General features: G+C 37.4%; 1 protein-coding gene across 1 annotated transcript; it reads right to left on the reverse strand.

Annotated features, from left to right (window-relative positions):
• Nucleotides 1-20,290: 20,290 nt before the first annotated feature.
• On the reverse strand, nucleotides 20,291-40,121 carry LOC100891731 (histamine H2 receptor-like). The gene is made up of 2 exons (XM_030981791.1): nucleotides 39,849-40,121; nucleotides 20,291-21,933 (listed from the first exon to the last, which is right to left on the reverse strand). The coding sequence occupies exon 2, from the start codon at nucleotides 21,915-21,917 to the stop codon at nucleotides 20,577-20,579; it is 1,341 nt and encodes a 446-aa protein (XP_030837651.1). The 5' UTR covers nucleotides 21,918-21,933; nucleotides 39,849-40,121; the 3' UTR covers nucleotides 20,291-20,576.
• Nucleotides 40,122-72,089: the final 31,968 nt, after the last annotated feature.

The following is a 72,089-nucleotide window of genomic DNA, read 5'->3' on the forward strand; positions in this document are numbered from 1 at the left end:
CCTTTAAGATAAGGATGATTTTATGGTTTTCTTTACGACACGAATCTCTTCTACACGTTTTCCATCCCAAAACTCAAATAACTTAATGTGACCAACTACCCATATGAGGCAGGTATTAAATAACAAAATTTGGTCAGAGGACAACATAATCCTCCTTAGATTTTAAAACTGTGGGTTTAAAGTTGGAATTGATTTGTTTCACATTTACATCAAAGGCATTTGAGATTTATACAAGCTCAAGAGTCGGTTGAAATGAAATTTGGACTGTTTTTTATAAATATTTGTTTAAATGAAGCCTGTTGAATTAAATGGATAAAGGTATTTTCGTACGGGAGACATTGCTTACACAGTATTGCCCATAATCACATTTCCCACCCCAAATGGCAATCCGTCGTTATCATTTTCCTCTCAAAATTTGCATTGCTAATATCTGGATATTTAAAACATCAGATAGACAATCCTTTAGAATATTAATTTTAATATAATTAATGACATAAAGGAAAGGAAACAGAACGCTTTTAATTAACAGGAATGTTAACGAGTAAAATATATTAACAAACACCTCAATAACGATGACAATCATCCTTGAACTAAACAAATCAATGCAATGTATTTTTGGAAATGCAAACAATGCAATGTATTTTTGGAAAACAACCGGATACATGCGAGATATTTTTAGATACATTGTTCAAAACAAGCCTGTCATTCATAAACGCTTTACTAATTCTGGTCATATAACGAATTTATCCAAAATATGTGCGTGGTATTTAATTGTTTGCCCACGCATACACATACCTGTATACGGAAATAGCCTCTCCATTGGTATTTGTTTCGATTTTGATATATTACCATGTTTTTTAAATGCCTTCAAATTGATGACACTGGGCGTTTTTCACAGCCCGATGTTTGGGGGAATTTGACCTAAGTTCATGCAAAGGTCTGCTTAGAGCCAGATGGACTCATCCACCTTAACCCTTTTTAGGATAGGGTCCAATTGAAGGGCTAAATTGATCACATGTTGCTCTTCAAATTGGCAATAATAATGTTTTTCTTTTGTCACTACACTGTACTAATGAAGCTTTAACGTCTCTAAGAAAAAATATCTATGTGTACGGACTTTGTCAGAAGGTTGAACAAATTGCCAATTTTGATCGAAAATAATGATTCAGAACATCCCAATGTGTTGCCAATTCAAGGATTTTAAAGCTTATTTATCTCTGTAAAATTCCTGGTATTAAATGCAATATGGCCATTCAAGAAATATGGATGCAGAGTATGCAGAAACTTCTCTTCTTATTAACATGCATCGGGTATATTTGTTAGGGCTCTGAATCAAAAGTTATTGAGCTTAACGACAAATTGTGGAATGATTGTCAGGAACGTGTGAGTTAACGCCCCTCTGCACTTTAACAGACTCTTGAATAGTTGAGCCCAATGCCAGAGGTCAAGTTGTTAGCTGATACACCTGGACGGTATCATATCATAAACATGTGATATCTGGAGAGGGAAATTTACATTTTAACGGCCGGGCTCGACGTGTTGAAAGCGTTCGGGGACAGTGAGAGAGAAGAAAAAAAGGGGAAGAAGGAGAAGAGAGGGAGAGAGGGGGGGGGGGGAGAGAATGAAGAGAGAGAGAGAGAGAGAGAGAGGAGGAGGAGAGAAGGAAGACACAGAGAGACATAGAGAGACAGAGACAGTTAATCATTACACAAAATGAAACCAAACACATGACCACATATATTTTGTATGAATGCTTGGATATCAAATAGAATGCAAACTGGAATGAATATATTTGTACAAACGACATACACAATGCTTTCTTGCTGTACAGTATTTTGTGGTTTCACGACATGTCGTAAATATACCTCTATTGCGTTTTGCTTGCAAATGGTTGTTGAGTTTATAAGTTACAGTTTTCGGTTACATTTATCAGTTACAGTTATTAGTTAAATTTATTAGCTATTAGATAATGAAGCGGATCCTAACCAAATGATTGGTTGAGAGCGTACACGTGACCAGGCATTTTTTTTGCAATAACCGGTCATTAGTAAAAAAAAAAAAAAAAAATTAAAAAAATCATTTTATATATAAAACATCATTTTATGAAACAAATTAAAACATAATCTTATAAACAAATAATACACATCATTTTGTTTGGGCATTAGTAAAACTACCCACACTTGATACCCTCGAAACAGTCCTAACACCCTCGGCTATCTCCTAGGGCGTGCAAAACTGTTCCAAAGGTGACTTGTGTGGATAATTCTTACTAATGCCCTCACTGCTGTGTATTGTTTGTATAATATCTTTTCTGTTTTGACATAGTTTCTCAGGCTCTTATCGATTGAATGATGGGGACATGAACGTTGAAAAGGAATTCAGCTGTTTGTCATATTTATGTGTTTGTAGTCACATTATATTTGCTTTATCCACGTTTTAGCGCCGTGCGCGCCGAATCACATACTAGCAATTGTACAACAATACGCAAGAATATCAACGATCATATTTAATCCGTGGGATGCGCGCGCGGGCGGACGCACTCAATGGCAAAATGTTTAAATTGACCAGAATCTCGGTAATTTTTTTGCTTTGAGGAATACGGTATGCTTCATCCCTCTTTCCAGTATCATTTACCGTGTTTTATGTAGGAAATCATTCTGAACAAAGTAAGGCCATGAACCCCCAATCGATTAGCACCCTCCAGAACTTGATACGTTATGACTCTCTATGGATGGCGTAGCGTGCCCCAATGAAATTAAAGGGCGTCGGGGGGGGGGGGTCTAACTTATCTCTCCCAGGTTTATTAAAAGCTAATTAACAAGACCGCCGAATAAGGGAAGGGTGTGGTCGGGTCTCCTTTGGCGTTCCATCCCCCTTGTCTTCATCACATTCTCCTTTTCTTTTTTTCTTTCGGGGGAAAAGCATGAGCCCCCCCCCCCCCCCCCGTATCAACGCAACTCTTCTCTCTATTGGTGTCATAATAGAGTGACATGTATCAAACATGACAACACTTAATGTGCAGTTTCGGTTGGCCTACTTCAAGATTACAGTCTTTGTGCCAAATTATTATAGGGTAGGCTTTAGTGCTGTATTCAAGGCGTTAAAATCAAGGTTATAACGCGTTCATTTCTTTTCGTCTCATGTACACTTTTGATTACACTCGCTATCTTTCCTCTTTTTTTTTAATATGTGTGTGCATACAGCATTGTTTACCGTATATCGATTTCGTTCTTTAAAAAATGAACCACATTCAACATTAATGGTAGCAAAATTGAAGGTTGCATGAACGTGTTTAGTTTGATGTTGTGGTATCTGTATTAAGATATACAGCTAACTTCTACATTATTCATGCCCTAACCAAGTATTTTGTTGTTTTAAGGACAAAAATTGAATTGTCACGATTAACGTTGTCTTGAGAATGGGACAATCAAAGCTTACATCTAAAAATATTCAACAAAGGCCATAATTCTAGCAGTCACCTTTCATTCTTAAGTTACGAAAAAGTCAAAAAGATCAAATTTACAAGGGGTATGAATATTTTAATTGTAAACATAATATTCAACCTCAGGCTATTTCAAAAGCCTCGTCTATCACCTATTGGTATGTGTGAACACTATGATATATTGTAAATTAATTAGAACATCTATATTGGTCATGGGAGAATGATTGAAACTGGCTCTTGACTTGATTTCAAGAGAGTCTTTGTGATCTTGGTATGTGTTCGATATTTAGATGTGTACCTTTAATTATTTAAAAGAAATGTTATGAAAGCTATTACATGGGACCTGTTTTGCAATAAAAAATGTCACATCTCCATAACAAATTTGCATTCAGCCAATCAAATGCAATTATTTCAACAGCTTGTTACAGATACTGTTACTTGTTTATTGGTATCGTAACAGCTTTATGAAACGGGCCCAGAACCCCCTCAATATACAAATACCGTTTTTCGAATCACCTAGATGTTAAAACTCCCGTTTGATCTCCCACCTTTGGCAAATGCTATGTCATTATTGTGATTGAGATTCAACATATCATTAGGGAATATCTATCCTGCTCATTCGACTTTCCAAAATGTAACCATGCATGGTAACCACATAGTTGATATGGTGGTATAAAGCAAAGATGGTTAAAAAAAGGGCTGAATTCAAAGAAGTAAAAATAAACTTTGTGAAAGGGTATGACTCATCTGTTTTAAATTAGATTTAATCAGTAAAAAGTAGTAAGAATCATATTGTTTATCGAGCGTCAATAAATCGATGTGTTGCCATCACAGAAGAAAATCTATAGAAAGAGTGGCTGAGCAGTGTCTTCACTGTGATGTAAATCACAAATAAACGAATAAAAATCCCCCAGTGAGTAAAATATCGACATAAATGGGACAACATGACTTTACTTTTCAAAAATTATAAGGAGATGTATTTATATACCTAGACGGGTATCTATCATTCTATCTATCTATCATGTCTATCTACAATGTACATGTATCTATCTGATATACAGTATATCTATCTAATATACAGTATATCCAGGGAGGTGAGACTTTAACTCACATGCCCTGGATATACCAGGGCATGTGAGTTAAACCTCCCTGGTATATCTATCTTTTTTACCTACATACAGTATACCTATGGATCTGTCTTTCGGTATGTCAACCTATACAGAGAGAGAGAGAGAGAGAGAGAGAGAGAGAGAAAGAGAGAGAGAAAGAGATATATAGAGAGACGGGGGAGATACAAAAGGAGAGGAACAGACTGAAATGCGGAGAGAAAGAAATAAAATAAGGAGGAGAGAGAGCAAGAAACAGAGGGAGAACTTAAGTGTAGGCGAAAGAGAAAAAGAAAAAAATGAGACAGATAAAAGGATATAGGAAAAAAAAAAAAAGAGAGAGAGAGAGAGTGAGTGAGCAAGAAAGAGAGAAAGCAGAGCAGTGATGGTATATGCTCAGGAAACGGTGTCAAAAATGTGACTTGAATCCGCAATTGCTTTAACCTATCCTTTGAATCCACTAACTCTCTCACCCCCTCCGCTCTTCAAAACCCACGCCTTCACCATAGGGAAACCTCGCCCTCGCAGGCAGAGGGTTAAGACACTGGAAGCATGAATTCATCTTAAGAATTAAATGGATGGAACACAAGTGTGTGTTCGAGGAGAGCACTCATATATTAAAGTGGGAATTCTTTCCACCTCGGTCACACCGAAAAAGACCGACACAAGTCCTACAACGGACAGAACAAGAATTGGCATTAGTTCACGTGGCAAAGATTTTATCGATCAACGCTTGGGTGGGAGTAGGCTATTAACGTGGTGTGATTGCATTTTTACTTGGTCATCGGAGTATACGGGAGACGTGTTAAGATTGTTTGCGATCAGTTATTTCAAGTGTTTGAGGATAAAAGAGGCTTTTGAAAAAGGAGAGGGTTTTTTTCAATTGCCGTGTAGACCAGCGGCCTTGAAAAATTGCCATGGTGACAAAACAGCGAAAAATATGATGGCTATCATGAATATCATTTCTTAATTCTTTTGTCGTGGTTATGCTCATCAGTTTCGATGACTAATTTCTATTTGACTTACTAAAAATAATGATGGCAATTAATGTAAGTCATTGAAGCGCGAATGCAAATTATACATTGTGTATTTAATAATAACAGCGTACACGGAAATGAAACTTATGATTTTGAGTGTAACGAGTCATCGTACTTTTTAGTAAGTTGTAAATGTTATCAATTTGTCAACTTGATTTCGCTTTTGTTTTTTACAATGGATACAAAAAATTATCGGACATAATTATGAAACATATAATCATGTTTGTTATGATTGAAGGCCGAGCCAAGGGATGTACAATAACATATATGCAAGAAACTTAGAAGGAAACGAGGGACAGAAAATACTTATGATATGCCCGAGAAACAGAAACATGAAAGAGACAGTGAAAACAAGAGAGAGAAATATATATCTATGTAGAAAGAGAGAGAGAGAGAGAGAGAGAGGGGGAGGAAAAGAGGGAGAGATAGAGAGAGAGAGATAGAGAGAAAGAGAGAGAGAGAGAGAGAGAGGGAGGAAAAGAGGGAGAGACTGAGAGAGGGAGAGAGAGGGGGAGGAAAAGAGGGAGAGACTGAGGGAGAGAGAGAGAGAGAGAGAGAGAAAGAGAAAGAGGGAGAGAGAGAGAGAGAGAAAGAAAGAGTGAGAGAGAGAAAGGAGGGGCACACACCCCGCACACACACGCACACAAACACAGACATATATATAGAGAGAGAGAGAGAGAGAGAGAGAGAAAGAGAGAGAGAGAGAGAGAGAGAGAGAGAGAGAGAGAGAGATTGATAGATAGTGACAGAATAGAAGAGGTGTTGAGATATACCTGCGATAGTAAATACATAGGACGGGCCTCGTCGTGTCCCATTTTACACTCCGCCTGTTTGATGGAACAAACGCGCTGATAAAGTGTCAAATTTGATCGATTTTTTCGCGATCAAATGAAGAATAAAAACCTGACTCATCCCTACCTAGGCCAAGGGTAACAATTTAATTTGTAATGAGTCAATACCTTCATGGAAAAAAGGCAGAAAAAGACAGGGGAAATGGGGTGGATTAGAGTCAGTTGCTTTTATACAAAGCCTCCAAAAAATCGGTCCTACACTTTTACACTGGTTTGCTTTTGCAAGAGACTGGTAAATGTCCCCTCTCGTCAATACGATCAAGATGATACCTATTGATAAGTGTGATTTGAGGGAGTATCTTCTCTGGCCACCAGTCTAATATAAAATGGCAACCAGACTGTTGCAACTTTTAGGCAGTGCCTGACCGGGGGGGGGGGGGGGGGGTCAGTTATTATACTTTCATAAAAATGCAGGATTTGTGTCAAGCCATGTTTGAAAAGCCGGAAAACGAAATACGTAGGATGTGGCTCTTGTGGATTTCATGGGTAATTGCCTTAGTTATTTCCCTGTTTATACAGTAATGTTTGTTATTTTACACCAATTACAGTTATATATTTGTTTTTTCTAAAAGTAAACTTCGTAGAACTTTCCGCATAAACTTTAGATTGACCTTATATTAAAAAAAACAAGCTAACGAAACACAAATAAAAAACAATCACACAAAAACGACATGATCATACGTAGTAGACCTTTGTAAATCGAGTGGAGATAAAGTGGAGATGGGAGTTGAAAGGAACACATACCTCTGTGAACTAGCAATAGTACCAATGGACCTACCTGCCGCTATCAAGCTTTTATTAAAAAAAATATGATAATTGTCTTCCCAGCTGTCCCCATCCACATAATAAGATCGTGACGATAATGTTTCCTTTTACATATACAGTTGAGTTGCGATTGATCGCAACTTATTTGCGATTGATACCAATGTACATAAGAGATAGAAGACTGCAAATTTGCGATTGATACGAGAACTTGCTATTGATTTGGATCATTCGAAACTCTATATTAGACGGGCCCCTCTTGTATATAATTATGTACATTCATGTTTTTCATTTTACCTGTTTAAATTTCATTGTAATTAATTTGGTTTCATCTGTCCTGTTATTATGATTTATGCGTTTGGAATAAATAAAATTGAACTCAATTGAAAAGGGTATAACATGCACATTGAGCCGTTACTTACATGTTACTCTCTGGCATTAACTACACATTATAATGATGTAAAGTTATTCCCCTGCTCTTAAAAATACTTGGCCCATAAACCAAAAAGGGTGGGCCGACATGTAGCCCCGCCAATAGACAAATTAAATTTGCCTACTTTAATTAATACCAACCATTGTTTTCACCGCGATGGCTTTGAGATTGAATCTATGTCAATCAATAGGTAAACAAGAGTTGATTAAATAGCGATGACATCTGTATTTACTCTAGGTTATTGGTGAAAACCATAGTTTGTATTTTGATCTTTAGTAAACTAAAAAGGCATGAATCTCTTTTGTTTGCGAATCCATATTTATTTACTCGCCGTTTTTCCAAATTCTCTCAATTTAGAAGGTTGGTTATACTCCGAAGGTTCATAATTCCGAAAGTGAAAAAGGGTTTACAATTTGGAAAATAAGATAAAAATCCCGGTATCGTTTTCCGAATGATGAACCCTACGTGTTATCAGTGTTTGTGATATGGTGTAATATTGAAGCCCTAAAAAAAGTGCCTCAAAAAGTAACCATACTCGTTTTCTCCAATAAACGGTAGTGTTATGAAAACCGTTTTGCAAACGGTTTTCAAAATTTGTAATTCCAATCATAAATATCTTGATAATCCGAAAGGCGATCGACTTGTAAAAGTCATGGGGTTCCTGACTGACCTAAAGGTTTATAATTATCATTGCAGCGTGAGCTTAATCCAGAATTTTGTACAAAGTTACTGGATCCCTTTAAGCCTACCACTTACGTTTGTTCGAATGCTGATTACAAATTAGAAGAAACCAAATAGCGAAAATAATTTAACAAGTGGAATTATGAAACTAATATCCAACCTTTAGTTTTATAGAGTAGAATAATGGTGCATCAATTTTCATAATGAAGAAACGCAGATTCCCGTGCTCAAACCATTGAATTCAAATTATCTCCATTTTTTGTCACACTATAGTTCACTTGACCAGATGTTTATCACTAAAGTACGCTTTCCATCTATTACCACCCGTCGATAATTCCTATTATTGAGCTTATCTTGAAGGAAGGGCTTTATCTTGTTTCATGTGTCATGGTGTTTTTTCCTGATATTTTCATCGCTGCTTCCGTGTGAAGATTCACTTTGTTTCCTGAAACTGTTTCATATCCAGTGACAATTGAGGCGTAAAACGACATGTAAAGGAACAATAAAACTGATGACTCTATCAAAAATATTATCCAAAATCTCGTTTCCATGATTACCAAGCTATTTTGGGACTTTTGTTCGCTTCACGGACTATTGACTGCGAGGACGAGCCATTTGTCAAAGTCAATAAATCGTCATTTCAGGAATGTTTTCTATTCCAATTTTCGATTGTTATGCAGATGTCTGGCTAAAGGGAAAGAATGAGGGTTTTTGCAACAAGTCAATTTCAATGGCAGTTATGTCACGTTATTTTCGGTGTTGATGGATAGACTTCTATACCCTAACGAGAAGGGTTTAGCCCCCGAAGGCAGCGTCTCAATGCAATGGATGCTACCATGGTTACTTTGTTTAGTTCCTTGTGATATTTGGTCTCCAAGAATAGTAATTTGGCGTTTCTTTATCTTCTTCTTCTTCTTCTTCTCCTTCTTCTTCTTCCTCTTCTTCTTCTTCTTCTTCTTCTTCTTCTTCTTCTTCTTCTTCTTCTTCTTCCTCTTCTTCTTCTCCTCCTTTTTCGACTCTTTCTTCTTCTGCTGCTTCCTCTAATTCCTTTTTCTAATTCGTTGCCTTTCAGCTTCTGCTTGCCTTTTGTTGATTTGTTGTGTTAGAAAAGTTGGCAGTCTGTTCCTGATGTTTTGTTTTGTGATGTTATTATTTTCCTATAAACTGATATGATGCAATATCTATTTCTGTGAAGATGATACCCGCATTTTAGATAAATAAGTGAAGCGTGGAACCATCTAAACTGAAACTGAATTCTGGATACCTCAATCGAATGGGCGCTTTGTTCAAAACATGTTTAAGTTATCCTTAGGATTTTACATTTCAGCGCACATTATTTATTATTCACACGACCGTTAATGTTATTATTCTACATTATTACGGAGTTCACTTCCTCATACATTCATGATTCGATTCGCCCCAACCCTCACACTCTACATGTATGTTTAAACTCTTCAATCAAAGATAATATTAAGAGGCGCAATCTGTTTTTGTTGGTCAAATATACACATCTTTTATATGTACATTCTCGATTGCAAACATGTACGTTGAAAAATGTCGAAATGTTTAATTATTTTCAATTCGTATGAGGGATTATTTTATGTTGCCAATTCATTTATCCTAATGTTTATTTTCCTATAAAAAATTGTCCTGGCTTCAAAGAAACATATATCAATCGCCTTAACATATAAATGGCACATCTAGTGCGTCATTATTTGTCCTACTCCTCAATGCATCTGAGCTATTCTTTCAAAGGAATTTTCATTAAAAAAAGGAAAAAGAAGCCAATTCTAAATAAAACATGATATTTGGTGCACGATGGGTCAAGTATGTCATTCAAGTTGAATGATATGATAAATATGCTAATTGATTGGGGACTTTGGTTGAAGGAATTTTCCGCTAATGCATCACTAATAATTCGCATCTTTCCAACGACAGTTTCCAACCATCAATCTTGTGTGAGATTATTCACATGCGCTAGCGTCTTTGACGGAGGGGCAGGGGAGGGGAAGGAAACGTGGAAAGGGGACAAGGGGGGGGGGGGGGATTTGTCCCTCCTGGCAGAGTTCCAACTATGGAAGAAAGACAACCTGTACGATTTAGGAAATCATTTGTGTGAGGTTTAAGGCTTTCAGTCCATCCGTTACAGCTTTAGATTCCCCTTTTTCTTTCCTCCCGAAAATAAGGCTTTTGCATTTTGTAATCGTATCCTCTTCCTCTGTTATGCAAACCAAGCCCCCACAAACAAGTTTGCTCATTATTGAACTATATACTAGATGAGGAGGTGTTTGTAGATGTTTCGTGACCCAGGTGATGTAAATGATTACCTCAAAAGCCAGGGCGCCATATCAAGGTACAGTGTAGTTCGGTAATGCCGAGGTAATGGTGGTGCAGCGGTTAGAAATATTAATGTGAATGATATTATTATTACTTATAACATAATTATAATTTATATTATTATTATTATTATTATTATCATTATTATCATTATCAGAATTAATATTAGTAGTAGTAAGTAGTACTAGTAGAAGTAGTAGTAGCAGTAGTAATATTAGTAGTGGTTTTGATAGGCCTACTATCATTATTAATATTATTATTATTATAATTATTATTATTATCATTAGTAGTAGTAGTAGTAGTAGTAGTAGTAGTTGTAATATTAGTAGTAGTTTTATTATAAGTATTATTATTATCGTTACCAGAATTAGTAGAATTAGTAGTATTAGTAGTAGTTTTATTGTTATAACTATTATTATTATTAGTAGTAGTTGTAGTAGTTGTTTAATTGTTAATATTATTATTATTATTATTATTATTATTATTATTATTATTATTATTATTATTATTATTATTATGACTAGTAGTAGTAGTAGTAGAAGTAGTAGTAGTAGTGATGGTGTAGTAGTAGTAGTAAGATTAGTAGTAGTAGTAGCGTGAATATAATTGTAATTATTATTGTTATCATTAATAGTATTGGTATTATTATAATATATCAATACTAAGGCTCGGATTTTTTTTACCCTCATGGGGCCAATTCCGGATACGCCACTGACCGCATGTCCATCATCTGCCAACGTCCCAGAGGAGCCAACATTTCCATATTTCGATATTTCGATTCCCCAGTTTCATCACTTAAAAGATTTAGAGTCGTAGTATCTGGGGGACCATCAATCTCAAAAGGGTCCCGCTTCCGCCCTTTTCAGCAGATATGCATCTCAAGTTTATTTCCACCTTCTTTGTATAATTATGACCTTGGATATCTGTCTTTTTTCCATTCAATCAATTGGACTTTTCTTTGGCAACATTTTGCTTCTAAAGAAACTTTCTTTCTGTTGTCTCTCACTTCGTAAACTTTCCCTGTCAGTTCATTTTCTCTTTCGTCTCTCTATCTCTCCCTCCCTCCCTCCCTCCCTCTTCTACTCACATTGGTTAGTTATTTTGTGTTCTGTTACCCCCCTCTCTCTCTCTCTCTCTCTCTGTTCTCCCTACCCAACTTTCTTCTACCTTATCTCCTTCTCTCACGTTATTGGCTCTTCTGAGCTGCCATTATAATTCTACCTTTTATTTCTCTCTCTGTCAATATGTCTCTCTGTTTCTCTGCCTCTGTCTCTATCTATCTATCTCTACCTTTCTCTCTCTCTCTCTCTCTCTCTCTCTCTCTCTCTATCATGTCTCCCCTCTCTCTTCTTATTTTACCATCTCCTATACAACATCTTTAAACAAAAGTGTTATAATGGCAACGCCCACACATACGCACATCCGTAGAGAGAGAGAGAGAGAGAAAGAGGGAAGGAGGGAGGGAGAGAGAGAGAGAGATGAATATATATATATATATATATAGAGAGAGAGAGAGAGAGAGAGAGAGAGAGAGAGAGAGAGAGAGGGAGATGTGTTTAGGGGCCACAAAACTAAACAGAAACGGTAGAGGGGGGGGGGGATAAAGCAAATTGAAAAGAATGGCGAGAGGAAAAACAGCGGAAATGTTCAAGGAAGAAGAGGTAAAGCAAGAGAGAGCACGATTAGTGTGTAACACGTATCAACGTGCTCATTTTTCAATTTCCTTTCGCATTCAAACATAAAGGTTGCTCACACACCAAATCAGAACAAGTCACGCAAGTGTGTTTACTTTGTTCCTGGTTGTATACAACTTTAATAGAGTTTATTTATAAATTTTATTGTAAAGATATACAGACAAAATTATTTTCCTTTATATATTTACATTGACATATTACATTATATGCAGACAGTGACACGGAGAGAAAAATTACACACACAACTTATTCCAGCTTCTCAATAACACATAATATAGTTCCATATTTCATAGTCCTGTAGCTTCGATTGCCGCCATTTTGGATTTCAAAATGGCGGTTATCTCTATAACATTTTCTGAACACCTTTTTAGTGAATTTAAAAAAAAAAAAACCTACACGTCGGCCTGGTACTGTAGAAACCCAAATGTGAATATACCTCATAGTTCTTGGATATAATAATAATGTTTGACATTAAACAAAAAAACACCTTGAAAACATTCTAGGTGCAGCAATATATGTTTCAGATTTTAGTGACAAATTAAGAAGGAGGATTGAGACAACACTCTTTATTCTAAAATATAGTTACATCTGTAAGTCTTAAATTAAATATGTTTATGATATATTCATTTTTCTTTGTAATATCAAATCACTTAACATATTAAACACTTTAAACAAAAGGGCCAACATATCATAAGAGACACACATAGTTGTTAGCTTTCGATATACGTCACAATTGGCAAGAACTCAGAACAAGACTTCCAAAGCGACCTGATAACACAATAAGTACTTCTTTCATTCCTTTCAAGCACATGGTAAAGAAATGGAATTGAATTAAACCACATTTTGTATTAAAAAAAACACAACCTTTTTCTACACGTTGAATTAATATGTTAATTCATGGGGATGAAAAATAATGATAATTACAAAAAATGAAATATCCTTGTCAAAACTAAATTACACATTATTAAAATGATTTTGCTTTATTTAATATGCTGTATCATTGTTGCTTTCGCACATATTGATACACGGTAATTGCATTCATTCAACCTAAACCATACACGATATTCCATCTTAAATTATAACCGACACAACCGACACACATGTGAATTATGGCTTGCCACTTGTATAATCAACGTTACGTCACTTTGCCTTATGGTAAACCGTATGGAAGCCTAGACAGCCACGTATTTCACCAGCACATCGGGACTGAATATGGTGGAGAAAATATTAGTACATGCATATCTATTGACGTGTATAGGCAAAGATATTTAATATTTATCCCATTTTACATACATCAGCTAAATATGCTGAAAAATAGGAAATTTTGCTTTGGATATCATTAGATAGTTTGAAAAATGATTAGTGACTACATAGTTCGTTGACAATATTTATGTGAGTAATTGATGGTTATGTGCTACTTATTTCGAGAGTGGGTGTGGGAGCAAAATAAACTTTCTCTTTCAAAGTAATCGAACATGCACAATGTTTGTAGTTCTCGAATTGCCGCCTTTAGGAGACATTCAGACCAAAAAGAACTTTGAATGCGCTGACAAGACATAAATTAGGGTCAAGATAGTGATATCGCTTATAAAAGCCGAGTAGTACATACATGTAGTGTAAGTGAAACGTTATTCCTGACATTTTGAGCATGGTTGCATGACATAGAGAAATTGAGGTGTTTTAATGGATGTGGACTACCATTTGATGCAACAAATCATGAAAGTGCATATTTATCATAATACGATCCTTACATTAACAAATTACAAATAGTTAAATACATTGGTAGGTATAATATGCTTCCCTTTATAAGGGGCACGAAGAGGGCTATTCTTAATCAAACTTCATCCCTAATGTAAAGGTTTTCATTTTAGCACTTTTCTGATCTTTTTCCAGAGCTAAATCGTCATCGAATCCGCTCTTTTCGTTGCATTACTTTATTCAATGTACATTTTCTATTCCAGAGATGATAACTTTGTTAAACCTATGCTACTTCAACCATGTCTGTGTAACCTATCACAGCAGCAGGTACATGCATGTCCCTGTTTCTGTCCTATTTTTCATTCGTTCATCCTAATTTAGACATTCAACTCGATGTTTCTCGACCAATATGGCAGCGTACACAATTACGAAGAACGTTTACTCGATCCCACCCAGGTCCCGTTTATAATAAGTATACCGGTATCAGATTTATAAACAAATTCATTCAGTTGTAAATACCTTCTTTCTCGCTTTACGTTCACAGCACTACATGGCTTTACTAGGCGGCTGATCCCATTCGCGCCTATACATTAGAAATGACTTGTACATGCCCCCACAACTATTAAACACATTACAATCGTTCTGAAGCATTATGACTTTGACATATTAACGGTGGTAGCTCAGAGTGCCTTTAAATATGATGTGTGGACTGTAGGAGATATTATGAGTTAAAAAAACAAATCAGACTTGTCTTGATTCTCACTGTGCAGTGTTGGGAAATACTGAATTAAATCCCACGGTGTAATCACAATTTCATTTGTTTGATAAACACATTTATTGTAAAGAATCCCGATTATTGAGACAAAACCTCATTAAAATGCCCCTTTTCCATAATTTCTTGGCGTGATTTGACTTGGCTTTAACGATATAATATTTTCAAAAAAGACCCCACGCAAAGTTGGTAACAAGCTCACATTAACGTCAATTTCCGTCATGTTTAACCTTCGATCACCGAATAACAGGATTTTGAAAACTATAATAGGGCATAAAGATTTTTCACTTAGCCCGAGTTCCTTTAACCCGTTGACTACTGAATTATCTAACTCCCATAGACTTAACACAGAGACAACCCGGTTTCAGTAAGCAATGGGTTAACTGTTATGCTATATTATATCCAATACTATGTTGTTTGCACCTTGCCAATTAAGTGACCGTGCGTACTTTTAATGAATGCACTGCCAAATGTTATGTTTGGAGGAATCTTCTAAAACGGAAATAAGTAAATGAAGCCAACCCAGAGTAAATCACATGTTTCCTAAAAAAGCCGATGTATGTTTTCTAAAACATCGAAAATAGAACATTGTGTTGCCGCTGGGTTCTAACTCCAAATATCACAGTTCATACAGTCTAGTACATGCTCTACCGTAACCTGATCAATTCTTCACTTTGGTATGTCTGTGGACTTATGGGCCAAGCCTCTTGCTATAACAAATTTGCGGTTAATTCCATTCATTTATTTTCAAACATTTTGAGGGTACCCTTCAAAACGTGCGGATGGCATATTGTCTCTCAAAATCAACTGCACAATCAGTCTACAACCACACATAATAATCAGTACTGGTTTCAATTCAGTCGCAACAGAATTATTTCACTCCAATTTATCGCTACAGCGAAGCACTATCATACAGGGATATCATTCAACAAATGTATTCAAATTGCATGAAAGCGTTTTACATATCGATGGAGGCCATGATGATTTGTTCAATGGACTGGTTGTGGAAAATGCACTAAAATATGAAGAAGACAAAAATTGTGATGAAGGCTTATTAGCATATATCGGTGAGCAAGACTAAATATATAATGACTTTTCGACACAGACCATATGCAGAGAAGTGGAAATCTACTTTTAAGGAGTCATAAAAATGATCAATTCTTTTAGGTGAATCCACTCCAAACTATTGGCTGGAGAAGCCTTCCATCATTTTGAGTAGTAATGTGTTTTTTTTCGTTATCCTTGACTGTATTGGTGGTATGTGACCCGCCACTTTTTATGCTGGAGACTTTCCCTACGGAGCAACACTTAACATTACCACGATTAAGTCATATACCTACTACCATGATTAAGTACATAGTCTGGCGTTTTGTGCTTAAGACAATAGTGCTTTATAGTAACTGTAGAACCTCAAGAAAAAGCTTCCAAGATTTGAATACATTTGCAACTACTCTACACAGCCTCGCATATTGTAGATGAAAATTTCGGTCTCACCCAACCCCCATTTCTTTCCGCATCTGCACCTGCCCCTGTCTCTGTCACGTACTAGAATCCATTAATATCATTCAATCTTTCCCTTTTAAGCTAATCGATCCGTGACATGAGAAAGCAGTCATCCAGGTAAAATGAACCCGCTATTTCCAAAAAATGATAATACATTCATCTCTCTTTTCACCACCATTTGTGCATGCATGAAAAGCAAATATTCCATGTTGAATGCATTGAATGCAACCAAACCGATGTCGCAGTCTTTTATTGTGGAACATACAATCGGGAAGTAGGTTTATCGAAAAAGAGCGTTTGCTATAATAAACATCAGGGGAGCATGTAACTGATTGTAGAAGTAATTCGTTTAGACGGCTTTTATATGAGTGCATAAATATCCAATTGTTGAGTATAATTATCTCTATACCTATAATTATTAAATTATGAAGCAATTTGTTGCAGTAAAAGCCAGAAGAAAGGCAATTATACTTGTGACCCTGTCCCCGTCCTCTCAATTCTCCCACTCCGGAAAAAGAACATTGTAATCCAGCTATTGATGATGCACATGATTGCACAAGCATGATTGCACAAACATGAAATAAATGTGGGCACGATGGGGGAAAACCTCTAACACATTATTTTTTTAGGCAATACTTCCGCCCATGGAGTTAAAACTATCACTTTGAGGGATGTTACTATATATCTCAAAAACCTTCTCTTCCTTACCCCTTTAAAACAAAATCTCGATGCACTGGCATGAGCCTACTATAACACGACTAACGTGATCAACCTAATATCATTTATTTTCTCAGTGATTGCCCTTTCTTCAAAAATGTCTGAACCTTTCCCTCTCGAATGCCCATGTTACACCGGCGAGACCAACGTCAGACCGACAACAGACCGTGCACAAGATTACATTGATCTACATGGTCAAATTCTGGAGTCGTCCTACAGGTGTGACAGGGATGTTACAATGCGTGAACATGTTGTGTATGAATGTGAACAACATATCTATGTGGGAAGAGGAAGTACCTATATCACTTAGGTCAGGGTCGTGCCTGGATAGGCCACGTGACCCGCCACGTGATCATGAGAACAGAGAAAACCTTGCGCAGTCAGTCTGCTTTGTCTCAAAACTAATTAGTTGCCGAGCAAGATTCACATCGTTATTCTCGAATGTCTCGGACCATGTTAATAGATAGCGATCATGGTAGTGTCCAGATCATTAATTCTGTGCTTTTGAAGGTCTTCATCGCCCTACTAGGACACAACTGAGAGGCTGAAATACTGTACGAGCTTGTCGTAATTTCACAAAAATATTTCAAACAAAATATACAACCCTTAATTCTTTCAACGTTCGGGAGTGATCTTGATTTCCTGAATGGCTATGTGGCGTACGGCTACTAATTGATCAGCTTGTATGCATTTTCCAGATCATGTATTAAAATATATATCTCATTTATCGTTGCTCCTTTTGTTGAAATGGAGAGGGAGAGTGGCAAGGCCTTATGGAGGCGTATATGGAAGTGTTTCTCTAGAAATTAAGTAACATTTCTTAACATGCATTCATAACCCTCCAACATACGACCGCTTCATACAGAGAAACGTACAAGGCCATACTTAAGGACAATTTGGGACAAAATGCAAATGTTACCTTCCGAATGTACTTGACATTTTTGTTTACTACAGGAGCTCTGAAAGAAAAATCTCATTACCCTAATAGTGTTATGGAAGAAAAATGTTTGGGCGACCGTAAACAGAACAGGAACGCCCACTTGCAACACAATCGGGACGTAAATAGAAACCGAACATGTCAACGTCTAGGCTAGGATATTGATTTGGACTTATCAAATCTATCACATTAGTTTGGCCCGTACACCAACCTTACAAATTGTGTCCATGTTTGCGAAATGGCGAAAGATCCCCCTCCCCAAAACACCACTTACATACGCAAACACACAAACACACCCACACACACACACACAGACTCTGCCAATTCAGCCAGAAACACGTATTTGTAAAACATAGATTTTGCTCTCTCTTAACTTATGTTCAGATGGGACTGAACTTGTCAGATTGAAAATCAATCAACGAGATAATGTTGAAAACAGGATTAACGGAGGTTGCAAAGTGTCCTTCCTAAAAAAAAGCTACTTTGACCTTGACACCAGTCATGTTCAATAGCAAAGAATCTTCAGAAACGTGATCAAGTTTTTAAAGCAAATATTCGCATCGTCTGAATGGTTTCCTCCTTTCCTTTTTTATTATAATAAACATAATTATAAGTTCACAATATACTACACATTAGCGATTGGATTTAGAGGTAGAATTTCAAGTACATAATATGCATAAAATATAGGGGAAGAGGGGTAGGAGAGGAAGAGAGAGAGAGAGAGAGAATGATGGGGACAGAGGCAGAGAGTCCAGGAGAAAGGGGAGAAAGAGTACAAAATATGTAGCGACGATGGGGGTTCTAACTTCCCAGACGGTGCAATGGGAAGAAAACTTCATCTGGTATTTACATTTTTGTATTATGTTGCAACTACGCAACTAGATTAATTTCCGCGTCATTTTCTGCACATACAATTTTAGAGAACAGTAAACCAATTTCAAAATTGCAATTAACAGTTCAGAAATTTCTTGTAACTTGTAGTTCCAGTTTCCGATTATATTCTTTGATAGACAAGATTGTGTTTGTTCCCACAAATACAACTGACTTTAAATAAACGATAACGTTAATATTAATAATAATAATCAGATACAAAAAGAAATAATAACAATAATAATAACGTCATCCCAACAGTTATTAGCATATCGACAATATTTGTTACAATGTCTGTCAACAATATTTCGCATGACAATATATGCATATAAAGGAATCACATCAAAAAATATTCGTTTCAATCCTACTTCAATTGTTTAAAGGGTTCAATTTAGATCATTACCTCAATCGAGCAAAGTGTATTGTTTTCGAGCGGACAGAAAGAAATGATGCAATACAAACTTGTAAAATAGCCCGAGGTACTAAAACTTTGAAAACTTGAAAAAGGGGACACGGCATAAACAACTTTGTGCAATTTTACGGAAAGCGCACGCTACTTCTCTATAAATGGAAGCATACTTCAAACAATACTCTTTCGTGAATTTGAATATACGAGACTTTCTCGACTTCATTTACTAACAATGATAATTTTGACAGTAAGTAGTAATAGCACGATGATCTACAGTTCATCAACGCACAGACCGTCGCTTCTGGAGCTCATATGGCCTTTTCTGAAATAATCAATTTCACTAACGCTGGAATACAATTTGCTTTGCAAGCATTTACTGATAATATACTATAATAGTGACTTTAAAACGTCGGGGGAAGCTCGAAATGGACATCCGCTGTCGGCAACATCAATCCATGAAACATATGTTGAAATTCAAATAACAATTGCACACAAATATTACGTAGAGCACAGTTTATAGTATCTCAACATTTTCCCAGTTCATCTGATTTGTTTCTTAAGTAACCAAAAGGATAAATGGAAAGGTTTTGTTGGGGTTCATTTTGGAGCCATTTTCTTACTTCCACTCGTCGGACAATTTAAAGTACATGTAGTATGTGATTTACAATGTAAACAAATTGATGGACAAAAAAATCAGCCTTTTTCCTGGTCCGTTCAGAAATTACATAAAAAGGTTAATTTCAGATTTGACATATCATGTTTGTGCTGTATGTTTGAATAGATCAAAGTGGCTTTGATTTCTAATTCATATAATATGAGGTTCCATTGGCTGCCCAAATTTTCTTATTTTTCAATATGAAAAACAAAAGTATCCGAATCTCAATTTCTCAAAAACGTAATTTTACCCCATCGCGATAAGTTTAGTGATCCCTGTCATATATGCGGACAATGAACTCCAATGACTTTGAACATCGTTTTCTATCTAAAGATGGACAAGATGTTAAAATAGCATAGTCATTATAACTATGACTATTGCTTTTGGGGACAACGTTTGATCACAACGTCGTACCAGGTCGGAATTGACATTGCGTGACATATTTCATGGTTACTCTTAAGCATTAGATAATTATGCATCTGGTGTTGTTTGTGACACCAAAGGACTAGACGCTGCTGACAAAAACAACACATATTACGTTTCATTTTACCATGCTTATTCCTATACGAAGTAAAGTAGTGTCAAGCAGCCGTAAAAGCAGGTTTGTGAAACTAAATAATGACCAGCTAAACTAAATAATGACCAGCTAAACTACACACGAGTCTCCATATGTCATGTGGGCTGGGGGCGTGTGCTACTATCTCGGCTGGAAGACCTGAATAACTTCATGTAGATGCCGTTCTTTTTTATGGGTAGCTGAAGGGTGTAGTTATTAGAACCATTCCCTGTTGTCGGGTGATTCGACGAGGCACTATATCGGACTCCATTTTTAGAGTCGGCACCCGTGCACCTGGAGTGCTGCGTGGTGTAATATCGCGAGTCCATGGTATCGTCCAGCGGTTTCCATCGCATGCAGGAAAGTAGGCGCTTGAAAGCGCGTCGGAATTCGCGATTCATACACGCGTAGACAACAGGGTTTATTAGACTGTTGAGGTATCCCAACCAAAGAAGCACTTCAAATAGAACTGGGTGAATAACCCACTCTCCCACGTCTCTGAAGGTAAACTGGGTAAAGTACGGCACCCAGCAGACGACAAAAGCACCCATCACTATCGCGATAATTTTGAGCGCGCGGTGCTCATCGACCGATCGTCTGCGGTTGGCGCGCTCCTCACTCGTCTCATTATGACTGCTGATCATGAGTTTTTGAATTGCACGCGCTTGTCTATTGGCGATGAACACCAGGCGAATATACACCAGGGACATCACAATCAGTGGAATAAAAAATAAAACGATGCCATCGAATAAGGCGTAGTATCTGTTGCTATCTAATCCGCATATTCTGGGGTTCTCATAGTTTTGGACCTTACCGTCTTCTGTGTTCCAGCCAAGATGCAAAGGTAAAAAAGAAATAAGTAATGAGATGGTCCATACGACAGCCAGCGAAGCATACGCTTTCTTCCTGTTCATATTGCGTTGGTAAGCATATGGGCGCGTGATGGCTACATAACGATCTAAGCTGATCAAAAGAAGATGTAGAATGGAAGACGTACTAAACATGACATCACACGACACATAAATGTTACAGTAGATCGGTGTAAAGATCCATTGCTTGGGCTTCAGAGTGTTGTAAGCACTAAAGGGCAATACGGTTATTCCAAGCAATAAATCCGCAACGGCGAGAGAAATCAAAAAAGTGTAGGTCGCTGTTCGCAGTCTGTGACACAAAAGAGGCGATAAACACACTAAAATGTTTCCAACAAGAGTTGTTAGGATGATGATCCCAAAGACAAACGCTAGACCGATGGTTTGGCCGAGATCGAGTGTGTACGGGGGCAGGTCTGCCGCTGATGTGGAGTTAGGATCCAACTCGGTGAGATTATCGTACCCAGGAGTGCTGTTCCCCCCGCCGGCCAGGGAGGCATAAGTCAGGCTTACACCCGTGGCTACAGTTCCCGCCGCTGTTTCCCCCATTCTGACAATCACGGGCTGTCTGCCGTCGTTACTGTTCATAAAGGACACCGGCTAGCTGGAGAGGGAAGAAACAAAATGTAAAACATCGAGTCATTTCAAACATCAAGCCATCGTGGTGTAAGAAAAATAAGTCCTGCGTAAAGATTACAAGTTGAGGAGAAATGCATGAGAGACCAAACACAGCATGACTTTACGGCACGAGAACAAACACTCATTTGACACAATGGGGTAGTTCGCTTAGAGGCGCCCTTGAAAACACACTCCCTAAACGCACACGCACACAACTATTAAACTTGTCGTGTGCACACACAGACTACCGTCCGGTGCTGTTGACTGTACTTTCCCTCTCTCTCGTTTTCTCTCTTTCTCTCTTCCCCTCTCTACCTCTCTCTCTCTCTCACTCTCCCGTTCTTCTTTTCTTTCTCACTTATTCTTCCCGCCATCTTTCTCTCTCCCTCTCTCTTCCTTTACTCTCTCTCTCTCCTCTATTTCTTGCCCTACCTCTCGCTACCCCTTCTTCCTTTACTTCTCCTCTCTCCCTATCCTTTCACCACCTCCTCTAACTTCGCCCCCTCTTTCTGTCCTCACCCCTCTTGTTCCTCTGTCACTTGGCCCCTCTCGCACTCTTGAACATTTGTGTTTTGGTCCCCTTTCCAACCGGAATTCATAATTACAGTGTGTCTCTGCCTAACTTTGAACTCTGTCACCTTATTTGCTGGCGATTCGCTTGGATTTAGGGCTACATGAAGAAGGGAGCGATAGTTTTCAGGTTGACCCCTTTTCTGCTTGGGTCAGACAGTCATACAACAAAGCCCTCGAGGGGAAAGGGGTTTGAGAGAGAAGAAAAAATGGACGATAAATAGAGGGGGAATATTCCATATTTTGGTTTTAAGGTCACTGATAAAACATGGTAGCCGGAAACGTTGGGGAATGAATAAAGAGAGAGGAAACAGATTGGGAAAATGTCGTCACCAGTTTGTTTGGGTTGAATATAGCTTTTTTTCATGAATTATAATCGGGGGTGTACCAATATTTACAAACTCTGAATTCTGCTCAAAACAGAATTAATTTCCGTCATGTGATATTAGATCGTGCGATACTACTATGGATGCCTGGCACACAATGGATCCATATTTCTGGCTTTACGGTTCTCTGAATTCAAGATAAACCATGGCAAAATTATGCACAAACACAAAACACCAGCAAAATATGCAACTCGGCAACATTTTGGGTGAGATTACACAACAAAAAGACAGGTATTTGGTTCCGTTTTGATCTTTGCATAGATTTAATGACAATCAATATGTGCATTGGAATCAAAGTGAATAGATAGCATCAAAGAGTTAGATACATTTTAACTGTCAATGTATGCCTACGTGTACGATCTAACGTGTCTGAATTTTTTTTTTTTAAGATGGTGGTGTTTGATATGAATTGATGATGTTTCATTGATTATTTGATAATCGGAACAGTTCCAAAAAAAAGGTTATGGTTGCATTGAAAAGAAAAAATCATTCAGTTTTTGTTTGTCAAAAACATGCATTCCTAGTAGATTTCGGATTGACTTCATATTATAGCCCCTAACAATCTTTGTTTCTCTCACATATTCCACACACCGTTTCTCTTTGATTTTCAATGATTTAAAAATGTAATTTTGTTTGCGGGCATCTATCTACCAGTCGACTAAAACCAAGGGAATTCCGTGAAAGCCCTGTTAGGCTTAGCAAAAATGTACATAAGTTTAATTCAAATTAAAGTCGATTCAAACGATTAGAAACGTGGAAAATATATGAAACGGCAACCCTACCATTGGTAAGTAATGTACTTGGTAGATTAAGCTCGTATCCAATGTGATGTTGTCGTGGAAATGTTCATTTTTATGTTTTAAACGTAACAGAAATGGGCAAAAAAGAATACCACAGGTGCAGTCATAATCCGAATATTTACACCTAGCTGTACAGAAGAGTGTGTATGATATTCTTTGATAGTGATACCAATGAAATAACTAGAGCAGAATATCGCTGGACAATAGATATAGGGATTCGAGCTTTGGATTTGACCTTCAGATAAACGAATAGAGGATCACTGGATTTATTGGGTTCTGTGTATAAATTCCCAGTGATGATACGTAATATTGTAATCTACTTCAATGCACAAATATATATTACTGTGGGTCAACGAATGGGGACAGACGAGAGGGCTTAAAGAAAACGGTGAGTGGATGCGCATTCAAGTTTATCATACTTTGTAGAAAAACATTATTTATATCGTAACTCCAAGTAATTAGACAATCTATGCACAATTATTGTTTGATGAATATCAAACACAATGTAATTACATATGCTTAGGTGTAAAAAGAAAAACCCACCAAGGTACAACAATAATAACGAAAAATGTTTGGACCCAGTATAGCTCCCTGTGGAACACCACATGTCATAAGTAATACGGATTTCACTGATTTGTATATGATTTTCAACGTGATACAATCCGAGGGCTAAAACTGATCCATTTTCACTTGACTGGTAATTACACAGCCTTGTTATAGAGTGTAATGTACTTTGTTATTTTTAAAATCACTCTATTGCAAACAACCTAAAAACAATAAAAGGAGTGGTCGGCCTAAATTATATTTATAAAGAAAAAACAAATCATTCCAAGGAATAACAAAAGTATAGGTTAAAGCAACGAGAATTGACCTCCAATATTGGGGTGGATTCCTACACACTTATGGTAGTAACAGGTGAATCGGAAAATAAATAAATATTGTCCTCGTCTGGTGGCTAAAGTACAAAGTCGAATGACCATTCTTTTCTTCAGAGATAAACAATGACCTTCAAACAAAAATATCCGTATGGCATATAAACACCTCTGTCCAAAGTACAATTATATCAACATATATATATATATATGAGTGTGAATCGATCAGAAAATGTATAAATTAAATGAATGCAAAGGTAATATCCATATATAGTAAATACATAATTGCTACCAGTATAGTTATCGAGAAGGTCGGTTCTGTGAAAGAATTAATTTTCAATAAAGGGGATTGGTCTTTTGCATCTGTAATCGCCTTTAAATTTTCCATATATGACAAGAAATATCTGACATGTTACAAAAACAACTTTCCTGCCAGATGTGTGTAAACACATATCAACATTTCTATGTGGAGAGCATTCTACTTCCAACTGGACCGAGTCACTTTTTTTCATTTTGATGATTCTAACAAATCCCACAATAAACACAAATTATTACTTTGGAGCCACAAAATCTTTTTCTAAATTACTTCGGGGGAGTTTCTTTTGAAAGGCAATTGCATTATAACTCATATTCATCGTTTAAAAATGACTTCCTTTTTCGCAACTGCTATCTAATAAAACAAAAATAACCACCCTAACTGATCTTCTGATTTTGAAAAAGAAAATCAATTATTCCCATGTAGATTCGTTTACTTACACAGTAAGTAAATGAAAGCCTACATGATTATATTAAAAACAATTTAACAGAGAAACAAAGAAATCACTCAAAGCTGAAATCAGGTTGTTATTTGACGTAAAGGCAGATTCATTGATGTTACACGATTTTATCCATTTTCTATTTCTATTTTTAACTGATTTTGATGCAGCACATATTATGAAAATACGTGGAATTGTGCTATTATAAGGCATCAACACAACAATGTATTTGAGCATTTTTGTGTGCGGTTCTAAATTTTACAACTTAAAGCCCAAAACATGTAGGATTTATTCTAAAATCTCAGCGAAAATGGCATTTATCATGCTACGAGTTCGAAGATGGCTGGCTCTGTGCTTTATTTTACGTACGATACCATAAAAATGAGAATGAAGCTCGTGAAGAGATTCCATGAGGATGAGATAAAGAACTTCCGACTCCTATCCAAGGACAAATATGATGCATAATTATTGAGTTGTGTCCTGGCGGTATTATACATGTACTTCTAATTTCTCCCAGAAGTGCATGGTCTATGTTTTGGCCGTTGCAGTCAAATGACAAACTAGCGAAGATCAATGCCCACAACTTTCATTAGAGGCACTTCCGTAATCAGGTAACATCAGGATTATCTATTCCTTTAATAATGTTTTGTGTTACATATTTTGATTTCACGCTAGTTTAAAATACCCACCAGTATCCTACGCTATTGGATAACGTTACCATTGGGAACGCGCAAAAAGAACGGGTAACATCAGGGGGGGATCACCGCAGATGACCCCATTTCTTTTCAATACATCTATTATTCATATCATGAAACCCATTCAATACTGTAAAATCCCTCTGCAAAACAGGTTTTGTTAGCAGACAAATCAATGGTTTGTCCCCCCTGTACGTGAGGGAATTTTGAAAATTGTCTTCTCCCCCTCGGGCGGTTGATTTACCAGCGTTATCCGAAAGAAGCCAAGCGGATCATATCTACCCAGCAAAAAAAAAATACAATATCAGATTTTCTTTTGTCCTTGCTACAAATGAATTATCATCGATCGAATGCCAAAAATCACAGGGATTAAGTTTTACTCATATTCCATTGATTGAAATTGAGATGGTATCTGTTACGAATTATCTAGGGGTGATGTATTCATTCTCATCGATTTTGGACAATGACAAATATAAATCTATGAGCGCGGCGTGTTTCTTTGTCCATTTTCGGGGATATAGTATCAATATGATTCGTCTTACTTTCTGAAAGCAGTGTATTTAACTTAATCATCAATTCAAAAAGTACAATAGACTTAAAGTCAGGGACCCCCTGTGTTGGCATTTATAGATGCTAGAAATTTCCATCAACTACGTTTAAATGTACTGTACATACATTTTCGGAACAGGCATTGGGCCTAACAATTTAAATTATTCTGTACGGCCCAAACGAAAAAGAAAATGGTGACAATGCCCAGAGTTCATGCGAACCGCGGACTTTCAACACTGTTCAAGGACATTTTTCCACTCATTTTGAAAAAAAGTACATGGCAACAGTCACGCGACTTTTGGTCAAAATAATGATAATGGTTTAGGCAAGCGGATCCGTGTGGGAAACCAAATTACTTAATTAGCTTCAAAAACTAAAATATCTATTAAAAGACAAGGATGACACGCTAATTGAGGTTAAATTCCCCCTTTCAAACTGCTTCTGAAGCAGTAAATATGTGTTTTTACACAATTACAACACAGATATGTTGATATATAGTGTTATGGTAGCCTTCTATTTCGTGTATTTCGGTGTTTTCTTTTCAAGTGGTATCTCAATTAGGATGACTAGTTACGTCCGGACACTACAGCAATGAGAATTGAGATAAGAGCAATTGAACGGTTCTTGACAGTTTGATATAAAATGTGGCTATTTTGATGGCAAGGTAAAAAAAAAAAGATCTATACACATTCTTCAGGAAATGTGCACTTTGTCACATCCGAATCGGAAATGTATTCTTGAGCAAATATCTGATTGAACAATGCACGTGGTATCATGAACATGTGACTAAGAAAAGTTATTTTCCTTTTTTTTACTAATTTATTTGGTTCGATAGCTCTGTTTAAAAACGTTCACAGTCGCATGCCCCTTTTTAAAGTGACTTGTTAACATTGCCTCAGATTCTGAAACAAAATCCTGGATTTAGCTTGTGTTGCAATCATAATTATAAACATTTAGGTAAGTCAGGATTCCATGAATTTTACCAGCCGATCGCCTGTCTGATTATCAAGATATTTATGATTAGAAAGCGGAATTTCATTTTTCGTTTTCCTAAAGGTTTTTATAACACAACACTCTTTTGGGGGACAATGAGTAGGGTAAAACCGGTCAATCAAAGATTTTTTTACCTCTTTGAGGCACTTCGTGATCATTTTGAAGCGCAATTTTGTGAGGGATTTCAATATTACACCTTATCACAGACACTTATAACACGTAGGGCCATGCATATCAGATTTAACATCGTTAAACGATGCCTTTGATTTATATGTCTTCCTTCACATTACTCAAAGAATGTCTGGTATCGCCTTGGCAAACCGTTCTGATTTTAAGAAAATGAGGCAGGTGAAAGGCTTCAATATTACAACATATCACAGACACTGATAAAACACGTAAGGCCATGCATATCAGATTTAACATTGTTAAACGATGCCTTTGATTTATATGTCTTTCTTCACATGACTCAAAGAATGTCTATATCGCCTTGGTAAACCGTTCTGATTTTAAGAAAATGAGGCAGGTGAAAGGCTTCAGGTTATTAGGCAAATGAAAGACTTGATGTTGTGTGACATAGCCTCTGTGGCCTCCATATCTTGATATAGTGAAATACTCTAGACCAGTTGATTTTTGTCAATGTTAACAACTGTTTGAATAACCTTTCTATATCTCACCATCGTAAGTGAGGATGGAAATAGTGATTCCAGACGATAATATGATGGCCTCTGTAAATTTCTTCAGAAAATATCAGAGGTCAAAAGTGAGGGGCGAGAATTTACCAGAATCGAAGATGTTGTCCGTACAAATCGATACAGCTCCCATTTTCAGGGATAATCTTCATTCTTGATTTTAAAAGTGGTTCGTGACGTGACGTGATGGTTGAATGATACGAAGGTAGCCGAATAGGGAAATATATCAGCCCCCGCCCCTCCCCCCCCCCCCCCATTCAAAATGTCGACAGAAGCAAATTCGCGCCCTAAATATCGTTGCATTCACGGTTTCACATGTTCTTTGAAAATGTTGAGACAAAACTAGATGTTTTGTTTACGCCTTTTTATAAGTAATTTAATTTAAGTATATTGATTGATATCTGATTTTTTTTTCCTATCCGGACAAAACTGGTTTCAATATCTCAACTACCGCCATACCATGCATGTTTCGTAATACAGAACATATGACTGAACATTCCTTGACATATGGCATGGATGACAAAGAAAAAAAAGTGGTTTCAATCAATGGCGTCGTCGAATTATGCCCCCCCCCCCAAAAAAAAAAAAAAAAAAAAAAAAAAGATTTTAACGATCACCTTCGGGTAAGTACGCGAATATATGCAACAATGTCCCCCAACGAAAAAGTACACTTAAGCAGTAGAGTAGCTTGGCATCCACAAGTGCATATCCTGTATATATATAGATATATAAATATATAGATCAAGATGTTCTGTTATAGTTGATCAAAACTGACACTTATCTGTCCCAGGGCCACTCATGCAGCGAGAGTGAACGAGGATAAGTAGGCAAATGTGTCGTAAGCCTGTAATGGTTCAATTATCATTTGGTGACATCAATTTTGCTCAATGTAATCTTTAAAAGCTATCGCATAGGCTATACCCCGATGTAAAATATAATTCTAACCTTGTTATAAAAAGAAAAAGATGTAAGGGCAAACCACCACTAATTGGAGCCGTGGAAAATTCACTGTCGTTAACGATAAAATAATACTCTTATTAAATTCTCTCTTTGCAAACGATTTTTCATCTTAAATCTAGTATAATGGCGTCTCTTCCGGACTACCAAGCTCTTATCTAAGCATGTACGTTCTAGGAATATGCCTGTTTCCCTAATATGGACTTTTAGATTTGCACGACGGCAAAGTGGACTGCTACGCGTGACGTCCTCATAAGGCACTGGCAGTGCGTTAAAATGACATCACAATGCCTTAAAAGGACGTCACACTTGGCAGTCCACTATGTCGTCGTGGAAAACTAAAAGTCCCTAATAACTATCCCTAGGTTCTAGGATAACCACCACAAGAACAATTATCCCGGACAACTACCCATCTGGCAATTTACAGCCCATTGACGGTTGCCCCTAAAACACACCTACATGTATACCTACACACCCACTCCCTCCTCTAACGATGTCCAAACCCTTGTAAAAGCTACGCCATTGGAATGATTAATATGCCCCTTAATATTAGTATCATGTTACCCTTTAGCCGCCCCTGCTGGAGGATAGTTGGGGCGAGTGGGTATTGCGGGGGGGGGGGGGGGGTATGTTCCGGGGCTAATTTCCGGGGCACATTGTCCTAAGGGGAATCATCCACGATGTCAAAATTAATTTATGATCAATCTGACCATGGAAATAACACAAAGTCCATGATCTGACCTTCTTTTGTATTTTTTGTTTGTTTAGAGAGAGGGGGAGGGGGGATGTGAACAACAGCGGAGACCGATGGACGCCGACAATATTGGGAGTTATAGAGTCATGGGCAAAGCAGACCATGGTGTAAAATGGTGGTTGATCATCCAATGAAAGATTTCCATTAACAACAGCTGATCAACCAAACGAATCTACTACTTTCGTTGGTTTAAATAAGCTTTAACATTAACAATGATCAAACTTTTATTAACATATATGACAACATGCCTTATGGTGGAAAATGGGCATTTGGATCGATTTGATGATCTAATCCCTAACGTCTGGGTAACTTTGAGCTGCCTTGTCCTTTTCTCCAGGGAGGTGGGAGTGGTTTCTCTAAACGGGCGATTGATTACATTAAAAGAGCTAAACGACCTTCAGGTTGATCCCACTTATTACTTCAATCGGTAAACACCAATCATGACAATCTTATAACAAGGTGCGAAGAAGCTTTCATAAATAGACAGGATTTACATCCCATACAACTGATAATCCGCTATGAATGTAAAGACGAAGGCCTGTCACCAATGAAAGTATAATACTAATGGGATTAAAGGGTAAAGGGTAAAATATGACAAAAGCCTCGGTCTCGCAACAAATACAAATATCGTACCCAACATTGTATGGAACTCTGAGGCCACTCGGCGATGACAAATTATCACGCCAAAGTGTCACAAACCATAAATAATATTATAAAAAAGGTAATCTCCCTTTTCATACAAAAAGCTTTTTTGATAAATGTATACATTGTGCTCTTTCCTTATTACCACATGATACCAAGTGAGTTTACGCACACAGAAAATAAAGAAAAATAAGGACGCAGGAAACACAAAAAACAATGTTTTTGCCAGAACCTTTTCAATATTTCCTTTTTTCCCCTCTAGCAAAAAACCGCCTTCATGTCTTCCACAATTTGATGAATAATAAATATCTATAAAAGTGAAATGCGTTCAATCTTAAATGTGTGTGGTAAGTATGGGTATTGTTATGAGAAAGGTGTGACCAAGGCTTCATTCCTTATTGAGAGGATAAGGCAAGATCGGATTAAATTAGATCGGATGAAATTAGAGGCAACAATAAGATTTGTTTTTGTTTACAAAGCTCATGTATATTGCTATCATTACAAGCGAGCGGGAAGATTCCTTACAAGTTGCCTCACGTTCCTCCATTGAGCATTAAGGTTGGTGTAACCGTGTAAAGCATTGTTTGGTGTCACTTTGGTAAAAGGAAATATTTTGTTCGCATTTCAGTTATCAACACAATGATAATGATTTGGACCGGAATGGTATCACTGTGCGAACTCCTTTTCATAGCGAGAAATGTATCACAAGAAAATAGGTTCCTCAATGGCATACGGGTTACAGAAGGCCGAGGTGGCTTCGTATAAGGCCATGTTTGGTATAGCTTTCAATGACATCGTTACCTTGTATTAAAATCGACCTACCGACCCAGGTGCTGGCAAATAATGGGCAGTACAACATCTTTTATTTTAGGCCTAAGAGTAGGTTCATTTATTACAGAAGGGTTTTATACGAATGCCTAAGGTTTTGTAAAGCCATTGTTTGGTTAAATTTCAAGGGGAAGGTTTTATACCCGTTTAAGTCGGTAACATGGTTGTTGATCTGGTATGGAAGGATGCGTTATTCCAGCTTCTATTTGTAGGAAACCATGAATCACAACAATGCAAGAGGAACAATCAATTTGACAAGGGTTATGGAAATCCCACTATGATAGCGTATGTGCAGTGGCGTAGACAGGTTCGTACACCTGGGGGGGATGACTGAGGGGCGGACCTAGCTTTTTGCTAAGGGGGGGGGGCTGACCAAAATAATGACGATGCGGAGCATCGTCCACGAGCCGCGAAGCGGCGAGCCGATTTTTTTTGGGGTGTTTATTTGAACCCCGTAGGTGATGTTTTCCTGGCATCTATTAACACAATGGAGACCATAAAAAGCAGTGCATGATAACGTCTTTTTAAATCAAGTAACAGTTAAATACACAGTTATATCCAGAGTTATCATGTGTTTGGTTAAGTTACCAGATGAGTTGAATATCTTCTCACAATATTTGCACTTGAAAGGGTTTCTCTCCAGCGTGCGTTCTTTTTTCTTTCTTTTTTTCTTTTGTTTTTCTTCTTTTTTTCCCCTTTTTTGTTTGTTTGTTTTTTGGGCCGCCCAAGGGGGGGGGGTTAAACCCCCTAACCCCACCCCCCCCCCCCCCCGTAGATCCGCGCCTGTTTAATCTTGTGGTTATCTTGTGGTTTCCAAACCACAAGATAACCACAAAATACTTGTAAGATTTTCTTTTTTTTACCGTCTGAATTGGCTTTCACCGTGTGAATGCGGCTAATAACAATAAACACAATTACAATAATGATGAGGATTATTATTATCATCATCATAATTATTATTATTATTAATATTATAATTGTTATCATTATTATCACTACTATTATTATCATCATTATGACTTATTAAGTAAGCAAATATCATTCCCCAAAACCTGGGGGGGGGGATGATTGTACATGCCATCCCCCCCCCACCTTGTGAGGTGGGGGGGATGCATCCCCCTCATCCCCCCCGTTGTCTACGCCCCTGCGTATGTGTATACAAAGAGTCGACTACTACAATGTATCCTTTGATACTGCCGAAGGATATTCTCTTTCTTGAGTTATGAATGCCTTTTCACGGATGCTCCTTCTCTTTTTCTCCAATCGTATTTTGTTTTCGTTTGCCGGTGTCATCACAATTAATAAGTCAATGTTGCTCTGTGAATGAAGCAACTGTCATTGACGATTCAATGAAACATTTTGCAAGAAATATAAATAAAACACATTACGTGGATAAGGCCATTGAAGCACAATCTTCGTGATAAATTGCTTTGAGTTGGAAAGATATAGCCCTAAGCTTCCTTCTGTCCTTTGCGTCATAATTGGATTGGGATTCTATTCACCAGTACCTCATTTTATTCCCAATGTCGTTGTAAATATTGACGTTTGTTATTAGCATTCTGTCTGATAGGATGATATCGAAATCAACTAGTAAACATTCTACACCTGAATAGAAATAATCTGTCATTGACATTTCTCGGAAATGTCAAATCAGTCAAAACAAACCGTAGAAAATAAACACATTTGGTGGAAAATTCAAAGACGTTACTGATGTCTTAGTCGTCAAAATGTATTTGTCGTTATATTGATAGACTACTAAAGGGACCGCATTCTCTTATTAAGGACTTCAGAATTCGCAAAACCTTCGGCAGTAAAACGGAAGCATTTCTAATGTCTGTTTTAAAGAAGAAAACAAATCTTGTATTCATTAGTTTATTTATTTCGCCATGCCTTATTCGTAATTTAATACTGCTATGTTCATAGGTAGTGTTTTAGTTACAGAGAGGACGAGACAATTTTAGAAGAATCCACCCCACGCTCCCTAACCATAAATTGGCGACTCCATCATTTTTGCTACATTCGCCGAGTAAGATACCCCCCCCCCCTCCCCCATGTCAGTGACCCCTCAACAGCTGGATACTGGCTACGCCTCTGCTCTGAGTCCCTGCGCGTATTAAAGACATTTCAAAGAAATAAACAAACACGGTTTTGAATAGACCAGACCAATGGGTAAATTACGTTGTTTACATGGACTACTGTTGATGTCTGCCTTGGACCGAGATTCACCCATTGATAAGTCTATAGTCAAATTTACTCTGGCCTTTTCATCCTCTCACCTCTAAACATTTAGTCAACAATGAAAAGCGAGGATTTTCACATTACTGTTAATGTGTCTCATACTAATTCGGTAATAGATATGCATGTGTTAGATTAGCCCCCTCCCCCATTTTATAAGAAGCTGTAAAGTAAACGATTCGAATCATTCTTAATGCTCACAATCGAAATCAATTGCAACTCTTTGCATAAAATAGACTTTAAGTTTGCAACTAATTGGAGGATTTGCGATGCATCATGCCAACCATGAAGTAGAAAAGAACCCAGTTTACTATCCAATGGGATATTTGCTATACACCTGTATATAATGTACCAACATCGCATGTAGGATTCGGTTTTGATGTACGTCTAAAGTATGTGGTCACGGTCCTAACTTGAAAGGAAAAAAATACTATAATATTTCGCTTTTGGAATACATTTCTGAACAATAATTTAATGTATAACAAGTCGTGCACGTGTTGGAATTTAAATCATTGATTATTGTGAAACGCTTTGAAGAAAGAGAAAAAAGGCGTGTGGGGTTAAATAAATATAATTTACGTGACATTTTGATCATAAAAAGTGCACCAACATGAAGAAACTTAATTGTTATAACTTCAGATTACATCTGTTTCATCAACTGAAATGCAGCGTATAAGAACAGAAACAAACTATATTGATCGTTTTTATAGCAGCTCTTACCAAACTTGCAAAAAAAAAAAAAAAAAAAAAGGTTTAAATAAAGACATATGGTCAACTGTGTCATAACGCAATATTTGCAGTAGGTGAGCAATTAGATTTATAGAGGCAGAACATACTGTTCGACAGTTATCGTAATTATAAATGACCCTTTTTATTGTTTGCAGGTCCAAAATCAAAATGCTTTATCGCAATAATGGCCTCGTAACTTGGCTCGATCTTTAAGTCAATAGAAGCACGTAGCAATTTCACACTTGCGATGGTATCTGGGTGCAAATAATCATTCGTTTAAGCAAAGTTGTGTGTTTCTTGCCCCATATCTTGAACTCTCAAATACACCTGGGCACAACACCTGTACAAGGAAAGTCGGTGAGACATCTATTGGGGCAATCTAAAATGAATTTATATTTCTTTCCCACGTGTGTCTATAAAATCTTACTTTGGGAATGTTACGAGACCTATTTCACATTGAAGGCCAAGCACGTATCCGTGTGCCTCCTTTTCGTCCACCAGGTTTCTATGGTGTCTATACCCTTTAATTCCATCGCAATTTTCCCCTTCTTCATTACCCTCTTCCCCTCTATATCATTCCATCCTTACCCCATCTCCCATCACTTTCATAAATCTTTAAATCATACCTATATCCCTTTTATAATGACGAATTTTACATTGTTTACTATTCGTTCTTTAAATATCTATTACAAAAGTTATGGAGACAAATTAGGTTAGCGTATCGTATTTCTCCCTTTTTGCTCGCCTATTTGTTACGATACTTGCGATATGATTATATAAGGAGGATTTAAAGGCTGAATAATAATTAATGGTATTCACAAATCACCTTCTTTCCTGTGTTTTACTAGTTTGTTTTGTTTCCGGGTATTCCAATAGAGGTAATGAAATATAATCCCGAATGATATACATATTTCTTTGAAGAAAAAAAAAACACAGTCAAATTATAGACAATAGACAAACAGAGAACTATAGCAATAACAGTTGATAATTGCGCACCTACACCATGAAGAAAGATAGACGGGGAAACAAATTAGGATGAACAGGTGTCGTTTAGGTTACACGGTTGACAACGAATGTTTGCAATACCACTCAGCGATTTCCTCGAACCAGTGACCCGATGACCAGGTTAATTTCGAGAGCAAACCAAAGATCGCATTATTGCGTTGAAGAGGAGGTCAAGTTGTGTTGAATTTTGTCATTTTGTCTATGCTACTTTGGGAGAATGTGATAGTAGATATCCCCCGAAAAAGGATTATTCTTTTAATAATGCTCTTTTAATAATGCCTATATAATAGAACTAAAACGAGGAATCGCTGAAAAAATTTGACCTCAATTTCATGCCACATTATTAATATATAGTTGTGTATCCATTTCTGTTTGCAATGCATATATGATTATCAGCAAGGCTTAGACAAAGTTATTTTTCATCAGTCCGATCACTCCTAAACATCATGGCATACATCAATTATTTTGTCTTGTATATGTAATACATAATTAACCTGTATCAATTGATCCGAGTCACTAAAATCCTTCGCATTGTAATTGCATATTACTAGAGCTAAACTATAATCTAAATTATCGCTATAAGCGTAGGGCAGACTGCGGACACCGACTCACACAAGGCCGTTGCCACGTTAGTAGCATAAATATATGAATCTGTTAAATGTTACTGGTATACATAATCATAGTGTATCATCAAGGCTGAAGTAAGACAGATCAATGAACACATACGATTTTCACGCAATCTGCAGCAGAGAAAATTATCTCTTCGCGCTCAAAATCAATATGATCTTGCGCGCGCGTGTGTGACCGATCGATTGATATTAAAGATCATCTATATAATAATTGTCCGATGTTGTCTGCTTAAGATTCAATGTACTCTCATTATGTCTTATGACATTCTGATTTTCTTCTTGTCGTTTATTTCTCATTAGGATACAACACCAGTCACGTATCTGCTTATCATTAGGGACTTTTAGATTTGCACGACGAGAACGTGGACTGCTCGTGTGACATCCTTTTAAGGCAATGTAACGTCACTGCCAGTCCCTTAAAAGGACGTCATTATTGCCTTTAAAGGGTGTCACATGTCACAGTCCACGTTCTCGTCGTGCAAATCGAAAAGTCCCTATTGTAAAGAAACGGATGACGTGAGGTAATGTTTCATTAAGCCGTCAAGGGAAAACACTACCTTGATTTAGGTGAAACAAAATATGTTGAAAGCTTTGGCCGCCCATTATGATCGATATCGCATTTTAGTAAATGTGGATCGGGAAATGATATCAAGGATAAACATTACGTAATTATAGTCACGTCTTTAGAGGATATTATTTATTTTATCAATTCATGTGTAACATGTGCACGTAGGCGCTCTCATGTCAATCTTATATAACTGGAGATATTGAGTGAATAATTAGTTGATAATGATGAGATGTTGAGTGAATTATTAGTTGATAATGACGTCCGGGTTCTATAATCACTCCTAATGTCTCCAGTTACAGAATTAAAATTAAACGGTGTATGCCCTCTGCCTTGAGCTAGAAGAACATCATTTCGTGTACCCTTTTTCTTCTTTTTCAAAGAGTTAAGGCCTTATTGGCTATTATATAAGCGATATATTGGCGCTCCAAATTTGATAAATATATGCGATCATTTAAAAGATCATGACTGAGTTTCCACTATGATGATTTCAAGGCAGATACATTTAGCTATGAATATTTGATAGAAACAACTTGGATACTGTTACTAATGACAACAGCAACACCATCGTGGTAACTAATCCGTGCGCAAGTAATAGTCATGTAGAATTTGGGGGAGCAGTTATTTAGTACTCGGAAAGAGGCGGAGGGGGGGGGGGGGGAGGGGGGTTCACCATTTGCAAATTGATAAAGTTCAATATTCATCGGCACTACATAATTACACAATTTTTCATAAAAATACAAGTTTCCCTACAACTCATTGCTAGTCGTGTATTACAATTTAACATGCGTTTTAGTGGGATGTCGGTGAACACAATGTGCCACGGACTTCAAAAACTTGAATATGTTACCTAATTCTTAAAACTAAACCTCTCCCTCTTATCAAGATTTTGTGTCAAAAACTAAAAGAGCGTGGTCGCATTTTCTTAAAATGAGTCCAGAGATTTATCGATTTTGCCCAGGTAAAGGGGAATAACCTTTGAACATGAAGTGGTATAAAGGGACCTGGGACGGGACAGCAAGGGCATTTTGACCCGAACACGACCTCCATGCTACATGTGATAAGGGTAACATGTTTAATTAAGACAAACACTCGAGATACATAACAAATGCAATTTGACCTGGTTATTGTTTTTTCACAATATGCATGCTTCCTTTCAGAACCCCTTTAAACTATTTTATTCACCTGCTGTACATATAATAACGTCTCTATATTGAAGCTGATATGTCTAGTAAGCCTTTGACAAACGTTTGAGTTCTCCAGCGAATCAATACCCTGTTAATTATAATGTATATGATTACTTGAAGTAGTATTCCAAACGTTACTGCGGCAATTGTTAGGTCTCTCAACTTACAACGGCAAACCTGTTGATAAGAAGTTGACGATGAAGCTATCCTCCCCCCCCCCCCCCCCCCTCTCTCTCTCGTCAAAACAGATGAAGAACAGAAAGTTCTTCAAGCCCGCCCCCATCAATTGTTATTAATTACGTATGAATTTGAACGAGGCACATACATTTCTTCATAGAAAACCAAACAAAAGAACCACCACCCCCCCCCCCCCACACACACAGATTATCTGTATAATATATACATGTATACATTTTGGCCCGAAAGTTCAAATACATCTAGTCAATACCTTTTCACAACTTCATTCATTCGTGCCTACTATTCGCTTCAGGAAGACAACCAAGTTTCATCTCTGTTTAATGGATATACCTGTAGTATTTACATCACTTATCACCCTGAAACATTTATAGGAATCAATGCAGTTCTGAAAATGTGAATAAACTGTGTTTTTCCGGGTGTATGTCAACTTTCAGGCCCAACTGCCGTGTATATATATATCTACAGTCAAACCTGCTGTAGTGACCACCTGTCTACAAAGACCACCTTTTTTGTTTCCCTTGAAAATGGTTTATCATTAAAGCTTGTATTAAAGGAACCTGTACATAAAGACCACCTTCCTATACAGACCACTTTTCTTGTCTCCCTTGGCTGGTCTTTATAGACAGGTTTCACTGTATATTCTTCTAGAACCGCAATTGCTTTTTGAGTTATGTTCAATCCAAATGCCACTGCAACCAGGACGGACACACTACCTAACCTTTAGCCAAGATGTAGGTTAAATCTATTTGCATTCTACAAAATCAATTCAAGTAGGGGTATATTTAATTGACCGATGTGGGAGGTTTGAATTCACGTAATTATCGAATTAAAAATCAATCATAATTGGTTATGGCATTGTGTTAGGAATAGAATGATCTAGCAGAGCTTTCGCTCTTTAACCCGTTCGTGCATGACCGAACTCTATAACTTCCCGTCCTACTTTTCGAATGACTGGACCCAACTTTAATCAGGACTCCTGGTAACCTTATGCAGTCATAACCTGTATGGACTTGACCGAAGGAAACAACACTGACCACGAAATCAACTTAAAGATGTCATCAAATAGTTGTGTAAATTGAATATTCTTAATCAATTTGTTTAAGAATGTCATACTTTTTAAAGAAAAACAAGGAACAAATTATAATAATTGAAAAACTTACAGAACAAAAACAAAGTAAGACAGTATAAAGCAAACAAACCAAAAGTTAAGTTAAAAGGAAATTCGAGTGATGATCTATGAGGGAAGGGGGGAGGGGTCTTGGGAGGGGCTGTCACGTATTTTAGAAAATAAAAATAAAAAAATTGTAAGAATACGACAATCAATAATCATTAGAAGAAAAGGAAAAAGAAAAAGAAAATGAAGAAAAAAAAGAAGAAAGAAAAAAGTAAAGAAAGAAAGAAAGAAAAAGGAGAACAAATATTTTTTCAACGCAGTTATTAACCCATTGCTTACTGGAACCTGGTGGTCCCTGTGTTAAGTCTATGGGAATTAGATAATTCAGTAGTCAACGGGTTAAAAATAGCCCGTGTTACTGAACAAAAGAATAAATTAGATTATGTGTTGTTATTCCAATGCCGATTCCTATTATTTGGGGTGCCACTGATCGTTTTATCCATAACCCTTCTGGATTGATTTATCTGCCAGTCACTGCTGAAAAAAAAAATTAGCTCCTGAACAAAGCAAAATATGATACTAAATAAATATATTCTCTTAAGGGAGATACTAGTTTAATTAGTTAAAACACAGCCTGCTTAATTTAATATCTGCTCAAATATTCTTCCGTGCTACATGCGCGCCATGTAAATAGACCTTGTTATTCGTGGAAAATCCGTCGTCTGGCCCAAGTTTGTTTATCGACTTACCGTTTTTGAGATACAAGCACGGCTGTGATGTCCCAGATTTCGTAATGCAAAGTAGAGCTAGCCTTTCAATTTCATATTAGAAGATCGCCAGTACTACGAAACAAAATCCATAAGAAAATAGAGAGAAGCTATGAAATCCCACATAATAAACGACGTTTTACTGCAGCGAAGAGCGGGCAACGTACACACGATCGTCCCGTCTGCGAGTCACAAACAAAGTGGAACTACAGTCAATGGAATATTTTGAAACCGTGTTTTGTGTCTGGTTAAAAATATGCACAGGTAGTCTGCACGGTATGTGCGTGCGGAGCGTTAAGTATGCTGTTACGCATGTATGTGTTCCACTAGAACATGATAGCCCCCAGATGTTCGCATTACGTAATACCTCAGCATATCTTGTCGGTTGCAATAAGGGAAAGTCATTTTCAGCCCCAGACTGGACTGACTCGTACATGACAAACCATTTCCACAAATAAATGCGTTTTTTTTTTCCCTTTTGCCTAGGTGTAACTGGTTTAAAATCAGTCACATCGACAAACCGATTCCACTCCAAACAGATGGATTCTTGGCCATTCGCGGTAAATCGTTAACTGTTTTTACTCTCTGTCATTTTTTTCTCACTATAATCTTCTTCTTTTTTTTTTTCTTTTTTTTGTGTGGGCCTCGACAGTGTGACCGGGGCATGAACTAGTTCAATCAGCGTCCATATTTTTCGACCTTTGTAACAGGTCTGTTTGCTTCAGATAAAGGCCAAACCTTATACGATGTCTCGGGTCAAGGCTGGATCCGCTCTGTGACGTCACGCATATTGTCCTACAAGATTCAGAATTATCAAGCCGAAAAACTCCGTTCAGTCATTATTGCGGATGTAAAAAAAAAGGACCTCACGTGGATTAGATGGGTTACTATTATTTTCTGGGTAATGTATGTAGTGAGAAAAAACCGGCAAAGTAATTTCATTTTCTTAAGGCGTTTCTTGCTTATGTTTTTGCTTTGCTAGTGGCAACTTGCGGATGAAATGGTAATGTTCCTAAAGATATTTGTGTTCAAATAACTAAAGCAGAAATCATTACTACTAGTACTACTACTACTACTTCTACTACTACTACTACTATTACTACTACTACTACTACTACTACTACTACTACTACTTCTACCTCTACCTCTGTTCCTATTACTCCTCCTCTCATTTTCTTTCCCCTCCTCCTTCTCCCCCTCCAGGCTCCCCTCCTCCTTTCCTTCTTCCTCGTCCCCCTCTCCTCCCCTCCTTCTCTTACCCCTCCCGCTCCCTCCTACCCCTCCCCATTCCCTCCTCCCCTCCCCACCTATTCCCGCACTATTCCCCATCCTCTTCACCCTACTTTTCTTACTTATACCCCAAAACTAAGCATCAAGCCTTCGGCGTCCTAAGTTATTGTCTTTCTTTCCATGCTGTCTAATCCTTTTGTCTTTCCTTCTACATCAAGGACAAGTTCCATTTAATCATCCGTCTGTCAAACGAATTCCCCAATTTCCCATTTCCCACCAAAATAATCAAAATGCTATCACGGGAGGATGCCCTGTGACGATTACTTCGGCTGATCGCTTCGAAATCATTTCTCCTTTCCGATCGCGCGTTCCCCGAATGTTTCCATTAATCATTTTCATCGATCACGGTACGGAAATCCATCGGCAGTCAAAAGGAACGACATGCGCTATCAAGTGTCTGCCCATCTCGCCTTCGGTCCCGTGAACTAATTTCCATGTCGTGTTTCTCCGATACCTCTGGGATATTAGATGTCTGCCGAGGAGTTATCATCCATGAAACAAATTATGAAGAATCACATTCATTTGTCTTTCCGCTTCTTAAAGAGAGGATTGAGGTCTGTAGTTTGAAGTTCATTTGTTTCACATTTACATCAGAAAACTTTTTTTTTTTTTTGTATACAAGCGTATGAGCGTAGATTACACACAAACACATTAAAGATTTCAAATCAAGCATAATGTACGGAAAATAGGTACGAAGTTTCGAAATATAAAGATATGACAGGCAAGGTAAACACAATGTAAAATGTGGGGAGCCTAAATATAAAAAAGAATAACTTGTATGTCCGTTACAGCTTTTAACTATTCCATTCTATTTGGCTATTCTCACCATGTTATTGTTGTCTTTTGTTGAAATCATTCGCTTCTTAAAAACATACACTCATTCCTCCTATTACTATAAGGAGAAATATCAAAGAAGGACTATCCCATGAAGTCATTACTCATGAGGTAAACTCATATTCAAAATCTGAATGGAATAGCATGAATAAGAAAAGTTTACAACAACATTCTGATATGGTTCCTCATGTATGGTCCGGGTTTTTTTTTGTCTGGGACATTTTCATCATCTTCTTTAGTAAGATTTCAGTTCCTTTAATGACTTTTGATGATTCCACAACCCTATAATGCACGCTTGTTCTAAATTACAGCTAACACAATTCTCTCCCACCTTGTTTTCATTTTTGTTGGGGGGTGTGTGTTCACAATGCCATTACATGAGCAGTCATCAACTTTATCTACGCAGAAAGGCTGTCTATAATCGGGAAAAGTTGTAGTATAAATAAGAAATTGCTGAACTTTCTGGAGGCATCACAACGAATAGAGATTAACCAAGTCGTGCTGTACAAAAAATGGGTACAATGGGACCAGAGACATGTATATGTATGTATGTTGTGAGACTATACAGGTTGGCGGCATAAAAGTTTGGTCCAAACGTGTCTGCCATTTCTCACCAACTTTTGTAATATTTGATAAGCAGTCGTTCCTTAGTGACATTTCCACCGTGATGTTCACCCTATTGACATAAAATGAATGACAAATCTTACAATTGTCTTTTTTCACCATTTACCAAAAGTCAACTTTCTTCTTTAAACTTTTGATGCCGACTATTCATAACGTGTTTAGTCAACCGCATGCTATTTCAAGTTCACGTGGGAAGGAGATATCTACAGCATAATAATCTGCACTGTCGATATTCCGTATCTAACTCAATTAAAGGCAATAGGCGGGGATGCCCGAAGGAAAAAAGAAAATGCAATTAGGTTAATTTTGGATAACTCGATCCGCAAGGAACTTGTAAGGAAGGACGGCACCTGCTCCTGTGATCCATACTTTGTATTATATCAATTATGATTACAATGATTAACCAGTTTGTTTGTTTACATGTACATGTACAAAGCCATATATTTAAAGCCCCACTGCACTACTGCCCCACTGCCCTCTATATAGCAAACAATGCCTAATCGGTGCATGTTGGTCCCCCATGATCCTCTTTTTCTTATGTTAATTGAGAGCTGATTTGATGACATAACCACCTGTCAATGACCTTGCAGGAAGGTCTAATTCCCCCTGGCCAAACTAGTACAGACGGGCTTTAAAAGTGGAAAGTTGCCTCGCTGTGCATTCATGTGTACGTACTGAGGACAAGTTTACGAATTTAGAAACTACGTTTTTTGTACGTGGTATTTATTTTCCTCTCCTTTTTTTTGTTAAAGGGCTGTCCTGTAATTATCGTTAACAAATTTTGCTGCTGTATGGAGACTTAGGTCTACTAGTATGATGACAAAATGAATGAGGATAATAAAATACTTTGCTAATGAACGTTTTAGTCAAACTAACAAAGTATCGTGGAGCGTCAGGAGTGCTAAATCTGACAGACATGAGCGCGTGTTTAAAAGGGGGCGCAATAAAACTTAGAGACGTCGTTTTAATCAATGATCAAATAAGAGTAATATATAATCCTGCATAATATAATCACAAACGATTTCCTTTTTTCCATTTCAGTAAAAAGAATTCAATGAACGTTTACAAACAAGATTCGGAAACACATTGATTCATATTAAATCAATTATAGCATATCATAAAGATTTACCTCTTTCTCATTGTGAAGGGATCCAATTAATGCTCGTCATGCCAAATACAGCAAATTGTCAACTTTTATGATGCGAAGAGGGCGGTGTTTAGAACTAATGGCTGTTTGAAACTAGGACGCATATCATCTAGTTTCGCTATATTGGTTACACACAGTGGTATTCTTACATTTTGTGTTTGCCTGACGAAGCAACACACACTATACTATTAGAAATTCTTACTATTTATTTGTATCTACAAAATGTTGCTCTAGAGAAACGTTTTAACTCTTCTAACGAATAATCACATTATTCATATAAAATGATGATTTAAAGTGTAACCGCACCCCAATGTTACAGCGTGATCCACAAAGCAAACAGGGAAGGTAAGCCGTAAATACATTGATGTTATTATTGAGGGGGGTGGGAGAGCGGAGGGGGAGGGCAGAGGGGAGAGGGCGTGGGGGGGGGGTTCCTATCTCACTAGGTGAATGACATGCGAAATGGCTAGTTAGGGTTGGTTTTGGCTTGAGGATTAAGAAGGGAATGAATCATCTTATTTTTACGTTGCCTCCTTTAACTCCCCTTTTCCATTATTGTGTCATTCCATGAGGGGGAGGAAGGGGCCAGTGCCCCGTGCCCCTTCTGTCTACGCCAATGCTCATCAACACTCTCCATACGATGAATGAGCACAGACACGAACCTCTTTCCCGACAATAGAACGCCAGAGGCGCATTCTTTCAACTTGAAAGGGTTTTCTTGGCACCGTAGAAATTTGAGATTCAAATTGGATTCTAAAGAAGTATTGGATTATGTACCATGGCCATAGGAAAATGAGAAGAACAGAAAAGACGATCGGAGAGGTGTACATTCACATTCCTTGTAGAGAGACATTCTTGATTATGTACATGTATGCGGTTTACAATAAGGCTTTACAAAAAAAGTTGTTGTGTTGCCATTTGCGACCGACCACAAAAAATCTCAAAAACTACGGTCGACATTTTTTTAAACAGTTTTTTAAAAGACAAAAATGTATAATGAATACAAAAAATAGTATTAAAGCAGCCCAAAGAGGGAAAAAAAGCAAAAAAAGTAACACAAACAAAATTTAAAGTTCGACCGACCGATCCAGGTGCTTTCACTTAAAGGGCAATACAACATCTTGTTGCATATTCGTCAGCAGTCGCTGTGTTGTCTCGACTAGCATTATGTGGCGTAGGGTGGGTCCTAAAGCGGGGGGGGGGGGGGCACCGGCAGTATAGAGGAATGGGAGGGGCGCTGGGTGACAGGACGCCGTCTTTTTGTCTAAGCCCTCTCTCCACTCCCGTTCTTCTTTTCTAATAGTCCGTTCTTTGTATGATTTTTGGTTCAAATTTGGTTGGGTGCGATTCTCCACTGAGTCAAAAGAGGGTGCCGTGGCTCTAAAAAGGTTGTAAAACACTGAGCTAAAGTTTACCCTTGGTCTAAATTCCAAATCATGCGTGAACTTTTCATGTATATTTGTTTCATATTGAAGTTGTCTGTGAAGCCTTAAGGTCACGAAAAAAATCATGAATCATTGCACGTCTAGCGTGGCTGTACACAGCCGTCAGGTGATGGACGTCTCCTAGTTCATCTCCACCCCCATTATTCGGCTGACAACTATTCGCCCCCATAATTAAGAGCATAATCTCTAGGTTCGTTCAGATTGCCGAGGTTGTATTTTGAAATGCATGCCTGGAACACCAATGACGATACAATAGATAGTACAATAGATATGCATACGCCACTCCATTTACTTCTTGAATGACCTTTGTATGAAATTTGTAAGTTTGGTTGATTTGTTAAAGGAATAACAAAACGAACATGGTCGTTCAAAGACATATGAATTAAATAATTTACAAACTTTATTATCGGCCCACAATCCTAACGTGTACACAAAACAATTATATTTTGGCAATCTGTAACGAATGTATCAGAAACAAATTGAATTGTGAAATAAATCAACCAGAATCTGAATCTGAATCATTTTATTATACTTATTCTTTAATGTTTGATTCGTTCTAATAACGGCTTCTACGTTACTACTCTCCTTCTAAAGTTTGCATTCATATAACAATATTTATGAGCGCTGAGACTTTTCAGTACCCTCGAAAGAAAAAAAAAATCATACCGTGGACTTATCTTGACCACCGCTATTTGTTCTTAACTAATTCAAAAGATACCCTTGATAATAAATTTATTAATATATGATACCTTTTTTCCGACTTTGACATGTCGGTGAGTGTGAAAACGATGGCCGTCGGTCTTGGCTTCGTGTATCATCAATCTCACCCTCAATCTCACTCACACCCCCGAAGCGTCATCAACTTCATGAATATTTTGTCTGGCGTTGCTTGAGATCTAGTACTTGAACCCTAGTCCGAGCCTCTCACCGCCTCTCCTACTCCCCACTCATCATTCTTCTCATCATCAAAATGACCAGCGAAGGAGAAGGAGAGGAGGAGCAGGAGGAGAGGATGAAAACAGAGGAGGAGGAGGAGGAGAAGAAGAAAGAGAAGAAGAAGGAAAAAGGAAGAGGAGGAGGAGGAGACAAATAAGAAGAAGAAGAAGGAGAAGAAGAAGAAGAAGAAGAATACTAAAAAAGAGGAAGAGGAAGATGAAGTGGAAGAGGAAGAAAAAGAAGAAGAAGAAGAAGAAGAAGAAGAAGAAGAAGAAGAAGAAGAAGAAGAAGATGTAGAACAAAACAAATAGAAGAAGAAGAAGAAGAAGAAGATGTAGAACAAAACAAATAGAAGAACATATCAGAAAATAAAGATGCAGGGTGAAAGTAAGTAAAATGTAGCTATGGTAACGCTCTTTAATTTGAGTTTCCATCGAAATTGGAAGACTGAAAATGATTTTATTTCCCGTCACGATTTATTCGTTCTGAACATGTTTTTATCTGTAGAAGGTATTACAAATTGACTTGTAACACACGATGACATCGAGCACGTACATGAATGATAGCATGGATTATCGAACATGATCTGAAAATCATTTCTCATTTTGCAGGGAATTTCCAACGTAGACAATTCTTCAGTAGGAAATAGAAAAAAGAAATATTAGGCCCCTAGGATTTCGCTCGCATATTGCCAAGTAATCTCTAAGGTTATCTCAAAAATTTCGTATAACAAATTCTGAAGAGGATGTCAGTTTCATAAAAAAAAAAAAGATGAACTATTGGTTATCTAATGATGTCTATTACTAAATACATCATGTATAAAGGTCACGTTTCCCTTATGCAATGCTTTTCAAAGATCATTGGATTTGGCATCGATCTTGCAGCTTTATGTCATAACAATATTGCATTTGGAATGTTTAATATATAGAAAAGAAACAACAGTACAACAACAAGCGTAAAATAAAAACAAACCACCCCCCCCCCCCCCAAGAAAAAGAATCACCGGTTATTGAGCGACAAGTCTAACATGCGAAATTATTTTCAGTAACTATATTGTGCGGATGCAAAGTGTGCTTTCGTTACAATGGACGTTTAAACAATGACTTATACTAACTTTAGGAAGATGAACTAAACTTTGCGATTTCAAAAAAATTCCCCTTTTTTGAGAAATCTCCTCTTAAAGCGTATCTGCCATAGTTTACAGGAGGGATTAGACTGCCCTGCAAGGTCACTGGACAGGTGGTTATCTCATCAACTCAACTCTCAGTTAACATAAGAAAAAGAGGATCATGGGGGACCAATGGTCACCGATTGGGCATGGTTTGTTATATATAGGGCACAAGTAGCTACAAGTAGTGTAGTGGGCCTTTAAGGTATTAGAATGTGCTATGAATGAGGCTTCATCGGTAGCTGTGCTAAAGTTACCTTAGGCGCAGTGGACACGTCATTAATGGTTAGAGGTTCGAGTTTCAGCCAATGCCTTTGGCAAGAGAACATTCTACATTTACAAACTACCCTCAAAACCCATGATAAAATGTAAGGTACCCTCCCCATCTCACCTCCTCTCTTTCTCCATCTCTCTCTCTCTCTCTCTCTTTCTCTCTCTTTCTCTCTCTCCCTCTCTATCTTCCATCTCTCCCCCTTTCTCTCTCCTTCTCATTCCTTCTCTCTGAATTAACAAGGCATTTTCATAAATGCCAAGATGGTCAGTATTGTATGTGATATGAATTATATAGGCCTACACATATTACACCTACTTGCCATCGGCGTACATTTTACAGAAACAATATTATCTGTATCATTATAGAAGCCTATACAGATGACGAATAAATGCGACTTCAAGTCATTATTGAACAGAGCGAAAGTTCTTTAATCATGTTGATAATGTCTTCTCAAATTCCTCGTCTATTTCGATATTCACATTTATTGACACGGCACCTTCTTCCCTTTACTAGTAGAGGTGTCGTGGACGAGTGGATATGTCACCGGACTGTGGATCACAAGGTTCGCGGTTCAAGTCCCACCGCGGCACTAATGTCCTTTGGCAAGGCATTGATCTACATTTGCCACTCTCCACCCAGGTGTAAATGGGTAACCGGTAGGATGCGAAAGCTAATGTGGTTAGATAAGCACGTGTGCGCTTGTGAAAAAGACGCCTGGCTGGAATGCTCCCCAGAGAGTGGAGAATGTGCATACATTGTGTGCGGGTAAGCCTGAATCCTATGACCGGGGTAATAGTATATATATCTGTAAAGCGCTTTGATAGGGCCTTCGGTCCTGAAAAGCGCTATATAAGAACTAGCTATTATTATTATTATTATTACTAACTACGCTATTAAAATAGTTATGTTACTCTATCTACAATATTTGAATATGTTGGAACATCATGGCAACTATTAGTTGACTGGGAAAAAAAGCAACCTGTTAATTTAATTTGGATTATCTTTTCTGTTCAGTCCTCAAATAAAAAATGACTAAAACGATTCATGAAAGACACCATAACACCACTTTCGCCGCCCTCCCCTCCCAGTTGTTCTCGTTTGAATCCATGCACTGCCCTCGGAATAATATAACTAGGACCCATGCAGGACTGAGATTTATTTCACCTATTCCATTTTTCTCTAGATATCTGAATACATTATGGAGTAGATGCATGATGCCGCGTCGTAATTTTCCATCACTGTTTAGCCCGTCTCTTGTTTAATTCATGAACTCGCAAGCTCCCGAGGGGGCCCCCATGCACCTCTCAACAGCTCTCGATGCATGCATCCGTGGTAGTAACAAGCACCCAAATACATGTACACGTCTCGAGAAAAAAAAAAGTGTCGCCCTATACACCCCAAGAACTTCTAGCCGAGCTCGAGCGTAGTAGCTCCCGTGCGAGCCATAGCCGAGTCTAGCCCGAGGAGATATTAACACCGTGATACCCAATCTCAAGGAGCCCCTCTTGTCCAACTCACATAGCAAATCTAATGACGTATTTTTAGAGGCTCCTTTTATTCTTACCCGATCGAAATGTCACAAGTGAATCAAGGATATTTTACACTTCCCTGCATCTCCCAAAAAGTATCCCTATAGATGTCACCTTTTTTTTTCCCTTTTGTTTAATCTGTCTGTACTCTCTACATCCAATAACCATGACTGTTTTGTCCTGTTTTCTCTTACTCCTCTGGTCTACGTTCGTGAGATTTTTTTTTGAAAGCGAAAGGATGTTTGCCCCACCCCTTCACGTCTTAGGTCCCTTACCCCCTATCCATCTTCCTCCTGCCTCCCTCCGTCCATTATTATGCATATCTCTCCCTTCTCTCCAACTTTGTATCCCTCCACCCGCCCTTCTAAGTACCTCCTCCTTCCTTCCGCCCTCCATCTATCTTACCCCTGCCCATATTCTCTTTCCCTAGTGGTCTTCCCCTCCACCATACATTCAATCATCCCATCGTCTCTGAAGTGCACTACCCCCTTCCTTCACCCTCCCTTCTCACTCCCCCTTTCTACCCCTTTTCCATCCTCCTCCCCCGCATCTCCTTTCTTTAATATCCTGCCCCTATTCCCTTGCCCTATACTCTCTTTTCATTTCTCTCCACTCTCGGTCATTCACTTGTATCCGGAATGCCCTTGTATCATCCATTCGTCTTCCTTCTTCTTTCTTTTATTTCCCTTTCTCTCGTTACTTCAGGTCCAGCCCCACCCTACGAACTCTCCCCCACCCATATTTCCCCACCACTCTCTTACCCTTCGCCTCTCCTCTTACCCGATACTTCTTCTCCTCATCTATACATTCAATCATCCACTCGTATCTGGAGTGTCCTACTCATCCCTTCTTCTTATCTTCTGTTTACCCTTCCCCTCCTTCCTTCCTGACTCCTCCTTACCCCTTTATGTTCTTTCTCCCATTTTTTCCCCTTCACCCTATCTTCGTCCTTCCCTTTCACCTTTTCCCATTCTCCTTCCAACCTGTTCCCAATTTGCCATTCTCTCTTCTCTTCTCCCTCTCTCTCTCTTTTTTTTTTCTCTCTCTTTCTCTTTCTCTCGCCCTTACCTCTACCTCCTATCGTCTTACCCCATTCCCCTTCTCCTCCCCTCAACTCTCAACCATCCACTCGTATCATTCTCTCCAATAGTTTTCCTTTCTCTTTATCTCCCTCCTTATACCTTCATTTACTGTCTTCCATATTTTCTCTCTCCCAGGGAATCTCTCCATTCATTATCATTTAATACCCATTCACATATTTCTCTTCTATCCCTACCCCCTATCCTCTAACCCCATTACCCTTCTCCTCCCCTCAACTCGCATGCATCCACTCGTATCATTTTCCCTTGGATGTATCTCTCCTTTCTCTCCATCTCCATTATTATACCCTAATTTTCTCTCTTTAAACTTCTCCCTCTCTCTCCCTCTCTCTCTCCAAAGTTTCCTCTACATGTGTCATTATCCCCCCCCCCCCTCACATCTATCTTCACATCTATGACGTTGATATATCACAGTATATTGCCAAACATTTTTTTTTTTTTTTTTTTTTTTAATCTGTTATTTTTAATTTTTAAATCATATTTCAACTTGAGGTGCACTTGGCAGAGATTTTTCTCTCTTTCTATTTTTCTTGTTCTACTCTGTCCCTCTCTACTCCTCTCTTCCAATCTTTCGTATATTCCCTGATCAACTTTTCTTTTTTTCTTCTTCTTCCTTCTATTCCTCTTTCTAGTTCCGTTTTTCTCTTTCTCTCTCTCTCTCTCTTTCTCTCTCTCTCTCTCTCTCCCTACTTTTTTGATGACACAGAAGGTTTTTAAGGTTTTTATTATTTGTAATATATTTGAATTTTAACGTAATATTTGTAATATATTTAGATTTTGATGTAATATTCGTAATATATTTAGACTTTGATTTAATGTTTGTAATATATTTAGATTTTGATGTAGTATTTAATTCTCATTTTGCTTGATTTATAGTCGTACGTTTTAGTCACTCATATTTTGTTCGTTTATTGTGTTGTATATTGAATTTGTAAATTGAATAATTTCAGCTACCCAGCTGCATGTTCTTTTATTTCAATAAACCGAATCAAATCTCTTTTACCCCATCCTCTTACCCCCCCCCCCCCCTCCCTACCTCTCCTCCTCCTCCTCCTCCTCCTCTCCACTCTCAATCATCCACTCGTAACTGGAGTGCATTGGAAGAGTTCATGGCTTCCTCCAGGGAACGTCTATGGATTCCCTCCATGTTTTTATTTGAAATGGATTTCGTTTGCACTGAAAATAATTCTCTCCCAGCCTCCAGCCTTATGCTCATGACGAGAAAATTACGACCCTTGTTTTATTTTCGGATAAGTGACTCGATGAAAAACACGAGAGCTTTCACTGAAATAATGAATGAACCCAAATACGTAATATCTCATTTCTAAATAGCATTTCGGAGCACAAGTAAATGTTTCATGAGCAATAACATGCAAAAGGGAAATTCCCTTCCTATGTATTGTCAATATCATTGATGAGATTTCATCAGCAACATTAATGTTTTATATATTTTCTAATAATTCATATCTATGACATGTTTCTTACATCCCCGCTATGTTTTTATACGACTAGGAATTTTATCAGACCAAGAGCCAAACAATTATACAGACGACGCTGGTTCATTTTAAAATAAAAAGGCTCTGTATGAACTTGTTTTCATCGCAAAGAATTGCATGAAGGAAAGCCTATTGCGATTCGCACACCTCACACTCTACACTATCATATAAAATAAAGACAAACTTGAATTCTGGTAGAAAATAAGTTATTAAAGAGTCCAACGAAAGTTTCAATGAATGTAAAAGATTACAAATAAATTACATGTGCCAAACAATTTTGGTTGAAAATGTATAGTAGCTGAGTTATGAGCATAGAAAGATTAGGAAATCTGGGGAAGTTTAGGCCCGACACCATGTGCTTTAATATACACAGGTCACTATGTGCAAATGGGAGTTGTGGTTTTTATCGAAGATGATGCCCAGTAAGATTTTGTGTGTTTATTTTTATTTCACTGGTTCAAACAACCGTGACCAAACTACTGCAGGATAAACAATCGAGAATAAATCATAGCAATTTTCTCTCAAAATACGATTTCCATACCAGAGCTCCAGATTAGCTTGAAAAAGAATCCCTTCAAAAAAGAATCACTTTTGAAGAAACGTTTAATCCACATTGCAGACTGATCCTATATTTGCCCAAGCTGCTACTGCATGCAAACCAAATGAATATACTGACACTCTTTCGTTCATATATACATGCATGATTGCATATACCCATCCATGTTTGATTAGTACCGTGAAGGCAAGTCATTCCATCGCAAGCAAACCTAGTTATTCGATCGCGGTAATAATACATATAATTAATCAGTAAAGTGCCCACTATGATTATTATCTCATGCTTTGAAAGTACAATATCTAGGGTAAACATATGAAACCACGTATCAAATTAATTTGCTGATAAAGCTTCACATACATGTGTACATGTACATTACGCCGTAGTGATGCGAATAGTTTCAATAATGTGGTTCGGTTTAATACACACAAACCGAAATGTGAAATCCATACTCTGATCACATATCGTGATATAAGGTCCAATACGTTCATCATCATTGTTTACAATATTGATTCTTCTTCTGGTATTATCATTTTTCCCATTTATCATCTGTCCTGTAGAAAGGCTACAACATCTACCAGTAATTTTCTTAAAATGACCTTCTATGCATTTTTTGTTTTCGTTGGCGCCACAACACGTTAAACATGTGATCAAATCTGTACGTAACTATGGACATGCATGCGGGTCTTCTAGTAACCTTGTTCTATATATGGTCTTACAACTTCCAATCCTCTCTTCCGGTCATCTTGACCTATATCCCATTTCATTCCCTTCTCTATATCCACTTGACCTGCAACTCACACCTTATTCCACTTCTTTGTGTTGACAATGCAATAAATGACACTATTATTCTTACGATAATGGTGTCGAATATCTAAAGGTATAGACAAGTTCTGGTCATGCGGTTGTACTGTGAAAGAAACATTGTGTAATCGATCAGAAAAGGTTGATCATCTAGCATATAAGTATTGTTGTGTACTGCAAGGTTCTGGAATTATCAAAATGATTAGAAATTTGGCCCAGTTGGCCTAGTAAAGTTACAAACACTGTACACAGAAAGATGTATATGGGACTACCCTATATCTATCCAATCCAGATAGATATAATAATTTACCAAATATATCAATTAGTAGGCGGTTTCCTGGCAAAATTTGTATCATCACGTATTAGTAAAAACATATTCTTTCACATGATTGGTAATAAGAGCTTCCATTTCATTTTTTGAAATGGAGGCGTTTCCAAAACTGGTCTTTACCTATAAGATCTCCTTAATATTTGAATACTTCCACTTATTGATGTTTCTTGTTTTTACACTACTTTGTAGACTACTGTATTTCTTTCTTCATAATCCTTACCATGTGAATCCAGGGACTTTGTATGTATTGTATTTTATATTCATACATGAAATAAATCTTGAATATCGAATTGTTTTAATCTTGCATATGCGCCCCCTATCGGTAGAACTTCGACAATAGCGATACAACGCTACTTTTGCCGATAGTGGAAAATCAAGAATGGTCGTTGTATAACGACAATCTTTCTAAAATGAATGTCCATGTGAGTTTAATCCTCCTAAAGAGGTCATTCGTTCACAAAGATATACCAATGGAATGCTACATTTTACTAGCAAACCCCTTTCACTGGTTGCAGATAACAAATATCGAAGTTCATCTTATCTCAGGCTAGCGTGCATTGATTGAGAAGAGTTGTCACACCACTATCAATATCAGGATCCCGTTACGTCCAAACACGTTCACATACTTGATATATTTAGTTCGGGGGGGGGGGGGGGGTAATTGATTCAAGTTCAGACGGAGGGTAGGCTACTGCCTTAATACTCTCTAAAAAAAATCGAGTGATCACGGACGTCACTCCTCTGGAGAGTGAAAATGTAGTGAAAATGTAGTAAACATTCACTATTTTCTTCTTAGAGAGCACTCTAAAATCAATTGATTTTCACTCCTAAACAAGTGATCACGGACGTCACTCCCAAGAAAGTGAAAATAGAGTGAAAATTCACTCTCTTTTTTTTTAAGAGCGTAGGGGTGCCTTTACATGGATGAAATGCGAGAAAGAGAAAGAGAGAGAGAGAGAGATAGAGAGAGAGAAAGGGAATGGGCAATAATAAAAAAAGACGTATAGTGGGCAATTGAAATAAAATATGTTAGCCTATTATCGGGATAGGGTGACTCTGGTTGGGTCATTAGGATGACGTAGACTAACATCATTTTGGAAGGAAGGAGGGGTAATTGTGAAGAGATGTTTGACAGTGAAATATAATTGAAAAGGCTTGGACAAGTGTTGGTCATCTTGAAAAGACAATATCGTATACATTTAAAGCTTTGCGTGAAAGGGAGAAATTACATTGAGGTATAAATGGGTCTGTGGAGAAATTAATAGATGCTGAAAGATGTTACCATGAGTTAATAATAATATCAATAAATAAAAGTTGGTTCTTGTATAAAAGCTCTCATGTCTGTCAGACTTGTCACTCCTGGCGCTCCATAATTATCACCCGTCTTTAGCATGGCTGCCATTATGGAGCTCTAGCATTTCAAGACATTCATTCCTGCCAGGTACCAAGCCATTTCATCACCTGGGTCGAGGGTGACAAATGTAGATAAATGTTTTGTCATAGGACATTAGTACCACGGCGAGACTCGGACCGCGGACCATGTGATCCACAGTCCGGTGACGTGTCCAATCGACCACGACACCTCTGCAGTTACGGGTATTATGGTAACTACCCCGTAATCAGTTCATTACGCAACCGAATTCGAGCAGAGTGTGAAGTCTAAGTGCCCCTGTAACCCTAATTGGAAGACCAAACTTGAACAAGCCAGTCACCCAGGGCTGCCTAGGCTAAGTAAATTCCGCCTAGCTCTCGGGAGGGGAGGGGAACGGTTTTGAAATGCATATGGTGAATGCGGTGGTGGATGTCAGTGCTCACTGATGTTAGTCGGTGTACCTACAATCCTTTTTGTTTTTTGTTTTTCATAAAACTGCTGAAAATTTAAAAAAGTACAAATTATAAAACACAATTCCATAATACAATAGTCACTAAATCGGTATTTTTAAATATTCTTTTTGGCAACCCTGCGCTTTGTTTGCTTGACCTTTTAAAATGTATTTTGATGGTTGTATGAAAGTATGGATACTGTCTAAGAGTTCAAATTTGAACATGCCGTATTCAATAGATCTACACCTAAACTCATGTTTAGTATGCTTTTAAGCTACGTATCTGGGTTCACCCCCAAGACTTCAAGCTGTAGGTGTAATCTCCACCTAAAAGCCTGCTTAGTATACCTTTAAGGAACGTATCTTGATTTACCCCCAAGACTGCAAGCTGTATGTGTAATCTCCCCCTAAAAGCATGTTTAGTATGCCTTTAAGATACCTTTTTGGGTTTACCCTAAGACTCCAAGCTGAATATGTATTCTCCACCTAAAAGCATGCTCAGTATACCTCTAAGAAATGTATCTTGGTCCACCCCAAGAATGCAAGCTGTATGTGTATTCTCCACCTAAACGCATGTTTTGTATGCCTTTAAGATACGTATTTGGGTGTACCCTAAGACTCCAAGCTAAATAATTATGTATTCTCAACCTAAGCGCATGTTTAGTATGCCTATAAGCTACGTATCTGGTTAACCTCAAGACTACAATCTGTCACCACACATTATCAAGACATGAAAGATGTGCACTATTCCGCATGCGCAACACGCGTGCCACTTAACGTGGGGGTAATGGGAGCTGTGCACAGCATGGAATACAGATCAGACAAAATATTGAATATCTGATGACCTATATATTGGATGTAATTGAAGACCTAATGGCATCGCAGACAGTTCATCTTTAGCTTGAGCAAGTTACTTCATCACGGCTTCTTCTGTTACTAGCGGTATATATACCGTGACGTCTGCCTTAGATCATATGTAGTTTTTAAAGTCATGCCTGCTTAAGCTTCCAAAACAAACGATTTAGAAAGTTAATCTAACCATTGCATCCATCTCAATTAGTTTGGCGTGTTTGTTGTCTGATACATAGCCCTATGAACTAATGAATGATATCTGTTTCGTGTCGAATGATTACACATCGATTGTTAATAGATTTTTCCCGCATTTAATCTAAAGCAGAAACGGATGTCTTTTATCTAATTCGTCAAACTTATTGAGCGGCATAATTCCTTTGTAAAAATTGTAGCAAATCCTGATTATTACATACATAATTTAAATCTCACATAGGCCTATGCAATATCTGAGTTTATAAGATGATGCAGAGGATCCTAATCAAATGATTGATTCAGAGCGTACACGTGACCAGAAATTTATTTTGCTTACGTAATTTGACTAATGACCGGTCATTAGGAAAAACTTATGACCGGCCAATAGTAAGATTATGTTATATAACATTATTTTATAAAACAAATACAACATTATCTTATAAAATAAATAATACATATCATTTTGTACGGGCATTAGTAAAATTACCCACACTTGGTACCTTCGAAACAGTCCAAACACCCTCGGCTATCGCCTCGGGGGCGTGTTCCAAAGGTACCTTGTGTGGGTAATTCTTACTAATGCCCTCAATCATTTGTATAATTATTCATCTTCCCGTACATTTCCATGTCGCTAGCTACCTGCAGTGTATTCCCTAGCCTGTCATGTCTGTATGAAGAGTTTATCATAAATGTAAACTACTGCCTCTATTTTATTCCGTAACAGATTTGAGGAAGATGAAGAAGAAACAGTAAATAAACAGATAGATAAAACTATAATATACTTCCTACATGAATCAATTAATAAGAAGACGCATGAATGACGAACATTTATTATTGAAGAAAACATCCAACCCCCCCCCCCCCCCCTCCCCAACAAAAAAAGGAAGCTTAACAGGACATCCAAATAAACAAACGAAAAATAGGGACAAGAACTACTTGTCAAGCATGATTGGAAGACTAAATTGCATTAAAGGTAATAACAAGTTTTGGTATGGGGTCATGAAATTGGTTCAAATTAACATATTGGAAGCATATGCGATCCTACAATATTCAGTGATCGTTGTCGCGGTTGAAATCGAGTCTAAATTTATGAAATTGTAAATAATTAAATCTTTATGTTGTATAACCTCTCAAGGTCAAGATATTAACTAAGCTATAAAACAATGTTTCTTGATTCAAATCGACCGATTAGTCAATCCCGTTTGGAAATTATATATCACAACTACATATTCTGAGATTTTTATGGTCGCAGCTACCATTTTACGGCCCTAGGCGCTATTTGAAATTTATCAAAATTTACCAGTATATAGCGCCGGTAAATTTGTATATTCAATTTTTCTCATACGCAGAAGTGTTTTATGGGCTAAATTTTCTAGTGCTTATAAAACATCCAACGGGGCATCCAAATATATCAAAATGGTAAAGGATCACTATCCACCCATGTTTCAAAATTTCCCAAAACTTTGTATTACCTTTAAAATAGCAAGTTGTGAAAATGGATGGATGAAACTGAAATAGAACATATACAAATAATGACCTGATTATCTACAGATGGAGTTAAGAAAACCTGGCCGATTTCCATTCCTTCCGCAATGTTGAAGAATCTTATTCAAATTAAACTAATCAAAACCTCACTTTGAAATTTGAGAGCGACCTTGAAACTAAATGTGCAATGTGCCATCTTTATCCCATTAATGTTATACTCTTCCTCTTCTTCTCCTTTTCCCCGATCCACCTTGGATTACCGTACGCGCTGTAGGGCTAGGATAAGAAAGTGAAATTCGTTTAATAGGCGATAGAGGTATTCAGTTGAAATGTGTTTCACCCTCCCGATTTCATCATGTCCATCGCACATGACCAGTCTTATAATGTAGCTGTGTCTTGACTTCAGTCATCAAAATGTTCGCTACCACTGTATAGCCCCCTGGACTTTTACGTAATCAGCGATCGTCACCCGTAAGATAAAACCGGCATCAAAAGCTTCGGGGCTATCGGATTTTTCAATAAATACAGCGCCTAAGATGTAGAAGAGAGAATGGCTAAAAATCAAATTAGCTTGTTTGCCCTCCGTAGAGATTTGATTTCTGGCTGGGATGTTGAAAGACGATCCAACCTTTTGGTTCGTCTTTTGATTGTGGCAATAATGCAGGGATTGCTGCACAGTGTTCGTTTTGGCCTGATCTTTTGGTTTTCGATCTTTGCTCTCTTCCTCATTTGTTCCTTACCTCATCTATTATCTCTCAATCTCTCTACCCCTCTATATTATCCTCTCTCTTTTACTCTCTCTCTCTCTCTCTCTCTCTCTCTATCACACTCCCTCTCACACACATCTCCCCCTCTCTCTCACACACTCTATTCTTCATCTTCCACCCCACATTTATCCTCTTTGTTTCTCTTTCTTCATCTCTCATTTTGTCGACTCTCCATTTCTTTTTTTTCATCTTTCTCAATGTTCTCTCTTTCTTTTTGTTTTCTTTCTCTCACTCTTCTCTTCATGTCTGAATATTTCGTATTTCTCCTCTCTTTCTTGGTCCTCATTTCCAACATTCTCTATCTCATTATCTTACTCTCATTATTCTCTTATTTGTCTTCCATTACTAATTTCCATGCCTCATGTTTCATTTATCTTTCTCTCTCATTCGCTGTCTGTCTCCCTCATTTTTTTTTCTTATCGTCTTATTGATTTCCTCTCCCTTTCTCATTAATTCAGTAATCGTTGTAAATTCACTCATAGCAAAAATTAGCATTGATCTTTATATTGCATCACTTTCTTCCTCGTCTCTCTCTCTCTCTCTCTCTCTCTCTCTCTCTCTCCCTCTCTCCCTCTTCCCATCTTTTCTCTCCCTCTAATCGGTTTCCTCCTTCTCCCTCCCTCACTGTGTGACAAGGTCAGTAACCAGGTAACAGTCTTTGAAATATTACGTAGCACGAATGATTTATAACGAGAAATTATTTCTGCTTCAGGCAAATTCCGTATGAGATTCCAACGCGACCCTTCTAAGTTAAACCATTTCATTGTTTACAAAACAAATATATATGCAACATTTATAATGCAAAGAAGATTGAAACATAATTGCATGAGACATCTAAAATAAATGAATAATTTCAGTGATTTTTCCTTCGGCAATATTATTACATCATCCTTACTTATTGATATACTTACTTTCTTCTTTATATCCCGATAAATATATTTCTTTCTTGGAAAAGAGGTCTTAAGGCTATTTTTGTATGTATGAAAATCAAAATTCTTTTAGTAAACGTCTTGTTCAAAATCAGTCGCTCATACCTTTTTTTTTTTAATGTGTGTTCTTGTATTTTGAGTAACACTCAATCTCTAACTCAACATCTCACGTAGATATACGATAACAGTAAAAGTCTTATTTACTGCAAAATATTTCATATATGCACTGAGAATCGAACTAAGAAATTGCTTCATTTGGTCTGTTTTATTTTATGGAAGAGAAATGTGGATAGGAACCAAGGAAATGGAACAAATAAGAAGATCCTTTGAAATTTGCGCGAACAAGAGAATAATGGGAATAGCATGAAAACACATAAAAACTACCGTATAAATATTGTTTATGGCAGGGCGTAAACAAACTATCCTAATTATACTAGTAACGGAAAGAAAGGCAATTAATTAGGTCGTATAAACAAAACCATCCGAGTCTCTTGAAAGATCTATTAGAAGGAAAAGAAGAAGGTACTAGAGTAACTAGATCAAGAGGAAAACCAAGACAGATCCGGAGGAAAACATCAAGACATCTTGTAGAATAGCAGAGGACAGAGATGTGTGCATTAAAACTCCGAGCTAAGAGAAGAAATCATGAGAGATAGCCTAGATATTAAATCAATCATATATTTTAATGTCATTGAGCAGTTTCTTCTCTCCTCTATGTATGGCAATACTTCAAAATACATCAAGTGTGTTGATCCTATGAAGATTAAAACCGACCTCAATTTGAGGTAGGACACAAAATAAATTTCCTCCCTATTTTCGTCTACCGTATACTGTTAATATAATACTTTACATAATTACAGGTATTTACCAAAGGACTTCTTTATCAGACAAAAACAAACATGATCGCATAGACTTTCAAGATTTCAACTCAAGGGCAGTATCAACATCCCATGATATTGCCTAAAGATTCATAGTCATGTTCATACGTATCAACCGATGGTGGCATGTTTCTACGGAAATCACGCCTTGGTTGATTTCTGGCAAGACGTTACAATTGTGTTTAATGTAGCTTTTCCAATTAATTCGGATGCTGCTTATGACTTTATATAGATTGACAGGCACGCCTTGCCCTCAAACCCCCTTTGCATAGAGTCCCTTTGTAAAGAAAATAAAGAGGCCGCGGTCTACCTCTGCCCCCGTCAACGCTGCAACGCCCTGTGGTTTTCAACATAACATCCCGTTCACACCAACGAGACGGAGACCGAGACCGAGACGATAATTACATGACCACTAAATGACGTCGGTCTGGAGTCGGTTTGGCAGTGTGACTGAGGTTTTAAAGATAAAGTGGCGACTGATCATCAGATTGCATCGTGAAAGAAACTGTCAGGAAACAATTATTGGGGAATGATTTACTTTGAAGTACCTAAGAATTTATGTTTAATAGCTCCATTGTCACGAAAGTGAAGTCTCGTAATTATTAAAAGAAAAAGAAAATGACCCCGTGTGGCTGAAGATTACAAACACTGCGCACAGAACCAAGTAAATGCAAATGCACCAATATGGAATGAATTTTTGGTCCGAACGTTTCCAGCAATTTATCGGATATTTTCATTATTAATAAGGGAATTTCAAGAGCAATACTTCCCGCGGGGCGCAGCTATTCCTTGATAATCTTCCAAACCGACATACAAAGGATGGAAAAAGCTCGCAGATTATTTCTGATCTTTACCAGAAGTCGACCTTCTCTTTAAGCAGATGAAACTCGATCGAGGAGAAGCAGGTGATGCAGTTGAAAACGAGATACTCCAAGTCTGGATAGGCAAGCACTCAATGCCATTGATTTTATTTCAGATTAGCTTTATATGGTTCAGCTGATGTACGTCACTGAAGGAAAAAAAAACCCTTCAATATCCTCCTAATATACTCACAAGATATACAGGAGAAGGATTATAGAGAGAGAGAGAAGAGAGAGAGAGAGAGAGAGAGAGAGAGGGGGGGGGGTCATGATAAGTATCACGTCGTTTGTGGAATATACGCCCAAAATCGTGGAATCCAACCTCAAAAGGAGTTATTCAACAACTATATTAGATATAATTTCGCTATGAATCGGATCGGATTCAATTCCAGATTTAATGATCCTTAATGTGACTATTCAAATAAATTCATGATTTACAAGCAAATAGAAAAAGAAACAAATAAACAAAGGAAAACATGAACACATTTGCTTTGCAAAAGCTAATGAACGAACTGCAAATTAGGTAGCATTGGAATATAGATATTTTATGAGTCACACTAATGGGGCTATAGCTTAAATGTCGTTCTAAAAGGATGAATGATTTTTATAAACCATATTATTAGGTAGATTGCATTTGAATAAACATAATTTTTGAGTCACACAAATGGGAGTAAAGAAAATGTTGCTCCATTTCTAGGTTAATATTGATCTCTTTAAAACAAAAATGTTATCAAGTGGAGACTTTCAGTACTCAGTAGAGAGGTAAATTGTATGTCTGCATCTGTACAAATATTCCGGCAGGAAACAACTAAATCCGTAATTGAAACCTCAATTCATTTATAGTAAAGTAAACACAATCATCATGGTTATTAACTGGTGTTGCTCTTTTTGATAAACTAGTTGATTGATCAAGGGTTCTCTTACACCACCCTACTTCTCTCTCATCCCCTCTCTCCCTCTCTCTCTCTCTCTCTCTCTCTCTCTCTATCTTTCTCTTTCTCACTCGCTCAATGTATATCCGTCTGTCTGGCTGTGTCCCCTCTCTCTCTCTCTCTCTCTCTCTCTCTCTGTACATTTCTATTTCCAGAAAAAAGAAGAGAAGGAAATAAAGAAAGAAACATGAAAGAACGTGTTTCTAGTTTGCCCAACCTAGAATACATTTGTTTCTTTAAAGCTCAGCTTGAGGTTATAGATGTTTATGTTAAATAAAACCTCTTTGAAAAATCTTTGTTTAAAAAAACAGCATATCATTTTTAATCAGTGCTCTAAAAGGATCGCCCCGCGAAAAATGCTGACTGCGTGTTTTTGCATCTTACATACCAAATCCCTAACTTCATATCTAACGTAGATATGGAGTGGGTCAGGCTTAACTCATTGATTACTTGACCTGTGGTTTTTCGCATTCCTTCTGGATCGGAATAAAATAATTCAGTAGTCTCTGGGTCAATAGAGGGCAGGTCAAATTCCTAACTTAGCATCTAAAGTAGATATGGAGTTGGTCAAGCTTAACCTATTTATTACTTGATCTGTGGTTTTTTGCATTAATTCTGGATCGGAATAATATAGTTCAGTAGCCACTGGGTCAATTATGTGCAGGTCAAATTCCTAACTTAGCATCCAAAGAAGATATGGAGTTGATCAAGCTAAACCCATTATTTACTTGATCTGTTGTTTTTTGCATTAATTCTGGATCGGAATAATATAGTTCAGTAGCCACTGGTTCAATTATGTGCAGGTCAAATTCCTAACTTAGCATCTAAAGAAGATATGGAATGGGTCAAGCTTAACTCATTGAATACTTGACCTGTAGTTTTCCGTGTTTATTCTGGATAGGAATATGAGAATTTAGTAGCCACTGGGTTTAATTATATGGACAGGTCAAGCTTTCAACACTTTCCCTGATTAGTTGACATTCTTGCCATGATCTTCCCTGTCAATATTCACGACTTTCCAAGGCCCAGTGACCCTCCATCCCACCTGTCTGCTTTTGGTTGACGCAAGATAGATACAATCCAATCTCATCCTTTATCATCATTTCATCCCCCCGTTACTTGTCTAACATCCATTCTTAGTTTTGGTACAGTTCAGTGGATCTCTAGCAAACTACCAAGAAATCCAGGCAGTTGTGAAAGGTACTCTTTACCCTCAAGCAGAATATTAAACAGTACAGTTGATAACATAATCTACTCCCTGCATGGACAGGATTGAAATGTTCACGTTTTTTTTTGTGATTTTTTTGTTTGATTTCTTGTCAGAAATAAATAAATCATAAATGCCACATAATGCAGGCAATGATTTGTTAAGGCAAAACATTAAATTCGTTTAGTTTAAACGTGTATATTATATGTGTGTGTGTGTATGTTTCTTGTGAAACGTGTTAATCATGTTCTTATTTATGTATGTGCAAAGTAAACGTGTTGTAGCTTCGTGATTGTGGCAGCAGCGGGCAGCTGTGTGTGAACATGTAGCACATTCATTTATCGATTCAAAAGTAACTCTATGAAACCACATTCATCATGTTCCAATGTAATTTCCTGTTCGTTTTAAGTAAACATCATTTCCAATCCGTAACTCTAGATTAAACATGTTTCATCTGCCGTCGGCATTATTCAGGTCAGCCAGCAGATTGTCAGTTAAATGTGACGATGTGGGTGTGCGCGCGTCAAATTGTGTGCGCAGGAGCCATAGGTTGCGGGAAAACCCCATACAAAATTGTATCTGTATGTGTGAACGCGGTCAATTGTGATTCATTGCCAATCGATTATCTACACCTCAGGCAGGTGTTTCCCACCGAGATCGATACGAGAAAAAGAAACAGACAATGGACTGAAAATATTCATGAATATTAGTTATTTTACGTCGCCCTGTGCCAGGACAGTGCAAAAAAATAAAAGAATTGGACTTTGATCAGCGTTTTAAGGTGGGACCGAATCACTGCCAAACCAGCTATTCAGATATCATGATATTCTGAGTTTGAAAACAAAATGTATGCATATCACCGTAGCCAATTATGATACCTCAATATTTATGTATGCATTTTATTTTGTGTTGCAGCTTTATGTAAATTATATATTTCATAAAATTTATAATGTGAATTGTGTATATTAGTTATATTTCATAGTGTTTGTATCGTTTATCCAGGGCTCTCACGGTCACCGGTCAGTTGACTGAAGAGACAATCCTGGTTGAATAAAACTCAGATTTAAGTAACAAATAATTCATAACTAGGTAAATAGTAAGTAAATAAATGATCAAATACAAGATTAATAAATATGTGTGCTGTATATAAATATATTTAAAACACTAAACATACAAGTAAACAAATGTGTAGATAAATAAATGCTTAAATCAATAAACAAATTAGCAAATAAATAAATAAACAAATACAAAAACAAACAATTAGATAAATAAATCAATGAATATTTAGTGGGCATTAAGTTGGATTGATCACACGATATAATCAGTATGGATATTGATTGCCTAACCAACCGAGAGAGCTTTATATTCGTATCCAATGTGCTAATAATAATAATAGGCAGACTGAAAAACAAACTGTCTGCCATCTAGCTATAAACTTAACAGACTACCCTCACATATAACATGAAAAAATACGAGGCTACATCAAAAGTACATTGACTCAAATTAAACATATATATTCCCATTTGCACTATTTGTATCACTGCGAATCATCTTTTGTCTTCTTTTGATAATACATTAACGATTCCCAATACATTATATGCCATGCATATAATCTCCCTTTCCCATATTGTATTTATCATAGGATAGAACTGTACCAACGGCTCCAACATTAGTTTACTGTTTCCAGTGTAATATGTGTGTATACACTGATGTTTATAAAAGGGTCCCGAGGAGCCATTCAAGACAGAATATTGCTAATTTTGCAAAGCCAATCTCTTGCACCTAGCAATGCCTCCGTCAATTACTTTATATTATTTTGAGCGGAATTGCACGAGTTGCAAACAAGCGACAGTGCATTGAGGCGAAAAAAGCAGCTGGAGGGTTAAGAACTGAACTTGTGCCGAGTTTTGTAACATGTTAGACCCTGAAATACTCGCAACTCGGAAGAACAGCCGCAACGCTATAACACAGTTTTTGGGGACATTGATGCACTTTAAAATATTATTGAAAACTGGTGGAAACCCCAATTTCAGAATTGTTTTTTTTTATATCGTGTTACAATATTCGTGATACAATATTACGAACCTTAAAAGAAAGAAAAAAATTGTTTAGGTTTTTTTTTTTCTGGGTAGGTTTCTTCAAAGACCCGCACTTCTCCTATCCGCCGTGCGTTAACTGCCGCCAGTGTGTAATAATATTTAATTGAGTGTCATTAAAAATAAGTGGGTATACACACCCAATTACTCGACAGCAGCAAAATTAAAAACAGTGCCTCGGAGGTTTTTCTTTTCTTGTTTACCAAATTTACTCACCCCTGTGAAATTTCACTTTATGACTTTGCTACAAAGACCCGAAATAGGGTTACTCGGTTTTAGTTGATTGCACTTGGAGTTTCAGTGCCTTTATAAATAAGGATAAAAAGGTTTGTAGGTAATCAAAATAAATGGACGCCTTTAACTCTGACTGTCTGACTAAGCGAATAAGTGATTAGTTGGTTAACTCAGCCGAGCGCTAAGAAAGCAAGTACCAGACTGGTTTTACTCATGTTCACTCTATAAAAGTTAAATCAACAAGTTTAAACATTCTAGGAGTAAAATGATAGACATATCTTTTTTCGCATGCTGTATTCAATAATATGGTTGAATCGAACAGGTTGTAAGTGTTGATGGACCATTTTGAAATTCATTTCCCTCAGCTAACCTTTCAAATTTTTATTAACCATAACCAATTCTGATTTAAGAACGTGTTCTTTTTTTACAATTCAATATGCTGCGTTCAAAATCATTTAACTTATTACATTTCATATTAAAATAAACAATACAAAATGTCAATATTATGTAATGTCATCAAACACTCATGGTATTTTTCACCCATTACCATGTAAAAGCAGTACGCTTATTTGGGTGCAGTTGAGTGAACTATTTTACATTGATGAGTCGCCCTGGCACGGATTATGTCATTCATCATATTCTGTCGAAAACAAAACATGATCACGGTCCATAAAGCTTTGCGAGCCCATGGCTACCTGGTACGCAGAACCACGCGATCCTCGAGAGATAACTCTAGATAGATGCCAGCACGTTCTTCTGGGGTCATTCCCTACACCTGATGGGATAAAGTGCTTACCTTTAAAAGGTGTTTAATTGCCATTTAATATGCGGGGACTCGCGCTCTCCCCATACTCTATCTCCTTTTAACTGGGCTAAAGACTACTTTGCTGTAGCATTACGTGTGTACACCAAGGAAAACGCGGCTCTAGCGGACCATCTTGGCAAGTTTGCTTTGCTGTAACCTGAGACTCGGTAGGTAAAGAAGAAAACGGGAGAAATGGATGTGTGGGATTAAGAGGTGAAACTGAGGTCCACTTTTAACCCTACTGTCGGCTTAGGATGTGGAGACGCCAGGAAACGAACTTGACGATGATGTATGTATACGGGGAAAACTCTCGAAAAGGGCAAAGCTTAGGAACAAGGAGCACATAAATATCGACGAGGATGATTTAGACAAAACTTACATATTCATGAAGATTGTCTTGCCTCTGGCAGCTTTTCTTAGTTTGCCAGGCATTTATAGTTTGCATTTTTACCCATACATTTTATCATTTGCGACCTTTTATGTTCGTTCGGAATTTCGTTTTATCCATCTGCATTCCCATTTCAAAGCTGGCTTTAAACACCTTCTTATATCTTTGATTTAACACTCTTATTGAAATGTATTTAAAGAATTGATACATTAAAGTAGCCCAATGTGTTGATTTTTACAGCAACGACAGCAATTATAAGAATGATGATGATGATGATGATAATGATAAGAAGGAGAAGAAGGAGGAGAATTAGTGAACGTTAAGGTATTTCCATTTTCATAAAACAAAACGTACCTCAGCACTTTTCTAGAATTCGAGAAGAACCATTAAAACTAATATAAACTCATAAAATAAGTAATGAACTTATACAAGTGAGAGAAGAAGTGTTATGACACAAAAGGTTTTTTGTTGAACGCTGTTTCTCTATTCCTGAATTTTCCCGACGTTTCAAATTTATTTTAATTTTATGTTTCCATTCGATCACACATTTTATCAAATCATCACACCATGATTTCTATCTTAATTTCTTTTAAATAGAAATGTGGGATAATGTGGGGATTTTAATTTCCGCCTTTCAACTGATCCGCTCCAATGAATTCCATTATTAACGTCTAGTCGTCTGCGCTAACCGTAGCTTACCCATTAGAATGGTATCAATGCTGACATTTATGTCATAATCTCCAATCCAATCATCTGCCACGGGTGGTCCATGTTTTTGTTTTTTCATTACGTCATGCACAATTAATAAAGGTCTCTCTATGAACTCTCTGAATGTTCCCTGCAACATACACACAGAGCGCTTTTAGGAGTGCAATATCAGGGACTTTTAGATTTGCGTGGACTGATACGTGTGACGTCCATTCAAGGCAGTGCATTAAAAGGACGTCGATCGTAGCAATCCACGTTGTCGTTGTGCAAATCTAAAAGTCCCTATTGAACATTGCAGGATGCCTCTTAAAAGCACTCTCGTCCATTATTGAATCCCTGGATCATATATCTTGCATATTCATATTCTCTTATATTTGTTGCAATCTGTTTACAAATAGTAATGCGAATTATTTTACAAAGATTTTGATTTTAACAAAAGAAACACACAAAATAGATACTGCATCGATTCAATTGATGTAGTACTCAACATTGTCCAACATATGCCATGGCAAATATTGTTCCGAAGTCAACTCATGTCCACTTTCTCACTTTAACCCAGGACCCAGCCCTTCCCCTAATCAAGTGTCAAAACCAATCCACATCCCAATCACTAATCCTACATTTTTAAAGAAATGAAATATCGAATTATTCCATATCGGGTATGAAATTGCACCACAGCAATCATACTTATAATCATAACTGAGACAATTATCTGGACAATGTTTGGATTTCTAGTGAGCTGTATTGTGATTGTTTAAACTAAACAAATATTAAGAACTCTTTGTTTCTTCATAGATATGATCTCTGCAAGTCCATTGCAGAGTCAAAGCAGATATACGCACCAGGAGAAGACCCACACCCGCACCCACACAAACCTACACCTACACACACACTCCTTTACACACCGACTGAATTATCCAGAGGAGCATATTACACAAGGGGTGTATAAATTAACAATACATCTGCTCATCATTTGTTTTATTCTTACCAAACAGGGCCTCATGGAAGACCACCAAATTGGTGACATGTACCAGCCTGTATAAATATCAGAAATAAATAAATACATGAACAATTTTCAAAAATGTTTGATTCGTCTATAATACTGTGTACTGAAGAACTGATGAAAAAAATAGTGCCATTTTTTTCTTGAGAACCCATGGTTGCGCAATTGTCACTACTTAAATTTAAAAAATCTTTTCGTCATAAACATTTTTTTAACATCGATCATTGATCTGTAATATTGCTTACGCAAGAATTGATAGAAACAAAATTCTACTTTTACACCTGACTTGAAAAAGTTTTGACTCGTTCATGAATGGGGAGTTGTATTCATATTCCCACTAGATATCCTGAATACTACTAGATCCCCTGAATACTAATAACCCTTAAGCGCGTATTCTGCCTCGGGATATAATTTGTCACTCAGTCAGGAAACATAAATTCATCAAACATTCATGTTGGAGAAGCAAAACAGGAGAATGGAAAAAAAGAAGAAGAAGACTGAAAGCTTTGAAGGAATACATGAAGTGAAAGAAGTGCCCGGTATTAGTCGAGACGCACCACGAGCCCCGTCAAGTAATGGGCAACGAAATCTGGGAACATGCATCATGTCTTTATGTGAAGCAGCGACGACGTATCCATCTCAGGGCAGAACCGACGTACCACCTACATTCATCTTGTTAAATCCTAGAAAAAAATGGATCCAATACATCAAAACAACTCGTGGCTAGCCCAGGGCATTTACTCCGCCCACCCTCTTTCTAAGTAGACTTCTCGGCGCCCCTTTACCCCTCCCCAACATTTAATTTCCTGGATACGCCACTGTCAATTTTGCTGTTCTTCAAGGGGGGATGCATCGCAGAGCTCGAGTGAAGGAACGAGGTATGACACGTTGTATTATTGAGACATTGAAGATGGATGGTTGGGTTGCAGCTTACATTCATCCAAACTTCACATGGCTTTTGGGGTGTAACACCATCATCCCTCATGCTTATCCCTCTTCTCCCACTCTCTCTCTCTCTCTCTCTCTCTCTCTCTCTCTCTCTCTCTCTCTCTCTCTCTCTATATATATATATATTATATATTTCCATCTCTCTTATACACACGCACGCACAAATACACCCCTATCTTTCTCTTTCTCTATCTCTATGTATACCTTTCATCTCTTTTTCTTCTACAAACTCATACAGACCCATACACACACACACACCCACACTTTCTTTTTCTCTCTCATTCTCTTTCTTTTTTTTTCTCTCTCTCTCTCTATCATTTTCCCTCCTATTCTTTCTCTATACCTCTGTGTATCTCTCATCACTCTCTCCCACACGCACGCCAAGCCACGCACGAGTGCGAACTCATACATACACGCACACGCACACACGCTCCCTCTCTCTCTCTCTCTCTCTTCCACACAAAAAAAATACTCATACATACTCTCTCTTTTATTCTCTCTCTTTCTCTCTTCCTCTCTCATTCTCTCTCTCTCTCTCTCTCTCTCTCTCTCTCTCTTTTGTCACTAAATGAGAAGGTCGAGCTCTGGAGAGTGAAATATACAAATTAGGATCTTTTGTGGTATTGCTCTTGAAATGTTGTCATTACTTAAACATGACTACTAATTCTTCATTTTTTTTAAATAATTTAGATCAAATTTGTGTATTCCAATGTATCTACATCTGTGTTTTAAGTGTTTCATGGTCTGTGATTTTCTACATGATGTCCAGTTTGTAACAATCATGATAATTCTTATTATACAAGACCATATCTTTTTCCTATTAAAGTAATCAACCGTACAAAATATATTCTAAACATTTTCTGTCACCCCTCATCCCAATAAAGAAAGGATAATCAATCCTTAACTCTGTCTTTAAGACACATAAGCCTGAGGTTAACAGGCCACCTGCCGTATCAAAGATGTTTGACGTTGTGTTTACGTAGGCAGCCTTAAGGGAACAATCAAACAGCCCTTAATTATTCATAATTATCAAGGAAAATCAAAGATCGGATAGAAAGCGTTGTGAAAACTTAGTTTTTTGTGATCATCAAACGAGAATTTAAGTGAAGAATTTTTTTCTCCAGATTATGACATTACGTGGTTTCAAGAGTTAATTCCTACACGGGGAAAAACATTTAACTTAAATAATTTTATATTTGAAGTTATAAACATACAATTCTATTATATACCATGACTACTATAAAAGAAGTGTACAGTGACTTATACTATCAGGCAAACTGTGAGACCTGTAGCTTACATGCTACCATATTAACTATTAATTCTGCACCCTGAAACAGGTATATTAGCCGTAACATTCATGGGGGGGGGGTAGAATTTAACCTTTTCGGGTTAACCTGTAACATAATGCACCTTTGAAGGAGAAATATTGGACCCTCGTGGGATAAATGTTTACCCCTCCCCTTAAGTAAGTCAGGTTATAACTAAAATAACTTCGTAAGCTTTTGCAACGGGTGCAATCTTGCACAAAACAATAGGCACCGATCGACGGAAAGGTTGCTTTTCGCAACATAATGGCTTTGCAAAATCACTCATGTTTGTGTTCATTAGGTTCGTTATAATTCTTTTAAAACCGGTATAGATAAACCTTACACTGGAATCAGTTATACAATTATGAAGACTTTAACAAATCTATCCCTTGATTAATATAATTAAAATGGGGCAGAGGAAGATTACTTGTGTGCCATATAAAGAGTTAATTTGTTTATGATCCATGGTTTTCATGCTTTTTGTTTGGTAAAAATTCCATTAAGGTTGTTGATGAAATTAACTGTTATATTTGCTGAGATGATGAGATCCTTTAAAACAATCACCAGTTAGAGTGCTTTTACGTTACACTAAATAAATATATTACCGTTTCCATGGCGTCGAAGAGTTTCATAACCAGATAACATAGATTTGAAATGCAGTTGTCATCATTGTATGAAGAAAAAAATTCAGTTTCACTTTCAGTTTCAATTTTTTTTTCCCCATCATAACAATCGATATAAACAATTAAACAAGAAATCAATGACGGAAATCACTGTACATTCGTCATTTTCTTTTTTATGATCTTGTCATGTTTTATGTTTTGTATAATGAAAAGCGCATTGAAATGTCAATAGACATGGAATGCAATATCATAAACGATCTAAGTATCAATATTATTATTAATCTGTAAGTGCAGAATGATAATATGATTATAAATCCATTCATTCAGCACATTCAGAAGAGCGAAAGAATGAACATGCTATAGAGGTCATGTTAATTATCAATTCTTGGTCCATATTCGTGCCTCTTTGTTTACTATGCAAGCCTCAAGCCAACATTCTTCCTGTTGGTGCTGCGTTCCAAATGTTCTAGATTCAAAGAAAACTCGGCTATGGAAACACTATCTGTGCACTTCGTGTCACTTTAGAGATTAAAAAGCGGGCCGACTCGCGCGTTCCAGCAAAAGTCGCATCGCAATGTAAATGAAGACTGGTCATCATATCTCTCAGCTTTCCTTCCACGTGGTGACGTGTGGCTACCAGTCTTCATCAGAGCAA

Source organism: Strongylocentrotus purpuratus, unplaced genomic scaffold (assembly GCF_000002235.5).
Source record: "Strongylocentrotus purpuratus isolate Spur 01 unplaced genomic scaffold, Spur_5.0 spur5_scaffold_12, whole genome shotgun sequence".
Lineage (NCBI taxonomy): Eukaryota > Metazoa > Echinodermata > Echinoidea > Camarodonta > Strongylocentrotidae > Strongylocentrotus > Strongylocentrotus purpuratus.

Excerpts from the sequence above, each read along its gene's own strand:
- LOC100891731 (XM_030981791.1), bottom strand. The coding sequence starts at position 21,917 with ATGAACAGTAACGACGGCAGACAGCCCGTGATTGTCAGAATGGGGGAA.